At 40.1% G+C, this 60,948-nt stretch overlaps 2 protein-coding genes and 2 long non-coding RNA genes across 7 annotated transcripts; 1 reads left to right on the top strand and 3 right to left on the bottom strand.

Moving 5' to 3' along the window:
• Positions 1-1,485: 1,485 nt before the first annotated feature.
• Positions 1,486-9,838, bottom strand: LOC113017194 (uncharacterized). 3 transcript variants are annotated; one of them, XM_026160353.1, is made up of 5 exons: positions 9,717-9,838; positions 6,171-6,298; positions 5,008-5,367; positions 2,393-2,479; positions 1,486-2,304 (listed from the first exon to the last, which is right to left on the bottom strand). In XM_026160353.1, exons 2-5 carry the CDS (start codon positions 6,235-6,237, stop codon positions 2,072-2,074), a joined length of 747 nt encoding a protein of 248 aa, XP_026016138.1. In that variant the 5' UTR covers positions 6,238-6,298; positions 9,717-9,838; the 3' UTR covers positions 1,486-2,071. The 3 variants fall into 3 exon arrangements, with proteins under 3 accessions (XP_026016138.1, XP_026016139.1, XP_026016137.1); XM_026160354.1 differs by lacking the exon at positions 9,717-9,838 and having other exon boundaries at positions 1,486-2,116; positions 2,195-2,304; positions 6,171-7,470; XM_026160352.1 differs by lacking the exon at positions 9,717-9,838 and having other exon boundaries at positions 6,171-7,472.
• Positions 9,839-20,506: 10,668 nt separating this feature from the next.
• LOC113017192 (tripartite motif-containing protein 16-like) lies at positions 20,507-23,396 on the top strand. Of its 2 annotated transcripts, XM_026160347.1 has the most exons (2): positions 20,639-22,397; positions 22,735-23,396. In XM_026160347.1, the coding sequence occupies exons 1-2, from the start codon at positions 20,775-20,777 to the stop codon at positions 22,771-22,773; spliced, it is 1,662 nt and encodes a 553-aa protein (XP_026016132.1). In that variant the 5' UTR covers positions 20,639-20,774; the 3' UTR covers positions 22,774-23,396. The 2 variants fall into 2 exon arrangements, with proteins under 2 accessions (XP_026016133.1, XP_026016132.1); XM_026160348.1 differs by having other exon boundaries at positions 20,507-23,396.
• Positions 23,397-36,013: 12,617 nt separating this feature from the next.
• On the bottom strand, positions 36,014-36,877 carry LOC113017195 (uncharacterized). The gene is made up of 3 exons (XR_003271412.1): positions 36,807-36,877; positions 36,601-36,707; positions 36,014-36,525 (listed from the first exon to the last, which is right to left on the bottom strand). It is a non-coding gene; the product is annotated as an uncharacterized LOC113017195 (long non-coding RNA).
• Positions 36,878-51,531: 14,654 nt separating this feature from the next.
• Positions 51,532-53,600, bottom strand: LOC113017196 (uncharacterized). The gene is made up of 3 exons (XR_003271413.1): positions 53,528-53,600; positions 52,089-52,174; positions 51,532-51,916 (listed from the first exon to the last, which is right to left on the bottom strand). It is a non-coding gene; the product is annotated as an uncharacterized LOC113017196 (long non-coding RNA).
• Between the last annotated feature and the right edge of the window lie 7,348 nt (positions 53,601-60,948).

Genomic DNA, 60,948 nt, shown 5'->3' with positions numbered 1-60,948 from the left:
TTGTTTTGACAAAGTAGCTGAAAGTGGTTGAATAAGACCAAACAAATCCCTGTTGTGTGTGTATATCTGTTACAGATGGTTAGACTATACTTCATATAAGTCATGCAGTACAAAAATAAAATTTCAAGAGGTTTTAACACCACTAACTGAAACAAGTCACCAGCATGTGAACAGTTTAAACATTCGCCTAATAAAGATAAATAGACAGTCTGGGTTACATAAAGGGTTACATTCCTTAATCATCTATTTGTGAATGGATGTGTGTTTATTGAATGTGGTCTTAGGAGCTTGGAAACAACACACAGAGGTGTCTATGAGGGGTATAGTTATATACCCATTTGCATCATGAACACTCAAATATGTATATTTGAGTGTTCATGTATTTTCAATTTCAGTATGTGTTGACTCTACCTCGTTGGTTTTCCTGCAATCACCTGTTTCATTGATTTTCTGACTCCTGAGTGGTGAGTGAAGTCTCATGGGGGCTGTGCACAGAAAGTGTTGTTGTAGTTGATGTGTGTGGAGAGTAAAGGTGCTGCTAAGAAAGTTATGTCTCCATTTTGTTGGTTTTAACATTTCAGAAAGATTCAGAACCCTCACATTATATATGCCTAAAAGAGAAATAATGTCAGCTTCCTGAAAACACTATTGGACTGTCTAAAAGACATCAAAGCACAGATGGCCTTAATTATTTTTTTTTTTATTTTCAATGAAAGTAAAACTAAAGTTATTGTGCTCAGACCCAGTGGTTTCTGTGTGTGAGCTGCTTCTCTCTTGGACCTGGGCCCACTGCAGCCATATGGTACTCCATTAGTGATGAACTTTGGAGTCAAATATGCATATTTCCACCATTTTGGTCCATGGACCAGCTGCCCCTGTCTGTCCCTCAAACCAGACTGAGAACCAGCATCATTGAGTCTTTTCAGTCATCGCATCAAACTGATGATCTCCCTGCCCAGGTTAGGCTGGCCCCTTGTTGGCTGATTTTGAAACATATCTTAAAACCGATGTTATTCCTTGGCTTTAACTTAGAATAGCTGTGTTCAAGTTTTTATTATAATAATTTTTCTTGTTACTGATTGGCTGTGTGGTGTTCTGGTGATACAACATTTTGTGTAACTTGTGTTTTTGAAAACTTCTGACCAAAGAAAAAGAAACCAAAACAACTTACTGACAACTCAAAGTGTTTCTAACCACAAGTGAGACTTCAAGGTTCTTTATTTGTCACATGCATAGTTATACAAGTATAACACACAGGGAAATGTAACCTGACACGCTCCTCGACTTGTGCAAAAAAAGGAGGGGGGTTGAGCACACACACTGTGAATGTGCAGTAGTAGCAGCATGTATGCAGATTTGATGTTCATCCAGCACTTTAATCTGAACAGTTCAAGCACTTTAGTTAACTCACATGCTGTAACCCATAATTTCCTTTGGGATTAATAAAGTATTCTGATTCTGATTTAGAATTGGAATCAGTTGAAAAAGCCTGTAGTGCATTTTAATATCCCTGAAACCCAACAGATGTACAAAAACTACAAACAGAACTTTCATTCAGTACAATAACAAAAAAACAACACTAAAAAAAAAAAAAAATTGAACTACCATCAGGCATAAATAAATAAAATACAACAACAGTAATAAAACATTATGATGTGATGACCACACTGATGGCACAACAAAGTTTATACAGACAAACAAAAGCAATAAATCCAGAAAAATCTTCATCTTCTAAATGCTTCTGTTAAAAGAAGGTGAATAAGCCAGGTTGTCAGTCAGTAAATAAACCAACTAAAGACATATAAAAAAAAAATGATTATCACAAAAACTCAACCAAACAAAAATGATGCATGGAAAATTCTTGAAGTTTGGAGGAATCTGGTATTTAGCTCCGCCGGTCCACAAAGTGGTAGGGTAGATTACATTAAATTAAAAAAAATAAATTACATTTATTGCTGGACCTGAGTGTGGTTGCTGGTTTGAATCCCTGACCTGACTGCGAAGATCCAGCAAAGATAAATCTCTAACACACTCAGCTCCATTAAGACCATTATTACTTTGAGTAAAGCAGCTAGACTTGTAGTGGTTGTTTTTGTGTCTCATCCTCTGGATGCTTCTGTTGAAAAATGTAGAGTAATGAGTCAGTCTGACAACACAAGAAGCAACAACATGTTTGTGTTTGTTTGTTTCTTACTTTTAGCTTCAGAAAAATGTGGCAAGAGAAATATGCAGCAAAACCAGCGAGAGCCACAACTGATAATAAGGGGATGACAGCGACGACCACGGGGACCCTGGATCGACCTGCTGATGTAGAAAACAAAAGAAGGTCACTACAAATACACAAAACCCCAAACAGGGATGATGCAGAAAAAAAATTAGACCGTCTTCTCACCACATATCACGTCCTTAGGATCTGGAGTTTGGAGGCTTCTGGAAAGCAGCAGCGTTTCCATTGTCGAGGTTTCAGCAAAGTTTGCATCTAGACAAACACAAAAATCAATAGAGTCATAATCAGTTGATAAAAATATATGACGTAAGAACCAGAGTGTTTGTCTGTGAAGGTTCTCAGTCATCCAGGTCATCGTAGTCAAAGGAGCTTGCAAAGAAAAGCGTCTGGACTTCTTTAAGTTGCTTGAAGACGTTTCACCTCTCATCCGAGAAGCTTCTTCAGTTCTAAGGTCAAATGGTGGAGAGTCCCAGATATAAACCTAGTGGGAGTAACCCCCCACAAAGGGACAAATGGACCCCCTGATGATCCTCTAATCACCTGAGCCAAGGTGTGAAATTGGGTGTGGGTCCCAATCAGCCAGAGTTTCGGGTGTGTTCATTGTGAAACCTGGCCCCACCTTGTCATGCGAATTCCTGAGGTCAGATGGCCCAGGATGTGAGTGGGCGTTAAGGCGTCTGGGAAGGGATCTCAAAACTGGATTATAGATGGCAGAGAGTTGGTGTCGTAAACCCCCGCCTCTGTTCAAAGATGGTCGCTCACAGTGGACATAGATGGCTTCTTTCACTCCTCTTTCAAACCATCTGTCCTCTCTGTCCAAAATGTGAACATTGGCATCCTCGAAAGAGTGTCCTTTATCCTTAAGATGCAGATGGACAGCTGAGTCTTGTCCTGTGGAGGTGGCTCTTCTGTGTTGTGCCATGCGCTTATGAAGTGGCTGTTTGGTCTCTCCAATGTAGAGGTCTGAGCATTCCTCGCTGCACTGTACAGCATACACCACGTTGTTAAGTTTGTGTTTTGGCGTTTTGTCTTTCGGGTGAACCAGTTTCTGTCTGAGCGTGTTGCTGGGTCTGAAATGCACCGGGATGTCATGCTTGGAGAAAACTCTCCTGAGTTTTTCTGATACACCGGCTACATAGGGGATGACAATGTTGTTGCGTCTGTCCTTCTTATCCTCCCTCGCTGGTGTCTGGTCTTCTTTTCTGTGCCTCTTTGCTGACTTTAAAAATGCCCATTTAGGATAGCCGCACGTTTTGAGTGCTTCCTTTACATGTGTGTGTTCCTTCTTTTTTCCTTCAGGTTGAGAGGGAACATGTTCTGCCCGGTGGTGTAGGGTCCTAATTACTCCAAGTTTGTGTTCCAGAGGGTGATGGGAGTCAAAGAGGAGGTACTGGTCCGTGTGTGTGGGCTTCCGGTAAATTTCGATGTTGAGTTTGCCGTTCAGGAGAGTTTTCTCCAAGCATGACATCCCAGTGTATTTCAGACCCAGCAACACACTCAGACAGAAACTGGTTCACCCGAAAGACAAAACGCCAAAACACAAACTTAACAACGTGGTGTATGCTGTACAGTGCAGTGAGGAATGCCCAGACCTCTACATTGGAGAGACCAAACAGCCACTTCACAAGCGCATGGCACAACACAGAAGAGCCACCTCCACAGGACAAGACTCAGCAGTCCATCTGCATCTTAAGGATAAAGGTCACTCTTTCGAGGATGCCAATGTTCACATTTTGGACAGAGAGGACAGATGGTTTGAAAGAGGAGTGAAAGAAGCCATCTATGTCCACTGTGAGCGACCATCTTTGAACAGAGGCGGGGGTTTACGACACCAACTCTCTGCCATCTATAATCCAGTTTTGAGATCCCTTCCCAGACGCCTTAACGCCCACTCACATCCTGGGCCATCTGACCTCAGGAATTCGCATGACAAGGTGGGGCCAGGTTTCACAATGAACACACCCGAAACTCTGGCTGACTGGGTCCCACACCCAATTTCACACCATGGCTCAGGTGATTAGAGGATCATCGGGGGTCCTTTTGTCCCTCTGTGGGGGTCACTCCCACTAGGTTTATATCTGGGACTCTCCACCATTTGACCTTAGAACTGAAGAAGCTTCTCGGATGAGAGGTGAAACGTCTTCAAGTAACTTAAAGAAGTCCAGACGCTTTTCTTTGCAAGCTCCTTTGACAACCAGAGTGTTTGCAATTTGATGTTTGAACCACAGAACGACATTGAAATGTCAAGTTGGTACTAATGTCTTTAATCAAATAGCATTCAGTTTATCAAAAGTCAATAAAAAGTTCAACAGGATGTGAATTTCTTTTTAAATTATCGTCACATTTTAAGTTCCACACACAGTGACACACACATGGCACAAACTTGCAGTGACAAGTAACAAGAAGATGCTTATTTTCCCACAGATCAAACTGATGATCTTTGAGTCTTTGTACAGTTTGTTTACTGAAGATCAAAATTAATTCAAACTTGTGCCCAACTCTTGTTTTAAACTAATTAAAGACAAAAGCTGTAGAGTTCAAAGAAACCATTTAAAAAATATATAATAATAATAATGATAAAGATAATAAACCATTCACACTAATTACCATCAGATTCAAGCACATGAGGACGAGTCAATGTAAACAAAGAACAAAGAAATATAACCCCTGGTACAGCTGTAAAACGAAACCAATAATCTTCTGTTCATTTGGTGTAATATTTACATATACATTCTTATCTCAAGTTCATTGATCACATGTGTATAAATGAATTGTCTTACCAGAGACGGTGAGTCTGCAGCTGTTGTAGCCGCGGCCATAACCTGTGTCCACCTCACACAGGTACAGACCCGAGTCCTCAGTCCTGAGTCTGGACAGCTGGAGTCTGAGTCGTCCTTCTCTGAGGGCGTCTTTGTCACTCTGGACTCGTCCTGAAAACTTTTTGTCCTGATCCTCTGAGAACTCGACACCATCATAAAGATGATAAAAAGTCCAGTATTTATGGCCATTATTCAGGATACAGAAGACCTTCAGTGATGAGAGGGACGTGTCTGGTTTGGTGGTGAACGTCCACTCCAGTGTGATGTTGTGGTTCTCCTCTGCCTGATAGGAGCTCTGTGTCACATCCACTACAAATGATCCTGTTGAGGAGACAGAGAGGAGCAGACACACAACTTTATACAACATCAGAACTTTTTTTTCCTGACATGCTCCTGTCCATATTGTACATTACTGACATATATGTGAAATTTCAAACTAATTGAAAATCTTATTGTTTGCTGAGGATACAAACTTGGTTTGACTATAATAAATCAACATTGAAACTGAGTACAAACAAAATTGATAATATTTGGGAATCCCACATATTCGACCAATAGAATATATATATACACATACGTACACACACAGTATTGTCCCATTAGACTTCCTTGAATTATATATTGTGTACATGTGGGGAAATACACACATTCTGCAAAGAAGAGCAATAAGGATAATAAGTAAAACCACTTCAAGAGAACCAGCAAATCCACTTTTCCTCAAATGTAATATTCTTAAATTTAAAGACTTGGTTGACGTCAGAACTGCACAATGTACAAAGCAGCAAATAAATCTTTGTCCCACAACATTCAGAACTTGTTCCAAATAAGACCAAATACTCATGACCTGGTAGGAATGCTTATGTTAAGCAAGACAGTAGCAAGGACTAAATTAAAATATCCCAGCATTAAATTTGGTCTGCGAAATAAACCGTGCAGCTTGTGAATACAAAGCTGTGGAAGTAGTGAGCTGCATTTTATTGCTTTCAATTCTTTGTAGGAAAATGTGAAATGGATGCAGTGGTTTATTGAAATGTCTGCTAACATTCATGGAAATACAGTAAATAAGATAAACACAGAGTCTGTGCTATACAAACGAACTAGAACGTAATAGAAAAGTTATTTACCTTTAACAAAATCCAAGTGAAGAATTGAAGTCCACAGTGGGACCACAAGGAAAGGCATGAAATCCATGATGTCATCTTCTTAACAGTCTGTGGGGATCCAGATCTTCTTCTTCATTTTCACATTCAGGCTGCAGACAAAAATATAACTGTTACGTCTCAACACACAGACATGCTGCATGTTCAGCAGCATGTCAGCCGCTACGATACTGACCAACTACTAATGTTAGCTGGTGGCTGCGAGCAACAACACCAACAACCAACAGAAATCTACTAAGTTCAAGAGTGAGGGGAATCCTGAGCAACACCTAAAAATCTCTAAAACGATTGAAAACTAAACTGAAATCAGAAAAATACAATACAGTGAGCAGCATGCAGAGATAATTTACAGGAACATGCTTTAGAAATCCCCACAAACCATCATCAATCTGCTTTTATTTATTCTGAACAGGAAAGTGTGGTCAAATCTGGCAAAATCAGACAAAAATCAAATGTTGCTGGATTTAAAAAAAACTAAGTTTTTCTTTTCTAAATGAAATTCTGTGTAAGAAACTGACTGAACCTCTGTTACATGGAAACATCATCACGGTTTTCCAGCAGAGAGGATTTTACCAACTGTGTTTGCAGGAGCAGCTGACGTCTTCATCTCTGATAAACAGCACATTAGTGGGAAAAGCTTAAACAAATGGTTGGAATTCAGTTGAATCCAGTGACGTCTGTATAGATATTTATCTCTAGGACAGAAAAGTTACAAGCACCAAAACAGCAGTGAAGACTGAGGCATGCATCAATAATGTATAGTTCAGCTTGTTCAAGATTATGAGAGTTTGCTGGAGCTGAGACAGAGGCAGTATGGCAGTGAGTCAAACCAGACGCTCCGGTCTGATCAGCTTGTAAAAGCATTTGTTCTTCAGCACACTACAAACACAGGTGATCTGATGCATGGCATCAGATCAGTACAGATTACAATAAGGTTAAAACCATTCTGAGATACCAATAACAGAGCAACAGCAGCCAACAGTATAACTTCACATTTTATACTATAATTTGCATAAATAGTTCATAGATGAATTCTTGGCCTCTCAGCAGAGAAAAAAAATGCTTCAGTCGGACAGAATGAGCTAAACATTAATCGTATCATATCAAGTTTGGTATCATTACTTTAGTTTCTGTGCTCTACATTCAGCACGAGTCTCTGGGGTGATTCTCCCAGAGCAGTTCACATTGAAATAACTGCAAATCACCTGCAGCCTCTGTCTGTGTGGAAGATCGGGGTTTTCACAACTTTGTCGACACACAAACTAAAGTACAAGACACATCTGTCATTATTATTAGTGATGTGCGATACGACTGATTTCCTTTCCGATCCGATACCAAGTAATATTCAGGGTGGTATCGACGATACTGATCCGATACCGATACTTTGTACAAAACGGATTTTATTTATTGTATCTCAAATTATAGCGTCATAATGATTACAGGACATCAGAATACCTTCTTCTTATCACTTAATAATGCAGAGTTCATCATATAGAAATAAAAAAACTAAAGTTGTGTGCTATTTGAACACCTTGCCTGCCTGGAGGACTAAAGGACTTCGTGAGAGACTCTCACCCTGGCAGCACCTGTCCCTCTCCTCCTCTTCAGTTCGCCTCAACATACGCTCGTCATATTTTGTGATATGATTTACTCTGAGGTGTTTGACAAGGTTAGTGATGTTGCCACAACCATACATGCCAACCCTCCCGATTTTTCCGGGAGAATCCCACCTTTCTCCAGATTTTCCACCCGGACAACAAAGTTGAAAAACCATATCGCAGAATTCATAGCGTGGCCCAGCCAATTCCAGTTTCCAACAATGACGGCAGCGACTTAGTTTTAACATTACTCTTTTTTCTCTTTCTGGGTCGCAAAAAAACTTTTAACATATTTTCAGGTGAGAATGTAGCTGTGTAAACTTCAAATATCTGAGCCGACCGACACATCGTCTTCAAACCCCCGCGGTCTTTCACCACTCGGGTTAAACATGATGTACAAGTCACTTTGATAACTTAAAAATGTTCTTGTTTGGCTTTTTCAGTGTTTTATTTGTTCGTGAGTAAATCGGTTTGGCTGAGATTAAAGTTATTAGATTAGATTAAATTAAATTAAACTTTATTATTCCCTCGGGAGGGTTCCTCCGGGGTTTTCACATAGCTGAATAAACGTCAAACAGAAAACTGATTAAACAGAAGAGTTTACGTCAGTGTCCGGTTATATTTTAGACAGCAAGGAGCAGACGGCAGAGTTTCACTCCACCGAGGGAGCTCGTGACGTACTACCCGGCTTTCTTTAGACCGCGAAGGCCGGGTCCTCAGGTGGAAGCAGCCTCTGAATTTGGACACCCCCGCTGTTTCCGGGCCGGGCAATAATAACGGTGACATTTAACGTATTTTATCCGATAAATAAACCCTGTAAAATATATTTATCCGCCCAAACAGCCCTTTTGAATGTCTCCCTAATTCTGAGGTCTCAAGGTTGGCAAGTATGGCCACAACACCTCACTTTTTTTGCCACATTTATTGCAAACCACGGCTCAGCTGTTTGTGGAGGTAAAATACATCCGCACAATTACGCTCAGCCATTGTTGTGAGTGCGCACGCCAAGGGGCTGCGAGACATTTATACAGCCGTATTTCGCACATGACTATGAAAGGCGGAAGAGGAAGTAGTTCCTTTGAATGTAGGCAATCCGAATGTTATAGTTTCTTTCCACTGTGTTCCTGTTAATGATAAACTACAAATTTACTCTAAATTACTAAAATATCGATATTTTAATGTGAGAATCGATTCTAGAACATAAATGATTGGTATCGGAGGAATCGATATTTCAGGATCGATCCGCACATCACTAATTATTATTGCTTTTGAACAAAGATCCTCAGACTGAGGAAAGAAGAATGTAAGTTTTAAAACATAAGCTGTTGTCCAGAAATAATTCTGAGCAGATTTTATGTTTGCAGATTTATTTCCTTACGGTAATAAATATATGTGTCTGAAATCTCTATTACATGATATTGGGATATCATGGGAGTATAGACTGCAGCTCACTAAATCCTGTCTATCCATGTTATACTGTAGCTATATTTTATGTGTGTAATATCATTATTGTAAGCAATGATAGTGACTGTAGCTGACTGAACTCTGGCAGTACATCACATTTTATAGTCTTGTTTTAGGGGTTGACTAACAGTATATGACTTTTTACCCGCAGTGGAAACCATAAATCATTTATTGGTCATTAATAATGTTTATGATTTAGCTACTGTAATATGTATTAACATCATAAATCATGACACAGTCTTCTTCCACTCAAAGTGCATGGGCTGCTATTAGAAGTTAAAAGCGTCAGTAATATTTTGCAGCATAGCTGAGAATAGTTTAACTCTGGACCAACCTGCTGTGACAAACCAGCGATTATTTCACCCACTCCTTGCAGACACGACAGTCATAGTACCCACTAAAGTTAGCTTTAAGCTGAAAGCAGAGTTTAAGTAAAACATCGGTTTACCTTGAACAGGTGTGATTAAGAAAGCCGAGCACAAGATTAAAGTCCAGAGTGGAAAAGTGTAAGAAGACGAGCTGAGCCGGGACATAACAACAAGTGCAGTGACGTTCTGTATCGAGGCTTCGAAGCTTGTGTCGAGTAATGGAGGGGGCGTTTCCGCGATGGCTTGCTTCAGTTATGGGAGGAGCTGAAAATGATGACGTCCAACGCCTAGCAACCGGCGTGCAACACAGGAAAAATAAAAATAAGGAAAAAAAACAAACAAAAAAACCACTAAGGTACTCCACCAAAAATCCCAAAAACGAAAGTACCGACAACTATTTACATCAAAGCAAAATAGGACATTTATTTACATCACCAAACTATTTACAACCGGGGGGGAGAGATCGCGAGTCGCGACCATGACAAACTGAAACACAAGGCTTATATACATAGAAGGAGCAATCAGGGAATGGACCACAGGAGGGAAACACAGCTGGGGCAAATTAGGCCTGACGAGACAAAAAAGGGTGAACTGAACACACTGAGATACAACAGACCTTCAACGTAAAACAGGAAACACATAACAGTCCCGCAAAAGCAAAACACTGACAACACCGAAACGTAACACACGTGACTGGTTCATGAAGTGGTTCGAACTTTGCCGCGAGATATGACAGCGATATAAACCCCTCAGACTTCATTCAAAAATGTGGGTGTTTGATGGAGAGTTGCGGTTAGTGAGAGTTTGGAGACAGTTTGGAGGTTTATGAGAGTGAGGAGAGAAAGTCAGGAGAGAATGGAGCCAGCTAAGAAGAGGAGGATGTCCTCCCCTGTGTGGGAACATTTTGATCTTATTCCTCCCAACAAGGTATGTAAATTTCTACAGAAGATGTATTTTTATAATACTGATGGTGCAATACAATTTATGTTAAGCTGTCTGTACTTTTGTACAAGGTGAAGTGTTTGCTCTGTGCCAGGGAGCTGGGATATAACAACAACACCTCATCCATGCTTAGGCACTACAGAGCTTTGCATGAGAATAAGGGGAACACCGATTGTGGAGCAAGACCAGGTGAGCCATCAAATGCAATGATAATATAGCATGCTGTAATGTTACTAAATGATATAACAATATTATACAACTGTAATAAGTTACGTGTGTGATATTTATATTTGTGCTTTATCTTTATTGTCTTTCCTCAGAAGAACAATCTCAAATAGATGAAGACCTGGTTAGCATGGTGATTGAGGACTCCCAGCCATTTAGCATTGTGGAGGACAAAGGATTCAAAAGATTTGTTAAATCATTAAATCCTAGCTATGTTCTCCCCACTAAAAGGTCATAAAAGCAGTGAAAATTTAGTTTTTACACAATAAAATATGGGCAGGACTGAGGCCTCAGTGTGTAGCTGTCCATACCTCAACGTTACAAAAGCACAACCACTGTCCACACCCCAACCACACCTCACCTCACAGTAAATGATCATTTTCCATACTGCCAGTATAAATATACACAGTATACATGTTTTACACACTCCTTTTGTTGTTGACATTTACAGGCTGTGTGCAAAAGGCCACACTCTTCAAATTCATGCCAACTAATATTTTTACGTCCAGTAGGTGTCCTGCTAGAGCAAATGAAGCTTCAAGAAGCTTTGCGCTGGGGTTAACCAATTGGGTGAAAAGCTTCAGTGCTTCATGAAGCTTCATCTGCCAATCACTAGCAGAGACTGACGGGGCGACTCGGACTTCCTCCGCTCCTAAACGCGACTGCTAAGTGGTTGTCAGGGAGACGATCTTATTAAGACGTCATGCGTAATTTTGGGGCGTGTCATTGGTCGCCATGAGGACACAACAAAAACATTCCCAGATCTCTTCTGGTTTATCCAGTTGCTAAAGTCCCACACCTCCTGTTTGCGGCTCTGGGACTGAGGTTTACTGGGTTTGTGCCCCGTGTCATGAAACAGAATAACTGAAGCTGTGTTGTAATCACCAGTGACATAGTAGCGTGTAGTATAGTCTAACAGAGTTAGAAAACAGCTTAATGAATTTCCTCAAAATTGATGTGGACAAATACCGCAACTCCATTGTTACTCCAGGTCCCAAATCGCTGCACAGTGCATGCCTCAGCAAAAGAAAATAATCCCAAGATGGAGAATTGAATGTGCAGTTGTATCACACACTGTTGATGACGACTGTGCGCTGTTATCTTTGTACCAGTTGCCAGAGTAAAGAGGGAACCCAGGTAATGTTCCCTCTAATTTTTCATGTATCTGAGCGAATACACAAACTCCCTGAGCGGTCCCTTGGACCACTACGAGCAACAGCAGACGTGTGCACTGTGGTCACGCCAGCATCAAATCCATCCAGGTTGCACGGTTTATTGAAATAATCAAATTACAGCATTTACATTTATGTTAGACTACTTTTAATTAACTGCTTTAGCCCACTTACAATGAAAATTAAAAAAAATCTTGTTCATGACCTGTGTAGTATGTTAACACTGTTGGAAGTAAAAATAACTTGAACTCCAATTTTGAAAACACGTGTTTAAAAAAAAACGTATTAAAAAAAACAAAAACAAAAAACTGTCATATGCTGTAGGAGTGTCTGAAACTGCAGTTCACTGAACAAAAGTTCAGTGAACTTTTGTGCTGTCGCTCCCGTGTCGACCTTCTTCTCAGTTTTGGACTCATGCTCATGAGTTTTGCATTTGGGTCCTTATCTGCCTGCACAGAGCTAGTTCATGATAGAATCAGTGCAAAAAGGGCATAAACACAAAGCGTGGACCCGCCAAAACATCAGAATCAGTGAGATGTCGCCTTTCTCACCCGACGGCACGGGCACGATCAGGGCTGAAAGCCAACAGCTTTCCAAAACTGAGTCCAGAAATATACAAAAACAGTTCAAAACAAAAAAATGCTGGAGTCCAAGGAGGCAGTGTCCATAGAGATCAGAAGGTCGACGCGGGAGCGACAGCACAAAAGTTCACAGTTCAGCTGTTCCTGGGTGGAAGACGGTGGTGACTCCACATCTCGTTGGCATTCAGATAAAGAGCTTTGTAGTCTTAAAAACTCAATGCACTAAAGCACTAAAACATCTTTGTGTAATAAACTTCATATTAAACCTTTGGGGTCCAGGGTCCAAAACAAAATATCCATCAAGGGCACAGGAGCACAGGGACCAGTCCAAAACCAAATGTCCACCAACAAGACAGCAGCTCAAGGAACAGTTCATTATACGCTATTATAAGTTCAGGGGGTTGGCCCCCGGGGGCCGATGGCTCAATAGCTCATAATTGGTCTTCTGTAAATATATTGAAGGTCTTCACCCTCTCCACCAGAATCCCGCTGATGTATAATTGGGGATCCTGGTGAAGAGCGTGTACAAGAGTGGACTGAGCACACAGCCTTGGGGAGTCACTGTGCTCACTATCTTTGTACCTGATGTCATTGTACCAACTCTGACTGACTGAGGTCTGGCTGTAAGGAAGTCAAGTCAAGTCAAGAAAGCCTACAGTGGCTTGCAAAAGTATTCGGCCCCCTTGAACTTTTCCACATTTTGTCACATTACAGCCACAAACATGAATCAATTTTATTGGAATTCCACATGAAAGACCAACACAAAGTGGTGCACACGTGAGAAGTGGAACAAAAATCATACATGATTCCAAACATTTTTTACAAATAAATAACTGCAAAGTGGGGTGTGCGTAATTATTCAGCCCCCTGAGTCAATACTTTGAAGAACCACCTTTTGCTGCAATTACAGCTGCCAGTCTTTTGGGGTCTGTCTCTACCAGCTTTGCACATCTAGAGACTGAAATCCTTGCCCATTCTCATCAGAAGCTGAAGTTCATTCAGTAAACAGATGTGACAGAACAGCTGGATGTCTGTCAGTAATCAGCAGCTGATGTGAAACGTGAAGAAAAAAAAACTTAAATAATAAATAAAATTAAAAAAATGAATTAATACAGACAGCATGAACATCTCTTCAATTTGTTATGAATACACTGTTACCATAAAACAATCTACAGCACAAAATATAAACCATTTAGAAATCATAATAAAAATCAAAGTTGGTGGAAGCAGGTCTTGATTTAGGAGATTGCTGCCATCTACTGGCTGATCTGCAGTTATGCTGTTTGATGAGACCCCTGAAGTTCTCAGAACATTTTATGTGCTGTCCAGTATCTGCTGCACCACCCATGGGAAGTATTTCAAGCATCAGTGACTTCAAAGTTTGTCTCCTTCAGTCTCACAGAAACATAAAGGATCAACTAATTTAATTACTTTATATTAACAAGGTTAAATATATTGCATAGTTTAGAATATAACATATATTTAAACACTGTAGTGCAAAAAAACATATTCACCAATAGGGCTGCCACAATTAGTCGACTATTAAAAATGTCGACTACTAATTTAATTGTCGACATGTCATTTGAAGCTTTGTAAAATCCTGAAAGACACAGGAATAAGTAGTAGGATTTAAGAGTGTAATAACCAACTGAAACAGAAGAGGGCAGCACTGCATGTCCAGGGATGCCAGCTTTTAAATCCCAAAGAAGAAGAAGAAGCAGCATCTGGTTTCATACCTGTGTCCAAATTTAGCGGCCTGGGTCGCTCAGACCCAGGGTCCCTGACAGAGACAATCTGAAAATTTCATTAAAAGTTTAATAAACTATCATCTTGTCTTTTTTTTAGTTAGCACATACCTTAAACACTTAAAGCTGTAAGCTAATGATAGTTACATAAGAGCAGATGCTGCTGGTGCAATAAGCTGTACGTTTTACGTCCAATGGATGATGATCTGATTAGTCGATTAATCGCAAAAATAATCGGTGACTAGTCGACTATCAAAATAATTGTTAGTGGCAGCCCTACTCACCAATAAAACATTTTCCAAAACACAAAATTGAAACTTTTTGTCATTGACATTGTGCACATGTGCAATGTTAAACACTGACCCTGGATCAGAGTCTATCGTTCAGTATTTAGTCAAACGTGTTGAGTTTGATGAGCAGCTCACAGCTGGAGCTCTGTGTGTTCAGTCTGAAGGTTTCAGGTAAACCAGCCTGTAGCTCCAGGTCGGCTGCACAGTTTGTGACAAACATCAGAGCTCCGTCTGTTCACATCAGGCTGCTCTCGTCCTTCCTTCTCCTCCCACATTTATACTGTTGTCACTCAGACAACATGCTGTCACACTGAAAACTTCACATCTGCTTCTTCCTCCTCAACAATTAATCTTAAAGTCTGATCTGCAGCTTCAAGGACCTCTCTGCTCCTGACTTTGTGTTGCTTTCATTAACGTTTAAACCTTCTTCATCAAACCATCAACACTTCTGTGTGTGAGGAGGAGTCACTCTGTTTAAACACTGAAAGACAATTTAAAATTCAGCATTATTCTGAATATTACAAGTTTAACAAACTTCAAAACTGTGACACAAATAAAACTAAAATCTGTTAAAAGTGCTCTGATTATCTTATATTTACAGCTTTTATAAAACTTAGAAGAAAATAAACTTTGTCTCTGTTAGACTTACACACATGTGGAATAATCCTAGTGCTCCTTTTAGTCTGGGACTAGGATTAATCCATGTCTGATAAACTGTTTTACCTTACTGTGAAAACATACAGCTGCGAATTTATCACCCGGTCTATCTGTACTGTACATAACGACATAGTGAGTGCATGATCATAATGTTTATAAAAGTTATGAAGAATTCAGGCTTTTCTTTCTTTCTTTTCTGCTTGAATTGTTTCTGTCGCCTGTGGTTCTGAAATAAGAACAAAATTTACATATAAATGAATACTAAGTAATAGTCAAAGGAGCTTTCAAAGAAAAGCGTCTGGACTTCTTTAAGTTACTTGAAGACGTTTCACCTCTCATCCGAGAAGCTTCTTCAGTTCTAAGGTCAAATGGTGGAGAGTCCCAGATATAAACCTAGTGGGAGTATCCCCCACAGAGGGACAAAAGGACCCCCTGATGATCCTCTAATCGCCTGAGCCAAGGTGTGAAACTCGGTGTGGGTCCCTATCAGCCCGAAACACTGACTGATTGGGACCCACACCCAGTATCACACCTTGTTTACTTTGACTGAGGGTCAACACAGAAAGAGCATGCTGAGCTTCAGCGTCTCGTGCACGTCCTTCTTCATCTGTCTTCTGCTTCCTGAAACAATAAAACACACGTGTACTTTGATCAACCACACTTAATCTTCCTGGATCATCACAACAGAATAATGTTGTCTGTGTTGAATTTATTAAATTATATTAAATACCCAAACAATATTTTAATCTAACATGTCTCCAGGTTGTTGGGGGTTTTTTTTTTTTTTTTTTCTTTTTTACTGTTACCTATTTTTAATATTGGGAAGCCAATTTGAAAACACAGTTTTGCAGCAGACAATCCAACCTGTGCTAAAAGAGCTTAAAAAATAACACAAACATCTTTCAGTCTAAAAAAGTAATTTCTCAGGTTTTGGGACTCCGGTGCAACACAGTGACAGTCATTATGTACTAGTGGAGAAAAAAATGGAACAGTGGTGAATGTTCACAGACGTGTTCGGCCTACAAAAACTAACCCAAGAGCGCATTAATGACTCATCCAGGAGGTCTGTAACAGGGCGGCCCTTAGCGGCAGGAAACACAGTGAGATGTAGTGATGGCCCGCTTGAAGCTGAAGCTCCGGTGCGTGTGTCAAAAAAATCAACACACTGCTTCAGAAGCACTGTGTCGAAGCTTGATTCGTTTGGCCAGAGTCACGTGATCAGTGACGTCCGAGCTTCATTTAGAACCTAACTGCTTTGGTATCTGATTCAATGGTTTATAAGGAAGCGAATCATTCGTGGGATTTGTGGAGTGTTTTGATGGTGACAGATAGTGAACCACTGATCATTCTACTGAGAGATTTGGAGCCAGCGAGGAATAGAGGAGGTTCTGTTGTGTGGGAGAATTTTGAGTTGATTTTTGTCAATCGGGTGGGTTTTCCAGCTTTGTGTTCTGGCCGTTTGCTTTGGTTTTGTGCGTGTTTATTATATCTGAAAACGGGAAAAAGGTAAAATGTCAAACATCTGCTTCCATAATATAAATATCATTAAACAAGGAGAGTTTACTGGTCAAAACTATTTATTAAACAAATAAAACATTTTCTTAACCACCAAAAAATACACGTTCAAAGCAACACAACGGAGGCCCAATATCAGACAGGATTCCACTCTGTAGAGTGAGCAATCATAATGAAGCGGTTGGTTTTATTTTGTGGATTCAAGCTGGTCTTCATATTTTTGGCCACCAGATGTCACCAGAGAGGACTGTGTTGAAAAGCTTCGAGTAATGAACCGTTTTTCAATACAAGCTTCAGTGCTTCAGAAAGCTTCATTTGGCCATCTCACTGAGATGGACCAAGGCAAGCGTAGTGGAAGCAAAAAAGCATTTATTTCCTATACAGCTCTCCTTACAACAATTAATTTGTCGAGCTTCTTCACAGCACAAAAATCCATCCTCTAATGACAACTGGCAGCCTTAAATATGTTCAGCTGTCACAGACTTAACCATTATTCCACTCACAGGTAATTCTTAAATCCCAACCTTCCACCACAGTATATGAAAGAAATCTCCGTCCCGGGTTTCTCCGTGGATCGGGTTTCCTCCAAGGCATGAGCACCGATAAGCAGAGTTTTGTCCTTTCCTTATAAGATTCCTAATTATTCAAAGTAACACTCAGGTATGCCGTTCAGCAGGTTAGTTACAGCGCCGGGAGTAGCTTGGGAGAACAAAATGACACAGAAACTGCTTCAGGTTGCTCTTCCAAAATCAACTCAAAGGTTTATTCATCAGACAACAGTATATATAGAGGAAAAAGGTTCGTGTGTCAGCAGATTCTCAGTTCAAACCGGTACAGACCAAATAAGGGAACGTCTTCCTGCCTTGTGAGCAGAGAAGTATCCTTTGTGTAGTTTATCAGTTCAGCTACAAATTATGATCATCCCAGCAAAATACACTCCTAGACATAGAATACAGAGTTCTTTCATTAGTGAATTCTGAAACAAACCACCTGGCTTTTAACGAGCCTTTTCTAAAGGATAAAGAAGGGAGGATGGGAGTAAGGAAGTGGTCTCGTCTCTGTGGTATTTTCGACCTTGGGGTACCAGCCTGTGAGTCTTACACATCAATTCTTGGGTCAGAGAGAAAGAGAAAAACAACTAGTAAATGGGCCTTATTGAGTAACAGTTTTCCTGTATAATATCACAATAAAACAATATCCTGTAAATGCTACCATGGTATCAAAATATCACAACAGTATACAATATATCAATAAGAATAAATAAATACATAAATACATTTTCACATTTACATATTAATAAATATTTCACACTTTAATGTTACACCAAACCCAATATTATAAAAACCCAGAAACCCAAGCACAAAAAGATTCACCACACTCTCTTTACCAATGGTCTCTCCCAGAACCTTTAAATGGTGTCTGGACCCCCAGGGAAACATTTGCCCAAACACCTTGAAGAGGACACAGGCAAGAAAGGTGAGTAATCATCATCTTACACTTATTTGCACCACTTTTATCCCTAGATTTCACACACACATGCATTAGTTTTCCTTACTGGTAAACCTTAATCACAATCTCAATCACCATTCTTCTCTCCTGACAGACAACCACCACATTCCTTGACGAGGAGCAGCTGTGCAGGATCTGAAACAAGGCCACCAACTGATTTTAAAATTCCCAATAAATAGTCAATAAATATTTAAACTTCTTGTGTGCAAATCCATGCTTAAAGTGCAATGCTAAATAAAGTTCTTGATAAGGTGCTTTTAATAAAGTGAAAGGTGTGCTCTAAAGTGCTATACATATAATATAAATAAACGCAGTAAGGGAGTCCTCTTCCTTACAAGGTCACAATAACCGACAACAACATGTAAAGAACTGCAGGCCTTTATGATGATCAGCAAGACTCTTAGGAAAATGTTCTGTGGACTAACAAAAGATGAACTTTTGAGGTTTGTTCTGGGGCTGCTTTGCTGCTTCAGGCCCTGGAGGACTTTCCAGTCAGCAATGTGATGATTTTATTTTTTAATGTCTGTACTGAATAATGCTGCTCTAATTGCTTAAAGTGAAACATATTGTCTCTATGTGGATATTAAGAAACTGAAACATTGCTCCACGTGTTACATTTTACTTTCTTTGCTGCAAATACGTCTTTAACTCTGGAAAGTACCTTTGCCTCAGGTTTGATAACTGAAGGGTTCATCTTAAAATCTGTGCATTATAATTAAAACTGGGATCATTCATTCTGAATCATTGTCAGACTCTACAAGTCATCCAACCATCCTTTTTGAAATTAACATTATATTGAGCAGAGTTAAATTTCGAGCTGTTATTAGAACTTTTTACTAGCTTTATGATCGCAATGTTGCGAGTGGCTGAAGCAACACAGTAACCACAACAATAAGGATGTTACCTTTAATTTCACCTGTAAAGTCTTCTGCATATTAAAAGTGAGTGACTGTATCTGTAGGACCTGATGTAACGACACGTGGGGGAGTGTTTATAAACAAACATCAGAAGTCTTGTTAAAATATTTGTAAATATTTGTAAGTTGCTATCAAAGGTGCTGGCAAACAGGCTGAAGATGGTGATGGATCAAATGTTACATCCAGGGCAAACTTACCGTGTGCCGTGTCGACAATGTGTCATTAGTTAGAGGTGTTTTGGAAGTCTCCAGTTCACTGGGTTATGATACTGATCTGATTTCTCTGGACCAAGAAAAAGCTTTTGGCTGAGTTGCTCTGGTTTAATCGCTAAGATTATGGTTTTGTACGAGGAAATTGAAAGTGTACTGAAAATAAATGGTCGTTTGTGTAAACCTTTTAAAGTAACTAGAGGCATTAGGCTGGGCTGTCCACTGTCAGGTATGTTATATGCTCTGTCTATCAAACCAGTGTTGCACAATGTGAGGTCATCCATTACTGGGTTGGTTTTATCTGATGTCAATATGTCTTTTAGTTTGTCTGCGTATGCTGATGATATTATTGTATTTGTTAGGAGTCACCAAGATGTGAATAAGTTGGGAATAATTGTTGGGAACTTTTGCAGATTTTTAGCTGCACAGGTGAATCGGGCTAAGAGTGAGGCTCTGGCGGTGGGTGATTGGCTTACTGGGCTCCCACGACTTCCAGGTGAGCTGAAGTGGTAAAGGGGAGGGTTGAAGTATCTGGGTGTGTACGTGGGAGATGAGGATACAGAATGTAAGAACTGGGAAGGGGTGGTGGAGAAAGTTGGGGGAAAATTGGAAAAGTGGAGGTGGCTGTTGCCCCAAATGTCATATAGAGGGAGAGTGTTAATTATAAATAACTTGGCCACTTCTGTTTTATGGCATCTATTAGCTTGTATAGAACCCCCTCCTGGTGTGATGCATGATCTTCAAGTTTTGTTGGTTTATTTCTTTTGGGACAATCGACACTGGGTACTCCAGGCAGTACTTTTTTTTTGCCCAAGAGGAAGGTGGACAAGGATTGGTTCACCTAGAGAGCAGAACTTTGTGTCTTTCTGTGATTTGAGATCATCATCAAAGTTTCACATTCATTTCCAGCTGAACATTGAACATTTAAAAAGTGCTCTTTTGTGCGTATAACATGTAAAAATTATAAAATAAAAATGTGATGATCTCAAATCACAGAAAGAAAAACACACAAAGTGTGATTTATTTATTTATATAGAAGAAAGGGTTAACAAGCTTAAGTTGAAGTGAGCAGTAAATAAAAGGGTTAAACACACAGTATCGCTCTCTAACTGCTCCTCTTCCTGGAGTGAAGCACAGCCTGATAACCCTCCCTCTTCTTCCTGCTCTTAAACACAGCACCTCCTCTCTGTCCACGTGTTTCCTCGTTCCCTCCCCCTCAGATCTGCAGTTTGAAGATGGGTGTAACCAACATGTGGTGACATGTAAGAGCTGACAGGCTCCATTCACTGCAGAAACATGTTGTTGAGATCAGAGCTCAGACTAGTTTCAGTTATAAGGAAGAGAAACTCACACAGTCACTGACACTGAGAGGAGAAATGGCGCAGAAAGGAGTTCAGCTGGACCGAGAAACCTTCTCTTGTTCCATCTGTTTGGATCTACTAAAGGATCCGGTGACTACAGCCTGTGGACACAGCTACTGCAGGAACTGTATTAAAAGTTTCTGGGATGAAGAGGACAGGAAGGGAATCCACAGCTGCCCTCAGTGCAGGAAGACTTTCACACCGAGGCCTGTCCTGGAGAAAAACACCATGTTAGCAGCTTTAGTGGAGCAGCTGAAGAAGACTGGACTCCAAGCTGCTCCAGCTGATCACTGCTATGCTGGACCTGAAGATGTGGCCTGTGATGTCTGCACTGGGAGGAAGCTGAAAGCCATCAAGTCCTGTTTAGTCTGTCTGGCCTCTTACTGTGAGAAACACCTCCAACCTCACTATGAATCTCAAACTTTTAAAAAGCATACGCTGGTTAAAACTTCTGTGAAGCTCCAGGACAACATCTGCTCTCGTCATGATGAGGTGATGAAGATTTTCTGTCGTACTGATCAGCAGAGTATCTGTTATCTCTGCACAATGGATGAACATAAAGGCCATGAAACAGTCCCAGCTGCAGCAGAAAGGACTGAGAAGCAGAAGGAGCTCGAGGTGAGACGACTAAACATCCAGCAGAGAATCCAGGAGCGAGAGAAAGATGTGAAGCTCCTTCAACAGGAGGTGGAGGCCATCAATGGCTCTGCTGATAAAGCAGTGGAGGACAGTGAGAAGATGTTCACTGAGCTGATCCGTCTCCTCCAGAAAAGAAGCTCTGATGTGAAGCAGCAGGTCAGATCCCAGCAGGAAACTGAAGTGAGTCGAGTCAAAGAGCTTCAGGACAAGCTGGAGCAGGAGATCGCTGAGCTGAAGAGGAAAGACGGCGAGCTGGAGCAGCTCTCACACACAGAGGATCACAACCAGTTTCTACACAACTACCCCTCACTGTCAGCACTCAGTGAGTCTACACACTCATCCAGCATCAATATTCGTCCTCTGAGCTACTTTGAGGATGTGACAGCAGCTGTGTCAGAGACCAGAGATAAACTACAGGACATCCTGAGAGAGGAATGGACAAACATCTCACTGACAGTCACTGAAGAGGATGTTTTACTGTCACCACCAGAGCCAAAGACCAGAGCTGGATTCTTAAAATATTCACATGAAATCACACTGGATCCAAACACAGCACACAGACGTCTGTTATTATCTGAGGGGAACAGAAAAGTAACATTTATGAAACAACAACAGTCTTATTCTGATCATCCAGACAGATTCACTGTATGGTATCAGGTCCTGAGTAGAGAGAGTCTGACTGGACGTTGTTACTGGGAGGTGGAGTGGAGAGGGAGAGGAGTTCGTGTTGCAGTCGCATACAAGAATATCAGCAGAGCAGGGAGGGGCGATGAATGTGGATTTGGATTCAATGACAAATCTTGGGCATTACGTTGTGTCACAAACAGTTATATATTTCTGCACAACAATGTCCAAACTGACCTCTCAGGTGCTCGGTCCTCCAGAGTAGGAGTGTACCTGGATCACAGAGCAGGTATTCTGTCTTTCTACAGCGTCTCTGAAACCATGACTCTCCTCCACAGAGTCCAGACCACATTCACTCAGCCGCTCTATGCTGGAGTTCATCTTTGTGGAGTTGGAGTCACTGCAGAGTTGATTAAAGTCAAATAGAGAAGACAGGTTCATGTTGATCCCTGACCATTATATGTACTTGTGTAGTTTCTAAATGAGGCTTTACATTTTAGAAGCTGAGAAGTTCAGTGGTCCATTGATGTGTGAAAATAATATTGCACTGATTCAAACTGTACTTACATTTATATACCTTACATCAATATAAATCTGAATTTGTTCTTATGGCTGATAATCATGTGAGTTTAAATGATACTACTCTTCATATTCAGCATGTTTGAAATCTGTCATCAGTCTGGTTAGTGCTTTTATTCTGTAGTTGCTGTAGTGGGTTGTCAAATGCAACAATATATTGGAGCTGCAGTGATTCATCAGTTAGTCAATGATTAGAGAATTTATTGTTTTATCATTATTTTAGTCACATTTAAAGCTGGTTCCAGTTTCTGAAATGTGAAGATTGTTGGTTTTCTTGATCATATATGACTGTAAACTTAATGTCTTTGAGGTTTGAACTTTTAAAATGTAACAAAACATTGAATCCTCAAGGTTTTTGATATTAGATTATCATTATTGTATGTAAAGTGATGACATTTAATGTCCTTTTTCGTATGAAAATCTATTCACATTTGATCATTTATACATGTAAATATCAAAACTAAATGATACAGGCCTGAGCTGTGTCTGGCAGGCAGAGCGTCTCCACAAATCTGAAGCTTCTGATTTGGAGAAAATGAGCTGAGGGAGACACCTGGTGGACAAACACAGACATGACAGGAAGAAAGACTAAAGTGCAGAGTGGAGACAAACAGCTAGAAATATTTGTCATGCTTCAGAAAAAAGAGTTGGAATTTTTTTTTTATATGAATGTTGAATATGTTGTATTGGAATTGATTTTTACTGATGGATGATTCGTTGTAAAAAGTTTATTTCTGTGTTATTATGATTAAAAGTTAAAACAAATATATTGTACACTTTTTGAGTGACAGAGGCAGAAATGTCTCTGTCCTGCATGTAAATTTGTCCTGTAAAGTTGTTGAAATAATAAAAAATATAAAATACAACTCAGTGTTGCCTGTTAAGCTAGAGAGGTCTTTGTTGGGAAGATACTTACACAATTCATAAACCAGCAAGAAGACATTTTCCCAGAAACAGAGTTTTGATTAGTGGACTCGACAAACAGTTTGAGGCTGATTTGGCTGATATGGGTGAATATTGTGCAGATAATGATAATGTAAGATATTACTGCCATGTATGGATTTTCTAAGTATGCATGGGTCAGGTGTCTTCAAACCAAGGCAGCAGCATCTGTTGTAGCTGCTTTTAAGGATGTTCTGAGTGAGAAACTTCAAACAGATGAAGGCGAGGAGTTTGGTATAATATCACACATTTCTCAGCATAAAGCTTTTACTGTTTAACCTCAAAGCGGTTTGATTTGAAGCCTGCAGTGACAAAATAATAACTCACCCTTAAAGGTGTTAAACCTAAATTGACGAGTCTGTTTTGAAAATGTAAGGAGTAGAAAGTAAAACGTCAGAAAAATAAGTACTCAAGTAAAACGCTACTGCAAATTCTACTTAAGTACAGTAAAGAAATATTTGTACGCTACTTCCTTCCTTCTTCTCAAGGCCCTGATGCTGATTGCCACACTGTGTTTATGTGCTAAAAGAGAAACCGTTTCCTGCCTTGTTACTAAAACTGATTCTGAAGCACAACTTCACTAACTCAGAGGGTAGAGCAACCATTGCAGTTTGTCTCAAAACAACTGTAATCTCCAGATTTTGACTTTTTTTTCTAAAGTGAATTACGATTTGAGTCTCAAAACTGCAACTTTATTTTCAATGTGACCCATAATATTTTTTTTTAATGTGGCCCTAATACAACAATGTGCAACAACAATTAACTCGAGAAGCTTTATAAGGTAAAGACCCTACAATAATGCAAAGAATACAGAAAAAACCTAAGAGTCACATGACCCATTATGAGCAAGCACTTTGGTGACAGTGGCGAGGAAAAACTCCCTTTTAACAGAAAGAAACCTCCAGCAGAACCAGGTTTACCAAGGGGTGGGAAGTTTTAAGCCTGATCTTAAAGCTAGAGAGGGGCTCTAACTCCTGAATCCAAGCTGGAAGCTGGTTCCACAGAAGAGGGGCCTGAAAACTGAAGGCTCTCCCTCCCATTCTACTTTTAAACACTCTGGGAACAACAAGTAGGCCTGTAGTGCGAGAGTGAAGGGCACAAATGGGGTGATATGGTACTACAAGGTCATAATAACACCGGGCCTGATTATTTAAGACCTTGTATGTGAGGAGCAGGAGTTTGGATTCAATTCTCAGATTCAAAACTCAGAAAATCTTCACTCTGAGACTGTGAGCTTGGAGTTAGGGAGCTCAGAGCATGCAGACCCAGATGACTTTTTGGCCCAGTCTGGCCACATGGAGACGGAGGTTCTCCCCAGGGCTTCCCCAGAGGCCGAACTGGAGGCCTCAGTTGCCTCTGGACCCCTGGAATTTGTTGAGCCAGCTGTAACATTATCATCCTCTCCACCCTTCATGATAGCCATATCACCCTCAACTCAGTCAGCTGCCCAACTTGCAGTTCAGCTGTCATCTGTTCCACCATCCACATCCACTACTCTGCCACCACATCCACCGCCTGCTGCTGTCGTGTCACCGTCATCACTGCCAGATGAGGAGCTCAGCGAGCCGGAGCAGGAGGAGCTCCGCGAATGGGAGGAGCCCGCGCAGCAAGCTGAGGAGCTCTGTGAGCCGGAGCCGGAGCTCGGCGAGCGGGAGGAGCGCGCACCGTCGGCAGAGAAGCTCGGTGAGCGGGAGGAGCGCGCACCATCCAGAGAGGAGCACGGCGAGCGGGAGGAGCGCGCACCGTCGGTAGAGGAGCTTGGCGAGCAGGAGGAGCATGCTAAGCGGGCAGTGGAGGTCACCAAGCCGGAGGAGCCTGTGTTGGCCTCGGATGAAGATCCCACCAGATGGACCCAGCTTTTCGGAGATGTTCAGGAGGGAGGTGACAGACAAGGTAAATCGTCTGTGTGACCTGTGACTGGAAGCGCACGCGGAGGGTTTACGTCGCGCTGCGGAGAAGCGGTTGCAGGAAACACTGACTTGTTTTCCCTGGGTGTTAGACAATCTTTTTCCGATTGTGGGATCGTTGTGTGAGACTCCACGTTAGTGTCGATTAATGTCAAGTCCAGTGAGTGCATGCCTGTGGTAGTCGAGTGTCCTGACAAGTTGCCTCTTTGTTGTTTTCTCCAGGAAGGAGCAAGGAAGACAAGAGCAGCGAGGACGGGGTGCGGGGACACACAGGAGCAGAAGAGCACGAAGCACGGATTTGTGGGTGAAGACACGACACGGAAGTCAAGGGCATCTGTCTGAAAATGCTACATCGCCTCGTTCTCAAGTTAACATGTTCACAATGTTGGGTGTCCATTCAGCCGACACACTGGAATTATGACATCACCCCATCAGCCTTCATGGTGAGGTGGAAATCTGATTTAAGTCTGTCATTGGTCGATATTTATTCCAGACTGGAGGACGAGTTACAGGAAGTCAGAGTTGTGATATTTTAAATGTTCATGTGATGTAAAAACTTCTTGACACAAAATTCAGTTGAATTTAATTTAAATTCTTTTATATTAATTTTGTTTACATATTCAAAATATATTATATATAGTTTGGTATTAACAAATATATTTCCATGATATTTCCAGATCTTTCATATTGAGTTGTTGTCACAGCTGTGTGCAGTGCAGAGATACAGCACACAAGAGGCAGATCTGAACAGTGAAAGACAAACTTACAGAGTTACTCAGAAATAAACACACGGACACATCCGAGTGATGACAAATTCAGACAACAGAACAAAAGTAAACATTTTAAAAAGAGAAAAAAATAGAACAAAGCACATTTATATACAACGACAAGAACAGGAGTATTTCTACACTGGACTCTGATCGAGGGTTAGACACAGGAAATGTCAGGGCCCTGAGTCTGTAGACTCAGTGGTTTTTGTTTTGATTATGATTTTCTTATGTTTCGGGGTCATTCTTGTTTTCTTGTTCTTTGGTTTTGGTTTCAGGATTATAGTTAAAGCTCTCTTTGTGCCTGCCCTGGTCCCACGTCTCTGGGTTCCCTGTGTTGTCATAGTGTTATGTCTGTGCTTATGCATGTATGTCGTACTTGCTGTTTTACTTTGAAGGTCCGTGTCTGATGTCAGTGTGTTCATTTTATGTTTCCCCTGTCACGTCAGCTCTTATTTCTCCCAGCTATGTTGCCCTCCTGTCTCCCATTCCCTGATTGTCCCTCTGAGTATATAAGCCCTGTGTTTTCTCCTGCTTGTTCATCTGTGTTAAATCCTTCAGTCTGTCTGTGTTTCTGCCATATGTCGGTTTCCACTCAGTTTTGTATGGTTTCTCACTTTAGGTTTGTCTTAGTTTCACTGTATGCCCTTCTCCGTTCCTCCTGTACCCTATTTACCTCACACACAAAAAACACTCACTCTCCACATCTACATCAGTGCCTGCGTTTGGGTCCTTACCTCACCTCCACAGGGCCTGCCTCACCAGCTGTGACAGGAAATTGATTAGCTGCAGGTTTAGAGCAGCTCTATCCTGGGAAAAACTTTGGATTGGGAACATAAACCTGACCGAGGTCTTGTAGTCTTTGTGAGAGGAACAGTTCACTGATGAGCTGACACTGGAAAATCTAAGGAAACAAAATCCAGTTTCTCCCATAAAACACACATTAATAACACAGAATCTGCAGCTTTGGTGATTAGTTGTATTCTGAATGTCACAAACTGATGAATCTTTATGTGAGTCAGAGTTCTTCTCACTGACGTTTCTGCTGCTTTGATGTTGCATTAAAACGAGACACGAGTGTAAATATCAGTCCAACTAGTTTTCTTACTTTACTTTTTTAGCACACATGACAAATAAAAAGTAGAGAAACCATTTTACTGTCAACAAAAGTGATAAAAAAAGTGATAAAAAAGTGATTAAAAAAAGTTTATGAAACATGAAGCTCTATCCTGTTAATGCTGTTTTGTGTTTTACCTCAAATTCAATTCATCCTGTTTTTATTTTAACACCTCAGGATATTTATAGTTCAGATGAGTTGAAGGATTTCAATATAAATATATCAATATTGGACTGAAGCCCTGAATTCAATTCTTTTCTCTCGAGTTTGTTGTTGTTTTTCTCCCTCTGTTGGCTCTAAGGTCCAACTTCTGAAAAAGTCTTCATCAATATCTCCCTTGTTCTGCGGGATGGAGACCTCCTCTGTTTAAAATTGAAGACAATTAAAAGATTCACTGAGTTATACTGAACACAAGTTTAAGAAACTTTTAAATCGTGACAGAGCAAACGATAAGGTGATACAAATTGTAAAAATTTGTTTTGATAATTTTAAATTTACAACACTTAAAACCAAAATATTTTTTTTCTGACAGACTTACGTGTTCTTTGCAATTCTGATAAAACATCAATCCCCATAAGACCAGAGAGATACAGATGAATACAGCCACGACGATAATTAGCCCGCCTGACAAAGAAAGGTACAAAAACAGTAAAAACACAGTTCTGTGTTAATGATGTAAATTTGCACATTTAAAAGACAGGAAGTGGAATTAACCATTAAACAACTAATATTACTCTGGGAGGTGAACACCAGACTTTATTTACATGTTTCTGATGCACACAGAATTTAATTTATCTCCACTTACAGTCTGGTGACCTCCAGCTTACATCGGGCCTTTTGCCCGATGTAAGGATTTTACTTTGTTGTTTTCGAGATTTTCAAAGATGACCTAAGATGAAAACTGTTTGTATTGTTAGCCTGATGTTTCATTACCTCCCTACCATTACCTTTCATTAAGCCAACACTACACAGACTCAGTTTCACTTCTATAGAACGAGCCTAGTCTTGGACTCTCTTTAGTCTGAGACTAAAAGGAATCCATTTCTAGAAAACTGGATGGGAGTGTTTTCTGTTCTCGTAAATTAATACAGTTCTCTGATTTGGCCCATATCTCCTGACTGTACTGTATATAAACAATATAATGAATGACATTTAGGTTTTTGTAAACTGTAAACACTTTCTTTTTTACCTTTGGTCTCGTCCTTCAGCTCTGGTGGTTGGAGACTTCCAGGTTGCTGAGTTGTTTCTGTCTTCCCAGGTCTTGATTCTGAAATAAAATAAAATAAAATAAAATAATATAAAACATATTTCTAAATATTTTGATTGAACTTAAAAACTGATGTAATATTCTGACAGTGAACTAAGCTGCCCTCAGCTCTGTACACAGTTTTATTTCTACCAAGTGGAAACTTACAAAACTGAAACAAGAAACCAACAATGAAGAACCAAAAAACAAACAAACTGTTGTGATGAGAGAAACAGTTTGTAGCTCTTCAGTGTTGGTTTCCTCACATGTCCTGATGAAGCTGCTCAGTAACAGTGTCACTGAGGTTGGACACTGTGGATTTCTGTGGTCGACTCAGACTCTGAGGCCTCCTTCAGGGATGTTACCTGGACCAGCAGCTCCGTGAAGAATTAGCCTCACGTGTGTGGAAGCCACAAAGACTCTTGTGTTAAAAAGTCCAACTTAAAGCAGAAATGATCATGTTTACAGTCTTCTACATCAACCAGTATTGGTCTCCATGGATAGTTTCATATCATCTCTGTGTAGACTTCCTATATGTCTGTTACTGTACTCAGCACTAATTAGCAGGTGTGTGTCTGTGTGATGCAGTTTATGGATGTAATTTTCTAACTACACAGTTTTTCTGGTAATTCTATTAAAAACGCTCCAAAAGGAAACATCAGCTCTAGAACAGTGAAGAAGATCCAGTTCATGGACTCAAATCAGTGAAAGTGGGGCTACAGCTGCTGGTGTCTGAAACTCCATCAATCAAACAGGATATTTATAAAGACACTGTTGTTATGAAAGTGGAAACTATCTAAAGAGAGCTTTTGTTTTTCATAATTCTCAGGATCCAGCCTTGATCCAGTTTAACAGCTCACAGTGATCACATGTGTATAAATGAATCATCTTACCAGAGACGGTGACTCTGCAGCTGTTGTAGCCGCGGCCATAACCTGTGTCCACCTCACACAGGTACAGACCCGAGTCCTCAGTCCTGAGTCTGGACAGCTGGAGTCTGATTCGTCCTTCTCTGAGGGCGTCTTTGTCACTCTGGACTCGTCCTGAAAACTTTTTGTCCTGATCCTCTGAGAACTCGACACCACCACGAAGATAATACAGAGTTATGTGTTTATGATCATTATTCATGTAACAGAGGATCTCCAGTGTTGAGATGGACGTGTCTGGTTTGGTGGTGAACGTCCACTCCAGTGTGATGTTGTGGTTCTCCTCTGCCTGATAGGAGCTCTGTGTCACATCCACTACAAATGATCCTGTTGAGGAGACAGAGAGGAGCAGACACACTCACAACTTTACACAACATCACAACTCCTTTCACAGTGAATCAGAGACAACGCTGACAAAAATCACTGCTTCGTTGGTTGATTTTTTCAAAATGATCAAACACAAATAATCACAAACTACAAAATCAACAACAACAATCTGATGAAGTTCTGCTGTGACAAACATGGAAACAATGATTTTTCCTCAGCATGAAGGAAATAATGAAACCATCAGAGAGCTGTGCTGCAGTACTTCATTATTAGTTACTTATTAAAACAAGATCAACTTAATAAAACAATTATTGTGTTTCATTGTTCTGAGATCAGTTTCTGCTGAAATGAAGGCGATCTCAGTACTGACCAAGATAACTGTGATGATGATTTTGTTTCCATGACTTTCATCATGAATCTGTTGATCAGACTTATTCAGTATCTCTGCAGTCAGCACAGTTAAGCAGCCACAGTTTGACCATCCACCAAAATCTAAAGTCAATTTAAACAGCTCACAGAAAACTTGATTCACTGAGAGGTTTTGAAATCATGAAGAAGAAACTGGATGGTTGTAATTTACATGTGAGCACTGAAAACATGTCACATTAGAAGGATTTCAGCCTGTAAACATCCACAGCAAACATCCACTCCCACTGAGATCTGCTCCATGATAAATGTGAGAGAAACTAAACACTGATGACATTTTAACGTTGTCCCTCCTGCAGATGGAGCTCAACATCAACTAATAACACAGATGTTACTGTAAATATTTATCAGCTCAGTTTGGAAACACAGAGACTCTGAAACAGTTTCGGGATTGTGCTGCTGGAGAAAGAAAGCAAAACTCTTCACTGTGGACATGAAAAATGGAAACTACTGTTTATGGTTTGATCAGGATTTTCACTTCTGCTGTTATGTGCATGCTGAGGGAGTTCACTGTTTCCTCTTACATGCATGACTGCTGAGGTCTTTAGTTAAAGGAAGTTAAAGTGTCTCTACTCGTTGCCACGGGAAACTTGCTATGCTTTTTTTAAACTAAAGAAATAAACGGTTTCTAAATTACATGTGAACATTAAAAACGTCACACTGGAAATATTTCAACAAATGAAACTGAATCAGTGTTTTAAACCTACTCATCAGTTAATTATAGTTATTTAACAAATAACCTTTAACAAAACCCAAGCTGAGAATAAAATTCCACAGAGAAACAGAGTGAAACCAGTCCATGATGACTGCTCAGATGATGGACGAGAACGAGCCCACAGTCTGAAGCCTGAAGTCAGTACACGTCTCCTCTTCACAATCAGCCTGCAGACAGTTAATCACTCCATGAAATCTCAACACACAGATGTAAACCTCAAATTTCTAGAAATATTTTTGAAAATAAAATTCAATGTCAGTGTTAAACAGAATTAAGTTTCTCCTAAAAGTGCAGAACTTGCCTGAGAAACATCAGGCAACAGTTTTCAGCTCCTTTTAGCTCCGTTTAAGTGATTTGCTGACAGCTGTCGTCACTGACACATCAAACAGCAAAGAAGAAATGTTCACAGTGAATTTAATTAATTTACCAACATGTGATTCAATCTAGTTGATCAGCTGTGATAGTCTATAATCTACACAGCTGCTAATGTGACTGAGAGTGATTCTAAATAAAAGCTGTTTACCTTGAAAGCAGAAGAGCGAGTTTAAGGACACGACACAGATCAGTACAAGAACATAATGACTGTAGGACGGAGCTTTGGCTCTGGTACCAACCTGCAGTTTGTTGTTGAACTGCTCCACCCACATTACTGCAACTGAGATTTTGGTGGTTTGAATGTGAGACTGAGTGGAGTCTACATTTCTTCAGTCCTGAGAAATGTGATAGTTTTACTTTAGTTTTCACTGCTTGTTAAGTTATCAGTTAAAGAGTTATGCTTGTTAGTTTGTGTTGATAAAAACAGATTCTTGGTGTGAATGTCTGAATATAAAACTTATTGATCTTAGACTTTGAATGATTCATCTTTGATAATGGTTTTTTTTTATTATTATTGTCTCTGAAAACCAGAACATGTTTGATTCAATTTAAAAAGTGTGTCAGTCTGCTGAGTCAGTGAAGCAGAAGTGGATTTTCTGACAAACATCATCCTCAAAAAACTGTAGTTAGACTGCAGTAATAATCTCCTCCTGCCTGCAGTGATGGTCAATGTTAGGCTGTCATCATGTCTGAATTTTAGGAAAATTCACTTATTTAAACCATACAAGCAAAAACCCAAAAACTGAAAAAACACAGAGAACAGAAACAGCACTGAGACTCAAGTCAGAGTTACACTTCCTGATGAGAAGTGACATTAAGCTGGTCACTGATGTCAGTGTAGCTGCAAACACATTTACATGAAGGAGGTGTAGCTGGCAGCATCTGACCAATCACAGACAAGAACATTAAAGTTGACAGCAGCGAGACAAAGAACATAAAACTGTAAAACTATAACAATATAAAGAGTTTACAAACACAACACAGACTGACAGTAACAGATTGAGAGGAAAAGCTCTGCACAGTCAGCAGGTTAGTAGTAAACATGCTGTATGACTGTGTGAGGGTCAGTGAGACTGGAAAAGAGTTCGTGTTCATCAGGAATGAAAACGTTACAGCAGCACATGTTTCATCTTGTTGATGTAGATGATCGAGGCCGCTGCTTTCTGTGTCATTTACTGAAACAATTTTAAAGTTAAATGTCATCACTCTTTATCTCTCTGCAGGACCTTCTTGCTTTGATGCACTTACTAACCACTGAGTCACTAGTATTATTAAATCTATTCCCCTTTTGTTTTTTTTGACACAGCAAATATGATTGCATTGGAGAAAAGCTGTATTTGACATAAAACAAAAGCTTTGGTGGAGGAAACTCCTCACAGGTGTTTTACTGCTGGTGAAAAATGCTGGACGTTTATGTCCTGTGCAAATTATAATTAAAGATAATATAGATAATAAATAAACAAAACTGCACAAAAACCTGCCAGTAGGCACACAGGTCAGTTATACTTGAGACAGATGTGGTTCAGTGTAAAATAAACATTTTGACAGCTGTTTAAAATACGAAATAAGTGAACCAATGAACTGATTGTACATGCACAATTCCGAGCTGTGGATTACCAGATGAGAAGGTCCAGAAAGATCACCAACTCATACATGCAGCTCATCTTCACACACTCAAACCAAGAGTGCATAAATAAGCACTGCGCACAGGTGGTCCCACCACCAAGGCACACAGTTGCCTCCACTTTTGGCCTTCAGCTTCTGAATAAAAGAAACACAAGTTGTTAAAGTAATTAAACTCCAAAGCAAATGCACCCTCTGTGGTTAACTGTACTGCAGAAACACACTGGTGATCTGCAGCTAGAAAAAGGGCCTCCTTCAGTCTTCAGTGGTGTCACACAAAAGAGAATCTACAAATCAAAACATTCAGAAAGCAAATGAACAAACAAAAAAAAAATTCCTTCAGTTTAGAGCAGACAGCTTCACTGAATCTAACTTAATAATTTAATACATTAACAGGCTTCCATATATTGCATGTAAGGCTCAACCGCTATTCTAAAACTTCCAACTTCCAGTGAGAAGGCCAAACAAAGCAAAAAGCACAAAGAAAAAGGCAAAAGTAAAATGAACACAAGGCAAAGAGGAATATTCTGTAAACGTAGCCCAGAGAAGCAGCGGCGGCCTCGCTATAAAGTTATCAGCTGCTCGCTCGGCCCCGACTTCCTGCAATGTATCATACAATTAGCATTTATAGCAAAAATACAATAATGGATGTAAGGCTAAGATCGTAACAAATCAAAGTTACATGCTGAACAAACAGCGTCACCAAATTTGCAAACACACTTGTTTACTACCAAGTAAAATAATAAAGGTACGGCACAAAATAAAAATATGAGGAGTCGATTGAAGGCTTCAGGGAAATAATCTGCACGTGATCTTTACAAAACATGAGTGGCACCAATCAACAAAAGTGTAGCCAATTCAGGCTGAGGCAGCAGCTACATGTAGGCAAGTCCTACCTGTGACAGCTGGGACGTCATGTGACTAATAATGTAATATGGAAATACAGTACTCATTGTGCGACATGAATATAAAATAAGACTGTAACAGAAGTAATGCTAATATCTCAACAAGTCAGAGTTACACTCTGATCAAACTGTGATGCCCAAGTCTAGAAAAAAGCAGCAAATAGGTTTCTGCAGCTCCAGCTGTAAACAAACCTAATACAGATCCATCCTGTATTATTCCTGAAGCTGTGGAGCCGAGTGAATTCTGCATCGTTAAGAAGATTTGTTTTAATGTTTATGAATGCAAACTCAAGACTGTCAAAATCAAATCTCTGTCACTGATCTCCAAACTTTAGATCCTGAAGACTCGACTCTAAAAAAGAGAGAAGAGTCATTTTCTCTGTATTTTTTTTTTAATTAGTTTGTCTGGTAATTTATTTTCCTCATGAGCAACAGATAAAAGGAGCATTTGATACAACATGACCTTCAGTTGGTAACGATAGTCCCATTAGAGTAAAGAGCATGAGGACAGGCTTGCTTAACTTGTGATTGACAGGGGACTGCTGTATCTGTTGATGGTGATGGACAAAACACTCATTCAAAACACTTTAAAAGGAAGTTGATCACTGTAGCTCAGGGGTGTCGAACTCGAGGCCTCGAGGGCTGTAGCTACTTTTAAAGTCTGTTTGTCGCCCCCTACAGGCCTGCAGGACATTAACAATAACTCCCACTGACTGCAGCAGTCACAGAGGCTGCAGAGATGTGTTTGTACGTAGGAAGCGTAGACTCACACTCATGTGTGGAACAAATCAGTGACAACGTTTACTGCTTTAAAACAGAAATCAGAAGGTGGCCTCTAGTGTCCAGCTCTGGTATTGCACTGAAAAGATGAGTCAGAATTAAGGTGAACATCAACATTTCATCTCCAGTAAAACAAGTGAAGCTTTTATCATCTCTCATTTAATTTTACAATTTCTTACATCTTCTATCTTACATTCGGTAGTAAAAGACATGTCTACTTAATTACAGTGACACATAATGAACATGGAGCATTAAAGTTCCTGTTTGTCTGTTCAGCAACACAGTGAAGACACTGTAAATGTAAAACTTAAAACTTAAAAATGGACCAAAGATTTAACAAAAATTAACAAATAACACTGTTGGAACACTTTTACACTCGCAACTCTCAGCACTAAACTGAAAACATGATCACAAATCAGACTAAACTTTACAGACTGAACATCGAGTACTGACCAGCAGGAAGTTTAACATTAAACTTAATGAATTATTTGTAGCTTTAAAAATCTAGAGATGTAAAATGTAAATCACATTGTTTTGGATGTTTATAAAGTGCAGCAGATGATTAACGAAGGGTGTTTAAAGTAATCAGCTTATAGCTCAGGTTCTCTCAGACAGTAAAGATGAAAGAAAGAAAACAAAAAACAATCAGAGCTCATCAGCTGTGGTAAATGGCCTGTATTTATATAGCGCTTTACTAGTCCCTAAGGACCCCAAAGCGCTTTACATATCCAGTCATCCACCCATTCACACACTGGTGATGGCAAGCTACATTGTAGCCACAGCCACCCTGGGGCGCACTGACAGAGGCGAGGCTGCCAGACACAGGCGCCACCGGGCCCTCTGACCACCACCAGTAGGCAACGGGTGAAGTGTCTTGCCCAAGGACGCAACGACCGAGACTGTCCAAGCCGGGGCTCGAACCGGCAACCTTCCGATTACAAGGCGACCTCCCAACTCTTGAGCCACGATCGCCCCCACAACAAAGTCTGCTTTCATACAGTGAGATCAGTAAAACAAAGGAGTTCTCCTTATGAGCTCCATAAATTCTCTTTCTACTACTTTAAAACTTGTTGGTGCTTTTCCAGTCTTCTGTGTCACCAACACAATTTTCAGGTGACTCCCCCCGAACTTTCCACATGAACTGTGCTGGAAATATCCACTTCCATCTGTAATGAATGCAAATGGAATGGAAAAGACTGCTTGTTTGGGAATGATCTATGTCAGCCCAGCACAGTGATCATCAGGGAGGATTTTAACCCTTTAATTAGTCCCTCAGAGACACTTTGAGGTCTCACTGAAAGGTTTAAGTTCACCTTTAACAAACAAACAAACAAACAAACAAACAACCAACCAGTAAGTAAATTCATTAAACACGCTGACAGTGAGGCAGAGGAGTGTTTCTTCTCCAGGCTGAACTTCACAGTTTTGTACTGAAGGAGGAAATCCATCAGTTTCACTGCTGTTTCCAAGCAGATCCTCCAGAGTCTGACAGCAGCAACTCTGACTGAAGACGTCTGTAAGAAATATTTCCTGTTTACATCCTCTGATCTTCCACTCTGGGTTTTCTTGTACGTCACTTTGTTTGTCTGAAAATGAGCTCAATAAATAAGCTGGACGAGGCTCGAGTCTTCAGCTGGGGTCAAAGTTCAAGTCAATCTCACATCCTTTTGTAGGAGTGACCTTATGATGATCTCAGTGCTGCTGGGCCCGAGTGTCTCCCTGTGGTTGATGGTTTGAATCCAACATAAATGTGAAGATTCAGGAAAGATAAATTGCTCTCAGCTCCATTAACACCAACGCTCCTTTGAGTACAGCAGCTAGACTGGTAGTGGTTGTTTTTGTGTCTCATCATCCTCTGGATGCTTCTGCTGAAAGAAGTAGAATAATGAGTCAGTCTGATGGTGCAAGAAGCAACAACATGTTTGTGTTTGTTTGTTTCTTACTTTAAGTTTCTGCAAGATGTGGAGAGAGAAATATGCAGCAAAACCAGCGAGAGCCAAAACTAATGTTACGGTGATGACAACAATCACCACAGGGACCCTAGATCGACCTGCCGTTGATGAATGAAGAAATAAACATAGTCACCACAAATGGACCAAAAAATACTCAAGATGCAGAGATGCAGAGAAAAGTTGGAGCATTTTCTCACCATTTGTTGGAGTCTTTTTCTGAGGAGCTGGATTTTGCAGTGACGTCTCTGTTGTTGAGGTTTTAGCAAAATCTGTATCTGGAAAAAAGAAAAACAAACAAAACAAACAAATAAAAATCTATGAAATTGGCAGTTTTTGTTTTTTTATACACAGTGATCACATGTGTATAAATGAATCCTCTTACCAGAGACGGTGACTCTGCAGCTGTTGTAACCGCGGCCATAACCTGTGTCCACCTCACACAGGTACAGACCCGAGTCCTCAGTCCTGAGTCTGGACAGCTGGAGTCTGATTCGTCCTTCTCTGAGGGCGTCTTTGTCACTCTGGACTCGTCCTGAAAACTTTTTGTCCTGAACCTCTGAGAACTCAACACCATAATAAAGATAATACAGAGTTGAGGGTTTCTGATCAGTAATCAGTCTACAGAGGATGTTCAGTGCTGAGATGGACGTGTCTGGTTTGGTGGTGAACGTCCACTCCAGTGTGATGTTGTGGTTCTCCTCTGCCTGATAGGAGCTCTGTGTCACATCCACTACAAATGATCCTGTTGAGGAGACAGAGAGGAGCAGACACACTCACAACTTTATACAACATCAGAACTGTGAAGCACAACAAACAGTCTTTCTGACAGCCTCCCACACGATAGTTTTTCATGTTCTTCCACCACAGTATAATTCCACATTTTACTCTCGTTTTGACTAATCTCTGATTATTCGAGACCTTGTATGTGATTAGAAGGATTTTCAATTCAAGTCTGGATTTAAAACAGGAGCCAATAAAGAGAAATCAGCATGGGAGAAACATGGTCTCACTTTCTAGTCCTTGTTTTTCAGATGGTACAGCATGGTGGATCAAAATGTGATGTTACTTTTCTTTGTTCATAATTCATCAGTTCGACAAGATCTCCATGAAATACAGCTGAACTCCATGACATAGCCTCCACCCTCCTACAGATGGCTGCAGATACTCATTACTGAGCTCCTCAAACACACTGATCTGAAGCAAAGCTGAGACCATTTCTGATGAACTGGCCAGATGAATCTGTCAGATCCTGTGTCAGACCTTTGTTTTGTTTTGATTTTTCCTATTTCTTAAGGACGTGACTTTCAGATACTGTTCATCTGCTGTAGATAGTTTAAGCACACACTGGCCTCCGTGCTGAGATAGACCCAGTTTTCAGCTGATAGCTATTTGGGAATGATCTTGTTTGTGCAAAAACATTTTTATGTCCGTCAACGTGTTTGAGCTTTGGTATTATTTTTATAGGCTCAACCAAAGAAATGGGAACAAACAATTTGTAACAAAGTGTCGAAGGAAACAGTTTGAAATCGGTTCTTTGGTAAGTTGTCTGCTTTGTGCTAACACCGCACTGATTTAACCTTTAAGTTCGGTGACTAACTCAGCTTCAACCTGGTCCAGTTAAACTGTGAGCACGACATTGTCATATTAAAAGCTTTTCAACATTCACATCAAACATTCACTCCCACTGAGGTTTGATAAATATGAAAACAAATTATATTGAAGACTGACATTAAGATAACATTTTACTTCTTGAGACAAAAACATGATAAAACATATATTCAGCAATTCAGTATTTTACAACTGGACTTGCATGTTAAGCAGAGAGAAATGTGAAATTGTCTTTGTTTGCTGATTTCTGCTTCTTCTGAAACTGCAGCGTTTTAACGTGATGGTCTTGGCAGACCTGCTATAATTGGACACCTCCATTTCTAAATCATAAATAAAAATATATAACATGCAAAGAATGGATCAAGGCCTGCAGATGACTTTAGCATTAGTTAAATATTGTTGGCTAAAATGGTCTAAAAGTAGAGTCTGTAATAGAAACACATTATTTACCTTTAACTGAACTCAGGTAGATGATCAGAGTCCACAGTGAGGCCACGAGGAAAGGCATGAAATCCACACTGACATCTTATTCACAGTCTGTGGGGATCCAGAGCTTCTTCCTCATTACACACAGAGACTGAAGACACAATGAATTCTGTTAAATCTCAACACAGACGGGCCAATCATGTCTCCAGAAGACATTACACTTTCTTTATATAATGATATTTGGCCTTTATTAAAAATAAAACTACAGGCGTTAAACGTCACAGGAGAAATGCTGCTCATGGTGAGTGCAAACCTTTTACAGTCATTTCCCCCATAACCCTGTAACAGGACAGTTATATAAAGACAGCTGGGCATTAATGGGAATCTTCTGTGGAAATGAGAGAACCAACAGAGAACCTTTCAAACCAAATCTTTTACCTTCAGCTTTTTAATAAGACAGACATACAGACAGACAGAGATACGTGTGTGTTGATAGCCGATGTCTCTCTTGGTTCTATTACACTTGCAGTCATTCTTTGACCCTGTTGCAGATCTGGACCTGGTGTCAACAAATCACTTTGTGCTATTTTTGACGTTCACCCTGTTGGTTTGTTTCTGAAATGTTCACAGCATGACTTCCTGCTTTTTTTTTAAGGTAGCGATGGACTGATATAGATTCTGAATATGTGGCCTTGGCAGAATTTGGTATTAAAGCAATAAAAAAGTATTTACTGTTAGTGCAGATATTTGTTTTTTGTTTGAAATAAAAATTCTACTAGTATTTGTAGTATGTTATATGAAAATATTTGAGGAAGCTTGTTTGCCACCTTTTTGTGCACACACACTGATGATCATGTAGTCCCAGCTCCCACTGCTTCAACTAATAATATATAATTTTGTGGAAATACTATCAGTGTTTTTAAGACCAAATTATTAGAGAATCTGTTAATACAGTCAGGGAAAAATATTTGAGCCCATGCTGATTTTGTAAGTTGTAAGTAACTTTTTTGAAATGACTTTTTCTGAATTGTTTTCTTTTTTTGTTGCTGTTCTGTCTCTCACTGTTCAAATAAACCTACCACTGAAATCATAATCATTTCTGTGTTAGTGGCCGATCTTCCAAAATCAGTGGGGGTTTAAATAATTTGTTCCCTACTGTAAAAATCTATAGCATCAGTAGATACTGTAGAAATCTGAGTAGTTTCATGTAAAAAAAAAAAACCACAGTAAAACTGTTAAATAAATTACAGTGAGGTTGAAGTTTTACAGTAACGTGCTGACGAATCCTGCTGCAAGGTTTTTACTAGAGTTTAGGGATTTTATTACAATGCTCAACACTGTAAGAAATGACACAGGTGCTGATACCTGTTAACAATGCTGTTGTCATTATTCTCACACACTTCAATGAGGATTGCAGCCACAACTACAGGATACACTTCATATTATCGGCACTCAGCGTGGATGCCCACTCGTGCCACGCTGTCAGTGTGTCAGTCTAACCAGGTTAAGAGGCAACACACTTGCAGATGAATTTATTCTAATTAGATTTCAGCTGAAAAATTTCGGCTTTGTTTACAATTTTTTGTATTTAATGCTCATTAAAATGTTTTTACATTTAGTATTTTGATGATGTATCCAGATCAGAGATCCGGGCACAGTCCTCCAACCAGGTAAGATGCTATTAAGAGGTAAAGGTTTCGATAATAGTGCATTTATTTGGTATCCGATCGATGTCAGATTTTTACGGCATTTAAGAGTCAAAGTTTTAGCCTTAAGCTGATCTTAGAGTTGAAGTAAAACGTCGGTTTACCTTGAACAGGTGTGATTAAGATGAAGGCAGATCACAGGATTAAAGTCACGAGTAGAAAAGTGCAAGAAGACTCCCTACAGAGCGAGCTGTACCCGCACATAGTAACAGGTGCAGAGACTGACAGAGCGACTCGGTCTCTTTTCTTCGAAGCGATTGCTGAGCGGCTCTCAGATGGCTCTTTTATACGCGTCACAACGCGCCATGCAACGTGCGTAATACTCTTCAGATAAACTGTTTGGAAATACTTGTAACCGCAAAAATACCTGCGCTCTTCTTAATTTTAAATCATTTTCTTCTTGTTGGTCCAGTTTATGAAGTCCCACAGCTCCAGTTTGAGGCTGTGGGCTCAACATCTAGAAAATCGCTTTGATATCTTTGTAAATGTTTATAATTTTGTTCATTGTTAATGAACATTACACAACAAAATCAAAGTGGGCTCTATGCGCCTTGATCTAATAGTTTACACTATTAGATCTACCACTGAAGGTAGAAAACAATCAGCGGCAAAGCTTGGAAGGTATAAAATTGCGAGAATAAAATACACAATTTTGACAATAAAGTGGCAAATTTATGGCAAATAAATACTTGTGATTTTTAGCTTAGTATCGCCACATTATCATAAAGATCCGGTGTTTATAAAGACACGTTGAATTGGGTCTGTTCAGAAAACAACCAACTGATTTGGATGACGTGATAACCTTTGCACCAAGAACTATACAACGGAAAGATACCAGGACGTGGTAAGTTATACCTATGTGAATGATTGACGTGAATGTTGAAATCCTGTTAATATAAGAATGTTAAAATGAGCATTCTGCGTGGACCTGAAGATGACGTTGTCATAGTTATTTTTAGAGGATTTTGTTCTATTTTTAGCTTAGAGTTCATTATACTAACAAGTCGCATCAACGCTGGGCCAAAGTTCAGCACGTGGTTAAAGTTTGTAATCCAGCCAGGGTGTAAATATCACTCAACAGCCAGTCGTAGAGCTGAAGCAGGAAGCATCAACACATAAATCTACTCTACCCCGCTTAAATCACAAGACCACCTCTGACTGAAAAGCTGTAGATTTTTCTTGTTTGCACAAATTAATTCAGATTCACACTAATTCTGTTCACAGAACCAACAAAATGAGGAAGAGGAGGGAGAAAAATAATTAGATTGAATTACAATTGGATGGAAGTCAGGATCAGAATCAGAATCACAAAGACTTTATTTATCCCCAAGGGGCAATTAACATACAAAAGAGCAGCATGGCGTTGAAGATAAGGACATGACATAAACAGGCAATAAGAGTGAGATAATAAATACACAGAATATACAGTATATACACAAATTACACAGTTTTAAAATTAAAGTGACTGAAAGGTGAATAAACAACTGTAAGTGTCTGCAGTATAAAAAGACTGTAGTTTATGTTTCTGAATGGTCTCGACGACCTTGTAGTTCACCTACGAAAATTACAATAAACCAATAATAAATGGCTATGTGTCTCGATGCATTCTCAATCATCCAGGAAAGTAAATCTCCAAAAGTTGATTCTGTTCATCTGGACGTAGCGTTTTGTGGGAGAAACGTTTCGTCACTCATCCAAGTGACTTCTTCAGTCTCAGCTGACTGCAGGTTTCCCCAATCTAATAAACAGTACATTTGCATAATGACTGAAACCAGCCCACTGAAGGAACAATGGGCAATTGTTTCTTGATGGTTCTTTGGGGCACCTTTAAAGGTTCTTCTATGGCAGACCTTCCCAAAGGTAGAAAACAATCAGCGGCAAAGGTTGGAGGGTATAAAATTGCGATAATAAAATACACAATTTTGACAATAAAGTGGCAAATTTATGGCAAATAAATACTTGTGATTTTTAGCTTAGTATCGCCACATTATCATAAAGATCCGGTGTTTATAAAGACGCGTTGAATTGGGTCTGTTCAGAAAACAACCAACTGATTTGGATGACGTGATAACGTTTGCACCAAGAACTATACAACGGAAAGATACCAGGACGTGGTAAGTTATATCTATGTGAATGATTGACGTGAATGTTGAAATCCTGTTAATATAAGAATGTTAAAATGAGCATTCTGCGTGGACCTGTTCCCTCCTGGCTGAAGATGACGTTGTCATAGTTATTTTTAGAGGATTTTGTTCTATTTTTAGTTCATTATACTAACAAGTAGCATCAACGCTGGGCCAAAGTTCAGCATGTGGTTAAAGTTTGTAATCCACAAAGTGTGGGGCCCGCCCCCTACGGGGGGCGCAGAGCCATTGCAGGGGGGAGCGCGGAATGAAAAGGGGGAGAAAAACAACAAAACGCTTGGACACTGCTAGCACGGGGCGGCCACAGAAATGCAAAGCAGGAGATGAAGCATAGCTGAATATGTTTCCAAACCAACTTCATTCTAAGCCAAAGAAAATATGGTGAAGCATGTCTGCTGTTGTTCCATTAAAAGATTTAATGGAAACGGAAGGCTGGGTGTCTGTACCGCTGTGATTGGCTGAGAAGCACGCGCGGGTCACTTTCAAGTGTCTGACAGCATGGAGGGGGGAGAAGAAACTTCAACTTTTGCCACAAAACCAGCCAATCACAGACTTGGATGCAAAAATATCTGATTAGCTGTTTTGGTCTCCAATCAGCTCGAAATGACGAAATGCAATATCCCAGAATCCATTTCGTCCAAAACTCAAACGAGGCAGTGGTGGAGGAACACAGAGTGGCGGAGTTTGAAATATTACTCTTTCTGGGTCATAAAATAAGCTTTTAAGATATTTTCATGCGAGAATGGTGCTGTGTAAACTTCAAATACCTGCTCGATTCATCAACACATCACATATTTCCATAAGTGCTCTAACGTTTTCGGCATCCAAGTCTGTGATTGGCTGGTTTTGTGACACAAATATAACGGTGTACACAAAGAGTTGAACGCGCACGGGCAGAAATGTTGGGAGCGCGAGCAACACATTGCGAGCTAACCCAAATACAAAAACTGAGCGAGAGGGGCTGCTATTGTGTGGGTGTGTGTGGATAATAGCAAACACTGAAATACATTTTTTGTATGCAGCAATGAATTTTGTTCACTCAAATTCAGCTTTTCTTCTTCCGTTTCCACTATACTCTTTCATTCACATACATTATTCTCTTGCATACATATATTTTCTTCAGACATGTATGCATTCTCTTCTTACATTCATATATTATTGAATGCATGTAAATGAGAGCAAAATGTAGGAATGCAAGTATAAAGTATATGTGTGTGAAAGAAGAATGTCTGTGTGTGACAGTGAAAGAATTAATTTTGGCTTGTACGGCCCCTCATAGGTATCCGTCCATCATTTGTATCATTTTTAGCTTAATCAAGTCATTCCTGTTCATTTTGAAATCTTCTGTTTGTTTTTTCACTCCAAATTCACAGCAACACCCAAACAGAACCACTCCTGCTCAAAAATATCTACAAATTTAAATCAATGCCATTAGACCATTTTATCCAGCACATTTTAATGACTCTACTTAATAAATAACACAACCTGTGTTTATGTTAGAGTTCACCAAGAGGAAGACCTGAACATACAGAGGCAGTCAGACTGTCAAAGCTGAAACTGCTGCTGTCAGTGAGTTGATGACAGTTTGACAGAACCAGACATTTACAACAAGTTACAACAAAACAGCCGTATAAACACTCACAGGCTAAGCAGTGCAAACAGAAGGCTGCATTACAACCATATGAACCATTAAACATGAGCTCAAAAGTTTGCCCTCTTGTTTTTCTGCTCTCATTCAGTTCCTATTTCACTGAGCGAGTTAATATTTTTATACGGTGTCGAGCCTTAAAGCACAAACACACACAAAAGACAGACAGGAAAGAAGCAGCAGAAAGAAGAGAGAGAGCCAATGCATATCAGACTCATCTTATATAGGAACAGGGATCACCCCTCCTGTATCATTTCATCCTCTTTTTTTTCCCTCTTCATCTTCCACTTATGATATACATGACCCCGCACCATAACTTCTTGCAGAACAATCTCTCATCCATCACTGCATTTGGTCCGTTTGACAGTTTCATGGCCAAAGTGAGTCTGAAAGTCTACAGAAAGGCAGTTAATCCATCTAACACTTTCCTTGGGCACGCATGCTGGACATAAGCTGCTATCCATGCTGAGTAAGGGTTGTTTTTTTTTCTTATAGGTGTTCAAGGGGCTTATGTTTTTCCCTATAGCTACTTGAGAAGGTTGCAGGCCCTTGCTTGGCAGCCATCCAAACAACGGCACGGCAAACTAAATGCCATGAAGCAGTCCAGTCAAACCCCGCTGCCTGCTTCTGCTGCACAGCCATCTTGAACCACCGCGTGCTTCTACTGTACAGTTAGATGCAGCTGCATGCCAAGAAGGGTCATATGCACATACCTTAGCAGTACCAAGTTTAATTAACCCTTTGTTGGACTAGTGACAGTAGGTCATAAAGGGTTACATTTTTAAGCAGTATTAATCAACATTTGGTCATACAACAAGTGGCACAATATTTTTGTAACATACTGGGAGATATATATGACCTAAATACATAGGTCATGTGATTTGAACATGCAGGTTAAATGCTTAACACAGTGACTCCATATATAAACACTTCATTGTGAGCATGCATAGTATATACGAGTGTATATGATTACACACAATTTATGAAGGTAACTATGATTACATGTCTAGTGTATACAGGTACATATGTCATAATAAGATCCAATCAGTTTCTACACAGAAACTTTCTAAAGAGCTTTAAAGCTGAAGGAGTCTGCTGAAGTCAAAGTTTCAGTTTGCTATGGAAACAATGCTTGTAGTCTCTTCTTTGATCGTTTTGTCTGTGACGCCTCTCTCTATGAGACTGTAACGACTGAGCGGACAAAATGAATTAATATCTTATTATTTACATCTGCAATGGATACAATAATTCATTCACATTTACATGCCAGTTTTTGGGGGTTTTTTGTTCTGTTTGCTCATTTCCATTTATGTGTTTTTACTATTGAACATTAATGAAGTAAAAAAAGTTGACTAGAATAGATACCAGACAACGAAAAAGGATTTCACGCACTGCTGTTAGTACAGCAACACACAAAAGCTGAGAAAGCAGTGATAACAGACTGCTTAAAAGCTTATAAAGATGTCATGTTGAAATAAAAATAGGAAATTACACACCTGCAGTCGGCTGATTCACAAACTCAAAGAATCTCACAAATCTGCACTTTTCTCTTGATAAACTGATCTGTGAGCTTCTGCAAGACCAGTTTAGCCAGTTTGGGCTTTAAACAGTTGCGAGTTTGGACTGTTAGACTGTGTGCAGATAAGACAAGGATAAAGATAGATTCAATTGTCTGCTGAGGTAAAGTAAACAAGCCCGACACTTGTCACTGCAGGTGAATTACATCACAAGGCAACTATTGTTACTAAAACATGGATTTTAAATGCGTTGTAGAACAACACACAGCGACACTACACATGAGTGGGTTTTAAATGCACTGTAGATTTTCAAACTCCCGACAACCCTCAATGACTACATGCATTTAAAACTGAGAGGTGAGGTTGAATGCATACGTGCCCACCCCACCGCAAGGTCCTATATGTATGTGTTATAAGATAAGATAAGCTTTATTAGTCCCACACGTGGGGAATTTGTTTTGTCACAGCAGGAAGTGGACAGTGCAAAAGTTATGAGGCAAAAATTAGAATATGTTATGAGAGTGTGAGTAATGTGGATGTCTAGTTTGTGAAATAAAATTGAGGCACAGGCAGCCAGAATGCCTCCCCTGCACCCTGGTGACACACCTGCACCCCAAGGCCCTGCATGTGTGGGTGGGTGTGGTGGAGTGGGAAGTGGGAGGCAGTCGGGGATGGGGAGGGAAGGAAGGGAGGGCCAGGCAGCCCATCCCTGGGGCCAGCTCCCCCAGGGGGCCCAGTCCCATCCAGACCCGGGCCCACAGTAGCAACACCACCAAGTCCCACAGAACCTGGGGCAGCCCACCCAACCCCACCGCAGAGTATACTGTACCCACCCCATCCAGTTGTTTGAAATACACTGGAAGTGGAGCAATCAAAGCTAAAGTGAAGCTGCAGAAAGTCTTAATGATGACAAGGAAAAAAAGAAAAAAGATGGAAAGATGTTAAAGTAGTTTTTACTTCCACAGATCTCTGAGCACACACACATTAAATAAACACAGATGCATCCATTCACAAACAGCTGATTAAGAAATGAAGGTGTTATTTGAAGATTGCCTGTTTTTCCACATTTAATCTGCTGTCATTGAAGCAGTACAGACCACAGTGGAGCTACTTCCAAAAAAGAGATCTTGAAATAGTTTACATTTATACAGTAGGTAAAATAAGCATTGAACACGCCACCAAGTTTGTAAGTAAATATATTTCTAAAGGTTCTACTGACATGAAATTCTAACCAGATGTCAGTAACAACCAATCCAAACATGCAAAGAAATTAAAGCATAGATGTGCATAAAAGAGTTTAAGAAAAAGTATTTAACCTGCTCCTCTATAGAGAAACTAGTGGGTGCATTACTTGGGTGTGATTTTGGCCCATTCTTGCACACAAACTGTCTTCAAATCCTATTTGGGATCATCGTCCTGCTGAAGCATCCACTCTGGTTTCATCTTCATCGTCCTGGTGGATGGCAGCAGATTTTTATCAGGAATGTTTCAGTGCATTTTTCCATTCACCCTTCCTTCAGTTACATGAAGCACGCAGTGCCCTATGGTTGCAAAGTTGAAGGAATGACTTATTACCACTCTGAGTTATAAAAAGCTGTTAATAAAACTATGCAGTTACTGCGGCTGACACTCCCAGCGAGGAATCCAGATTGATATCACCTGCCAAAGTTTATTCACTCCTTCTGAAAGACTCTCTAACCGCAGGATGAAAACCAGTTGTGTTGCATTCTGGCTCCGACAGTGATGTCATCCATGAAGAGCAAATGCGACAGTATTGCTTTAATGGCTTTTTTCCGTTCCAAGCCTTTCCAACTTGGCTGACTTTGCAATGTGTAAAACTTTCAGGAAAATAACTTTATTTATAAAAAGCTGTTGATGAAGTGCTTTTGAAAGTAGATGAAACAGTTACATATTGTATTTGGTAAAACTAGACAAATTTTTGACAATCTGTTTTGCAGGTTGACAGTTTGTGCCCAGATGAATATGCAATTATTTACATGGACTAAATAAAAAAAAAAAAAAAAAAAAAAAAAAAAAAACAGATTCTTAAGCAATATTTTTAAGGGCTAGCTAATCCAGCTCTCACACTGGGCAAAGCTGGCATACACTTTGGGCAGTTGGCTGGTCTACTGTACACTCATTCACTCACATGCCAACAGGTGTGATAAGCCCATAAAACATGCTGGGTGACTCATCTTCCCGAATTATCGTATGGATATATGGGGTAACACAAACCCACAACAGCCACTATGCACATTAAAAAAACAAAACAAAAAACCCCCAATAATGATAGTTAAGGTTGGACATCTGGAGTGCTCAAGCTCATATTTTTAAGATCAAGGATCTTGAAATTTGTGGATCTGGTAAAATTTAAAACTGGTCGAATAGAAAGTAAGAAATAATCTCTTACCAGAAAAAATTTCTTAAACATTTGTTCACAGACAGACTGTGGAGTTATTGTTAGGGCACCTGGGTCGTCGACCCAGTGGTTTTGTGTTTTTGGTTCTGGGTTTATTATATTTTTAGCCTTCGTTGTCTAATGGGTTAAAGGGTTGTGCTGAGTTTACGTTCTCTGCGTGGTTTATGTTAGAGTTTTAGTCTTTTGGCTCCAGTCTGTGTTCCTTAGTTGCTGTGAATCCCCTTATCAAGTCTGCATCTGTGTTACGTTTCCTGTTTTACTTTGAAGTCTGTCTCATGTTAATGTATCAGGTTTTGCTTCCCCTGTCTTGTTAGCCCTGATTTGCCCCAGCTGTGTTTCCCTCCTGTCTCTCATTCACGGATTGCTCCCTCTGTGTATTTGAGCCCTGTGTTTTCCTCTGTCTGTGTTGCGATCTACCATCTTACCATGCTGTGTCATCTGCCTGTCAGGTTTTTGCAGTTTTCAGTTTAGGTTTTTTGGTTGTGTTTGCAGTAAATCTAAGTTTGAATTTACCTTCCTCCTCTATAAGTCTGCACTTTGGGTCCTATCTTGCTTGCACACAGCTGTCACATGACAGTTATGAGTTCAGGGATGAGCTGAGCTGTATTTAAAATAAACAAGGGATGAAGTGGGGCATTAAATATTTATGTGCTTATTGTGTATAATTATAGATTTTATAAACAAACAGTTTTGGGAAGGTGTATAGTTAAGTAATCAAAGATCAATGGATATCTGTATATATTGATGTAAGTGGCACAGATATTGAGTCATGTCTGTTTATATTGTTAGTGTCATGCTTTGTTGTTTAACACATTTCTGCCATGAAGCAGCTCCACTGCCTTCAGTTGTCAGAGACAGTGACGCTGCAGCTGTTGTGGCCGCTGCAATAACCTGTGTCTATTTTAACATCTGTTTTAACATCTCTGTTTGCTTTGTGGATTTTTCTAAACTCTATTTAGTCGTGTTGTGTCCTACAGAAATAAACATTTAAAGATTAATTTGTCTTATTCTCATTGTTTCAACATGTATGATGAAAAGCAGGTTGGATTTAAGATGATGTGCTAAAACAGATAAAAAGAAACATACATTATATCATCACCAGCTCACATGAAAAAATCATCAACATCAACATCACATTTATATGGTTAGTTACATCTGAATATATAAAATCAAGTCACGCAATGTGAAAAAAAAAAAATGTTGCCCTCAGATGTGATCAGCAGTGGTGTGTCTAGAAAATTTTTGTTGGGGGGGCCAGGTAGGGGCACAGATTTGGAGAAGGGTGGCAGATGTAATTGGCAGATAATGTTTAAAAAAAATTCTACCAACCATTAACCATAATTCAATAACCCTGTAAACCTAATAACCGAATGCGCTTTTAACTCTTATTAGAATGAGATTTTAACCACTACGGTGCAAAGTTTTTAGATACTGCGTTGATAAAGTACAAGAGATACAATCAGTGCTTTGTCAGTGTTTACTCAGCATTCAAGGACAGCAATATTTGCATAGTATTTTTTACTGACATATAGTGCACATATGTTTTGGGCAAAAACATTTTTTACTATTAAAATACGAACATTTGTAACAAACAATTGACAAATTAGCCAATGCAAAACTTTATCTGCCTATTAAAAAAAGAAGATAATCTTCTCACAAACTGGTGTTTGATTTTGAAACAGGAAAAAAGTGGGGAAACAAATGAAAAGACTAACATTTGAATAAAACCTGAAAGCAAGTAAATACTTTCTATGCTGCCTTATGGTAAACTTTGGTAATACTGATAAAGAACAACACTGGCTGATGATGAAATGCAGTCAGCTGGCATGGTGACACTGCCAGTATTAACCTGCAGGGCTGGACTGGGACAGAAAATCGGGCATTTTGACTACAGACCGGCCCACCAGGTATTAAAGCCATAAAGACTTTGAATGAAAACAAATGCTGTTGTGACAGTGATGTACACTGTCTTGTTGGTATATGTATGATTTCTATACATTTTACGTCAGATAAAAACTTTGGTTGTAAGATTTAGATAATTATTTAATAAAAGCGAGATATTTTAAATGAGAATAAGAAAGAAAAGTATTTCTTTGTGCCCCCCTTTCCCTGTTAATGCCCTACCTGCTCCCTGGCAACACTTTCCTAGATCCGCCCCTGCACAGTTACCAGCTGTCAGCTACATAAAAAAAGGATCCTGGTGTTATTTGTCTCTCAGAAACAGTTCATAACTTCCCTTCAACTCATTCATGTCACCTAAAAGGTAAACCTGTTTCTCCATCACCTGTTCAGCTCTGATGGTTCAGTAAGAGCATCTCCTGGTTTCATCTTCATGTTTCCCTCTCACCACATATCCAAACTGACATCATGACCAGCAGCTTTACAGCTGTGGCTCCAGCAAACATCAGCTGATACTAGAAAGTAATATTAAATAAATTCTGACAACAGCTGATCAAGCTTAAACGTGCTGCTGTTGTTTAGCGCGACATCTGCAGGTTTCCTCTTTCTGGCGCAAATTGGGCGATAAACAAACAATAGAGAAAAGCCGATCAGCTGATCAATGATCAGTTTCATGATTGAAGTAGCAACAGGAGAGGGAGGGGGAGAGAATGAGAGAAGAAGAGGCAGCCGTGCCGCGTAACGACAGAATAAATCCAGCTTTGTGTCTTTTTCCATTCTAGCTAAAGTTCGGGACAAACTGCGTCTCTTCTCAGCTCAATACGAAACGTGTAATATTTTCTCTGAATGAGGGACCATCCCATTTTTTTAAGGAGCCGTTGGCAACTCTACTAACTAACCTTATGAATAAAATAAAGTTCACTATCAGTAACATCATAGCACCCACCCAGCTGTATATAAACTCCATCAAGCTGGCTAGAACGCAGTACGAGTTATTGCAACTGAGGGTAAAAAGTCAGCACAACGAAAATAAACTGCACCTAAACTTGGTTTATATCTGACCCAGATAGACTGCAGGTCATAACTTCTTACCTGAAGTTCAGTTCACCTGACACTTGGACCGGCGGCCGCCTCGGGGCTCTCCTCCTGCCTCCCCTTCCCTCATCCACCTGCTGGCCTCTGTGGAAGCCCCGCCATAGCCACCACCAAACAACTGAGTTATTTCTACACATCGACCTGCATCTGGCCAATCCACCACCTCTCATTGTTCATGCCATTACAAAAAAATAAAAAATAAAATAAGCCACCGGGCATATGCCCGGTATGCCCGAATCTGTCCTGGTCATTGTGTCCTTGGGCAAGGCACTTTACCCTACTTGCCTACTGGTGTTGGCCAGAGGGGCCGATGGCGCGATATGGCAGCCTCGCTTCTGTCAGTCTGCCCCAGGGCAGCTGTGGCTACAACTGTAGCTTGCCTCCACCAGTGTGTGAATGTGAGAGTGAATGAATAGTGGTATTGTAAAGCGCTTTGGTTGCCTTGAAAAGCGCTATATAAATCCAATCCATTATTATTTTAGCAGTGCTTTTATTGACAGTAGTGATTAGTACGGTTTCGGGCTTCTGTCCATGAGAAAGGCACTACTCTGACTGTCACTCTCCCGCTGTTCTATCTCAGAATGTGATGAAAGATATCGATGTTGGTCTGAAGCCCTGAATTCAACAGTTTTCTCTGTTGTTTAAGTTGTTGTTTTTCCCTCCGTTGGTTCCCAGCACCAACTTACTGAACAGCATCAAAACGGGAAACTTCAAATCTGGTTTATCATCAGGATGTTATGTGTTTCTATTCACAGTCTGAGATGAGATGCTAACAGTCATGAACCTGAACGAGGTCCAGAAAGTCTTCATCAAGAACTTGTGGTTTTGCGTGAGGAAGTCCTCCTCTGTTTGAAATTGAAAGAAAATCCAAAGACTCACTGAGTTATACTGAATATGAAAAGTTTAAGAGACTTTAAAATGTCACAGAGCAAATGATTCTGACACAAACTGTAAAAATCTGTTAAATGTTCTGATATTTTTACATTTACAGCTCTTACAAGAAAATCACAGACTTACGTGTTCTCTACAATTCTGATAAAACATAAATCCCCACGGGAACACAGAGATACAGATGAATACAGTCATGACGATTCTTCCCTGGCCTACAAAGACAATCCACAGTTACAAACACAGTACAAACATAATTCAGTGTTAATGATGTAAATGAGCACATTTTAAAGACAATAAGTGGAATTAGGTAAAAACCAGTATTACTCTGAGAGGTGAACACCAGACTGTATTTACATGTTTCATTTAATTTATCTCCACTTACAGTCTGGTGACCTCCAGGTTACATCAGGCCTTTTGCCCCAGGAAAGACTCGAGGCCCCAAAACCCAGAACTGGATAAAACTGATATTTGACATTTTGAATCAGAACCTCAGTATGTTTACCTGAAAGAGCTGCAGGTTTATGGGAGGATTTTACTTTGTTGTTTTCGAGATTTTCAAAGATGACCTAAGATGAAAACTGTTTGTATTGTTAGCCTGATGTTTCATTACCTCCCTACCATTACCAGTGTTGGGAAGGTTACTCCGAACCATAGTAAAGGGACCTCTGGCTAATACGTCGGGTTCTGTGTCGGGCTCGTTGCCAAAAACTAGCTTTACTTTGTTGTCTGGGTCAACTTTGGTAGCGAGAGACAGAGAGAGGCGTTGAAAGACTGCTCCAACGGAACTTATTGTTTCGGAGGAAAACATGAACACGGTGTACAGTCGAGTCTTAATAGCTTACTTACAACTGGGCTCGTCAGGCACTCTTCTTGGCTGCAGTGGTTATTATTATATTTACATGCTTCCAGCTCCCGTTTCTGCTCGATGACTGCTCGTACTTTTCTACTTCCCTTTTCTCCCTCCTCGCGCTCAAAGACACATAACGGGTATGGCGGTCCATTCTCCCTGCAGCACGGACTACACTGCCTATGAGGCTACATTCTTTAGGGCTATGCCTGTAGCATTCTGTAGCTTAGCACAACAACAACAACAACAAAAAGGCGCTCTCTCACCCAGGAAACACACAGGAACATAGCTGTCAAACAAAACCCAAACAGTCCTGACCCACGACAATATGAAACAGGAAAGTACCGCAGTGTAATCCATTTATTTCAACAAAGTAACTGTATTCTAAATACCACCTTTTTAAACGGTAACTGTAACGGAATACAGTTACTCATATTTTGTATTTTAAATACGTAACGGCGGTACATGTATTCCGTTACTCCCCAACACTGGCCATTACCTTTCATTAAGCCAACACTACACAGACTCAGTTTCACTTCTATAGAACGAGCCTAGTCCTGGACTCCTTTTAGTCTGAGACTGAACGAAATCCATTTCTAGAAAACTGTGTATTCTGTTCTCGTAAATTAACCCAGTTCTCAGATTTGGCCCATATCTCCTGACTGTACTGTGTATAAGCAGAACAATGAAAGAATGATTTTGTAAACTTTATTTTTACGTCTGGTCTCGTCATTCAGATTTGGTGGTTGGAGACTTCCAGGTTGCTGAGTTGTTTCATTCTTCTCAGGCTTTGATTCTAAAATAAAGTAAAATAAAATATTGTTTAATAAATTGTTTTATTAACTTAAAATTGATGTAATGTAGCAGTGAATTAAGCTGCTCTCGGCTCTGTACACAGTTTTATTGCTACCAAGTGGAAACTGAACACTGAAACAAAACTGAAACATGAAACCAACAATGAAGAACCAAAAAACAAACAAACTGTTGTGATGAGAGAAACAGTTTGTAGCTCTTCAGTGTTGGTTTCCTCACATGTCCTGATGAAGTTGCTCAGTAACAGTGTCACTGAGGTTGGACACTGTGGATTTCTGTGGTCGACTCAGACTCTGAGGCCTCCTTCAGGGATGTTACCTGGACCAGCAGCTCCATGAAGAATTAGCCTCACGTGTATGGAAGCCACAAAGACTCTTGTGTTAAAAAGTCCAACTTACAGCAGAAATGATCATGTTTACAGTCTTCTACATGAACCAGTGTTGGTCTCCATGGATATTTTTACCATCATATCATTTCTGTGGTTTGTTTCCTACACGTCTGTTACTGTACTCAGTACTAATTAGCAGGTGTGTGTCTGTGTGATGCAATTTATGGATGTATTCTATGTGTTCTAACTACATAGTTTTTCTGGTCATTTTTGTCTGGAATCGGAAACTTCATCAATCAAACAGGATATTTATAAAGACACAGTTTTTATGAAGGGGGAAACTATCTTAAGAGAGCTATTTTTCTTTTTCTCTCTTCAAAAAATGAAATGTTAGGTTTATAAACACCAATGTCAGGATCCAACCTTGATCCAGTTTAACAGCTCACAGTGATCACATGTGTATAAATGAATTGTCTTACCAGAGACGGTGACTCTGCAGCTGTTGTAGCCGCGGCCATAACCTGTGTCCACCTCACACAGGTACAGACCCGAGTCCTCAGTCCTGAGTCTGGACAGCTGGAGTCTGATTCGTCCTTCTCTGAGGGCGTCTTCGTCACTCTGGACTCGTCCAGAAAACTCTTCATCCTCTGAGAACTCGACACCACCACGAAGAAAATACAGAGTAAAGTATGTTTGATCAGTATTCAGGATACAGAAGACCTTCAGTGCTGAGATGGGCATGTCTGGTTTGGTGGTGAACGTCCACTCCAGTGTGATGTTGTGGTTCTCTTCTGCCTGATAGGAGCTCTGTGTCACATCCACTACAAATGATCCTGCTGAGGAGACAGAGAGGAGCAGACACACTCACAACTTTATACAACATCAGACTGTAAAACACAGGAATAAACAAAGCATCATTTCTGTTATAATCCAAAGAGCTTCAAGGCCCCCACACCACAGCCTGCTATATTCATTCATTCATAACTCCACAATCTGGTCCTGGTGGTTCTGGTTCATCCTAAAGATTTGAGAAGTTTCCAAAAATCATGATGTAAAGAATCACATTTTCTCGACTCATTTGTTTACACAAAACAACAAAAAGTAAACAGTACAAAATATAAATAATCATAATTCATATACCCTGATCTGTGTCTGCTCTGATCATAGATGAGTTTAAATGCTCAGCAGTTTTTGCTCACCTCTGCAGAGGACGAGTGTTAGAAGCAGCACAGCAGCAGAGAAGGCTGAGGGTCTGTGTGTGAAGATCACACTGATCTCCTGAAGAGCCATCACTATTACTCTGAAAATCAACAAGCAAAACAAGCTTCCTGTTACTCTCTGCATCTCACAGCAAGCAGCCCAGCAGACTAATATAACATCATGTGTTTTATTCTAAATGTTACTGTTTCTGATTCTTTAACAACATTAAAGAAATCTTACCTCTCTTCGAGGATTTTAAGTTCAGAGCTTCTCTGTGGCGCGTTTCTTCATCTGTCTACTCTGAACATCATCTCCAGACTGCAGATCCTGTACTGTTGATCAGTGAGTTCCTTCACTCTGTAACAATAACAGGAAAACAGGTTCAGTCCCAGTGAAGTCACATTCAAGAAGCTGTTTCAGTGTTGAGCAATTATGCATTTTTTAAAAATAGTTACTATGAAACTTTAGATCGTCACTTATTAAATAACAGAGTAATGATTTTAGATATATTCTGGTCGGGCTTGTACTGGGACAAAAAAAAATCAGCCTGGAGGCTTTGGTCCAAGCAGGTCACCATTATTAGTCTAAATAAATAAATAAATAAATAATATATCTAATTATTAATATCTAATTAAAAACTACATCTGCTTTCAATGAGAAGCAACGTCATTCTCACTATAATCCATTTCTAACATACTGTAAAAAGAAAAGCAACTTTTTAATTTGGATGATAAATATACTAATTAATATATATATATATATATATATATATATATATATATATTTTTTTTTTTTTTTTTTTTTTTTTTTTTTTTTTTTTTCCTTTTTGCCTTCCTGAGACACAAAAAGACTCCACACCAATAGATGCTATGAGACAGTGTGTGTTTGTTTAGCCTGTATTATTAATAAATATAAAATCCAGAAAGCTACACAACACGGTGTGGTTCATTTACAAACACAAAACTAACTTCACTTTCACTGGTTTTTGTTAGAAAAAAATCAAATTGTTGCTTAAATTTGCACAAAATGTCAGAAATCTGTCATGAACTAAAATTCTAACCTACTTTTTTCACGAGTTGTTCGGTTAACCCTCTGAGATCCAAAATGTTATCGGCCATTTTGACTACTTTTGATTTTACATTCGTATTTTACTTTGTGGCGGTTTGTGATATGGGCAATATGGGCCGCTGCCGTCACTCCCAAAACTTTCCCCTCTTCCTAAACAACCAAATCACTTTAATGTGGGTCATAAAGATGATACAAGAGCCATATATTTTATGAGGTGGTACTCATTGTGAAAAGTTTAAGAAGCACTGCACTATGCAATACATTCAATTTTAGAATTTATATTCAGTGTTAACTGTAGCTAAGCTCAACGTGGTAATGCGCTTTAAGCTAATGCTAATCTTATATTAATAAACTACACTGTCATATGCAAAAAGGTGGCACTAGGGGTGGCAAGAGATGCCACCCTTCTAGATCCGCCCCTGTGCAGAACAAACCTGATGACTTGTTGATGAATGTAACCATAATTGTCTTAACTAAAAAAGCTAAAATAAAATTGTGTAACTGATGATTGTCACAATTCAGCACAGACAGGTCCATACTCAGTTAAAGCTTAGAATTATGTTTCATAAATTCAGTAAACCTGCTTCATCTTCTGTCGTTTCAGACAGCTGGGCTCCTGAGTTTGTGTCAATGAGTCTTTTTTAATGTAGCTGTCATGACAGAAAGAAAATCTGAAAAAAAAAAACAACCTTGCTGCTGCAGTCAGCTGTGTTGTATCTCTATGTGGCAAATACAATAAAGAAAAGTGTTTAATGGTGAATAATGAAACACTCACCAGGAACATCAATCAGCTCATACACCACTAAACACCAGCATCCAAAATAATTAGGTTGCACTTCTTTTTCTAAAGAAGCATCAGATACGATGTTCACTTATTTGAATGATGATCGTGAGATTAGTCAGCAGGGTTGGGGTTAGGTTATGATCTTTTATTTTGAAATTACAATCCTCCATATCAGTGTAACTTAAGCACATAACTGAAACTGAAAGCTCAGAGTTTCTTTTAAGTCACCTTAATGAGACAAAGTCCTGCAGGTCTCTGCATGATTCCAAGAACAGTTCTTTATAAACATAAATATAGAAAACAAAACAACCCCCCCCCCCCCCCCCCCCCCCCCCCCACCAAATAAATAAAAAGAGGTCTAACCACAGATAAAGAGCCCATATTCCGACACAGTGATCCAAACTGTTGTTGTCAAAGTGAAATGTGTCTCTGGAGCCGAGCAGGTAACAAACTGAAACAAGGATTAACGAGTCACTGCGGGTTTCTAACATTCCATGATCTATTTATCAGGTAAACACTGAGCATGAGGGAGGCAGGAACGGCTGACCTTGATTGCATCACAGCAAACACATTAATGTGTCTTCACTTTCTCAACCACACAAACACCACTTTAATGCATCATGATTTTGCAGTATTTTATATATTGTATTTTTGTCATTCTCCAGGTCTGACTTGCCATTTCTGTCTTTCTGTCCTCCTCAAGCTCTCCCTCTCTCCCTTCACTATCTGTGTGTCTTTGTGTGTGCACATTCCGGTGTTCTCGTCTTTGTGCAGCATCAGGACTTTGAGGACTTTGAGCTTCAGTTTCGGGGCTGCACGTTCCTGCCTGGTTAAGAGACAATATTCAGGAGAGTATCTAAGTTGTAGTCAGCGCTGGGTTGTTGTATAACAAACAGACAGTCTTGTTATGTGAGAATTACTTACCTGGGGATGGGCGTCCGGGTACACACCGGCTCACTCCTTGGCGGCCACTTGTCGGGGCCTGGAGCCTGGGGCTCGCTCGGGCCACTTCGGAGGTGGGGTGCCCCCGGCCTCTCGGCCTGGGGCTCGGTCACTCAGGCACAGCTGGCTGCCGGCGGAGCTCACGGGCGCGTCACTGCAACTCCCCCTGGCTTCTGCTCCGCGGCTGCTGAGTGAGCCCTCATCTGGGACTCTCCTCAGCTCTTTCTGGGACAGTGGCGCAGCTGCCCCTCTGTTGGTCTTCCTTGGTCTCTTGTGTTCTGGGGGCCTCTGGATGTCTGGAGTTTTGATCTCCTCCATACCTGCTTCACGCCCTGGAGGACGGGGCTGTGGCCCCCCCACACCCTCTAGCAGATTATTACATGAAGGAACCTTTTAAAAACAAGCGCGTCCATGCTCACAGGTGTACACACGGGTGATCACACCCACAAACTACACCCTTTTTGGCTCCTACCTCAAAGCACACTGTGTTCTGTTGATCTTATGTGCTGCACAATAATGTTTAACATTTAGTATTTACTGTCATATTCCCATATATCATTGTGATGCTGTTTATTCTATTACTCTTGTTCTCTTCTGCTTGTTTTCCTTTTTCTTTCTCAACAGGTGATCCAGGTGATTGATATATGCATTTTCTTTTTCTTTTTTTGTTTTTTCTGCCCATTCTGTTGGTTTTTGTTTTTTGCCCTTCTCCCCCGTCCCTCTTCTCAGCTGTTTCTCTTTCCCTCTTTCTTTCTCCCTTTCTTTCCCCCAGTCAAGTCTGTCCCGTATTCAGCAAGTGAAAATAAAATAAACAATAAAAGGGTGAATCAAATAGACCATTACGGCAAGGCTGGGATGGTCAGTTTGGTAAAGTAAATCCGTTGGGCATCTTTCTTTGCCTTTAGACAATAATTCTGATGGAAAAAGAGCCAAACGGGACAGGCAAAAAAAAAAAGAAAAAAAAAAGAGAATTACTTACCTGTGTTCTCCTGTGGAGTGGAGATGGAGAAAGCTCAGAGACTCTTTGTAAATTGGAGGAGCTGTGGATGGAGTGTTTTTGTACGTGGAGCATCGCACTGAGAGCTGGGATTACACTGCTGTGAATGTCAAATTTTTGGAACGGTTGTTTTTGCACCGATTTCACAGTAAATAATTCACTGTCTCTGCTAAAGAAGTCCTGCAATTGAGTCCTGCTTTTCTGCAAAGTGGCAAACCCTTTAGTGCGCTTATCTGTTTATTGTGACTGAAGCCAGACAAACGACACAAAGTCATCTTAAACATCACACCACTGCAACAAGAATGGACTGATGTTTGCATAGGTGACATTACTATCATTGCTTTTAGCTCACAGACACATACTCAGTAGCACATGTTCATTATGCAACACTACTTGTCTCTCAGTGACTCAATACTTCTGACCAGAGCTAATCAACTGGCACAGCAGTCTCAGTCATGGTGGACATTGTTAGTCACACTCAATATCACACAAACGGGTACAATTCACATTACAAATGAACAAAAAGTGTTATAACCAGTGTTGGGTAAGTTACTTTAAAATAGTAACTTAGTTACATTACTAGTTACTTCTCTCAAAAGTAACCCAGTTACTTCAAGTTACTCGTTACTTTCAAAGTAACTAGTTACTAGGGAAAGTAACTTTGGTTTTACTCAGAATTCTCTTGTTAATGTGTTGCTTCCATAACTTTGCCAGTCTTCTAGCTTGCTTACTTGCCACAAGTGCACTGTGCCACCTACCAATAGAAAGGAAAAGATAATGTGCATATTTCCACGAGAGAAATCCCACGCCTGGACCGTCATTGACCGCTGCCATGATTCTAGCCTACGTCACAGCGTCATGTGCGCCTTTTACATCCAACACAAAAACTGCAGTCGTGGTGCTTTCAATTGTACTCAGAACTCGGAAATTCTGCCTTCTGAATAGGAAGATGTTGGTAACACCAGACTGCAGATGAGCTGCATACAGAGCTGGACTGGGACAAAAAAATCGTCCCGGGCATTTTGACTAGAGACCGGCCCACCATTATAGGAAAAATCATAAAGCCTTTGAATGAAAACAAACGCTGTTGTGACAGTGATGTTCACTGTTTTGATGGTATATATGCATCAATCCATCAATCGTTTGTTGTAAGATTCAGATAATTATTTTTTAAAAGCTAGACATTTTAAATGAGAATAAGATAGAAAAGTATTTCTTTGTGCCCACCTCTCCCTGTTAATGCCCTACCTGCCCCCCTGGCAAAACTTTGCTAGATCCGTACCTGCACAGTTACCAGCTGTCAGCTACATAGAAAAGGATCCTGGTGTTATTTGTCTCTCAGAAACAGTTCATAACTTCCCTTCAACTCATTCATGTCACCTAAAAGGTAAACCTGTTTCTCCATCACCTGTTCAGCTCTGATGATCCAGTAAGGACATCTCCTGGTTTCATCTTCATGTTTCCCTCTCACCACATATCCAAACCATATCATGACCAGCAGGTTTACAGCTGTGGCTCCAGCAAACATCAGCTGATAGTAGAAAGTAATATTAAATAAATTCTAACAACAGCTGATCAAGCTTAAACGTGCTGCTGTTGTTTAGCGCAACATCTGCTGGTTTCCTCTTTCGGCGCAAAGTGGGCGATAAACAAACAAGAGAGCCGATCAGCTGATCATTGATCAGTTTCATGATTGAAGTAGAAACGGGAGAGGGAGGGGGGAGAATGAGAGAAGAAGAGGCAGCTGTGCAGCAAAGACACAGAATAACTCCAGCTTTGTGCCTTTTTCATTGTAGCTGAATTACGGGACAAACTGTTCCTTTTCACCTCAATAAGAAACGCGTAATATTTTCTCTGAATACCAGACGGGACGGTTGGCAACTCTAATAACTTATGAACAAAATAAAATTCTACATCATTAACTTCATAGCACCCACCCAGCTGTATAGAAACTCCGTCATGCTAGCTAGCACGCAGTATGGAAAAAGTCAGCATAACCAAAATAAA

This window comes from Astatotilapia calliptera, unplaced genomic scaffold (genome assembly GCF_900246225.1).
Source record: "Astatotilapia calliptera unplaced genomic scaffold, fAstCal1.2 U_scaffold_1, whole genome shotgun sequence".
Lineage (NCBI taxonomy): Eukaryota > Metazoa > Chordata > Actinopteri > Cichliformes > Cichlidae > Astatotilapia > Astatotilapia calliptera.
This window is presented reverse-complemented; position numbering and strand designations above follow the sequence as displayed.

Excerpts from the sequence above, each read along its gene's own strand:
- LOC113017194 (XM_026160353.1), bottom strand. The coding sequence starts at position 6,237 with ATGGATTTCATGCCTTTCCTTGTGGTCCCACTGTGGACTTCAATTCTT. Across the intron at positions 2,480-5,007 it reads CTGCAGACTCACCGTCTCTG|ATGCAAACTTTGCTGAAACC; the intron begins GTAAGACAATTC and ends GTGTTTGTCTAG. Across the intron at positions 2,305-2,392 it reads TCCTAAGGACGTGATATGTG|CAGGTCGATCCAGGGTCCCC; the intron begins GTGAGAAGACGG and ends TTTCTACATCAG.
- LOC113017192 (XM_026160348.1), top strand. The coding sequence starts at position 20,775 with ATGGCGCAGAAAGGAGTTCAGCTGGACCGAGAAACCTTCTCTTGTTCC.